The sequence below is a fragment of the Triticum dicoccoides genome, chromosome 5A, assembly GCF_002162155.2.
Source record: "Triticum dicoccoides isolate Atlit2015 ecotype Zavitan chromosome 5A, WEW_v2.0, whole genome shotgun sequence".
Lineage (NCBI taxonomy): Eukaryota > Viridiplantae > Streptophyta > Magnoliopsida > Poales > Poaceae > Triticum > Triticum dicoccoides.
The window spans coordinates 398,421,804-398,491,453 of record NC_041388.1 but is presented as its reverse complement, the minus strand read 5'-3'; the positions used below and the strand labels follow the sequence as shown (position 1 = coordinate 398,491,453).

Below are 69,650 nucleotides of genomic sequence, written 5' to 3'. Positions count from 1 at the left end.
GGACTCTTGCCTTTCGGGTGAAATCGTCTTTGTAGAGGCTTTTACTCCAAGTTTCGACCCCAAGGCTCAACATATAAATAGAGGGGTAGGGCTAGCACCCAAGACACATCAAGAAACACCAAGCCGTGTGCCGGCAACCCCGTCCCCTTTAGTTTATCCTCTGTCATAGTTTTTGTAGTGCTTAGGCGAAGCCCTGCGAAGATTGTTCTTCACCAACACCATCACCACGCCGTCGTGCTACCGGAACTCATCTACTACTTCGCCCCTCTTGCTGGATCAAGAAGGTGATGACGTCATCGAGCTGAAAGTGTGCTGAACGCGAAGGTGACGTACATTCGGTACTTGATCGGGACGGATCGTGAAGGTGTACGACTACATCAACCGCGTTGATAAACACTTCCGCTTACGGTCTACGAGGGTATGTAGACAACACTCTCCCCTCTCGTTGCTATGCATCACCATGATCTTGCGTGTGCGTAGGATTTTTTTTGAAATTACTACGTTCCCAACAGTGGCATCCGAGCCAGGTTTTATGCGTAGATGTTATATGCAGGAGTAGAACACAAGTGAGTTGTGGGCGATACAAGTCATACTGCTTACCAGCATGTCATACTTTGGTTCAGCGGTATTGTTGGATGAAGCAGCCCGGACCGACATTACGCGTACGCTTACGCAAGACTGGTTCTACCGACGTGCTTTGCACACAGGTGGCTGGCGGGTGTCAGTTTCTCCCACTTTACTTGAACCAAGTGTGGCTACGCCCGGTCCTTGCGAAGGTTAAAACATCACTAACTTGACGAACTATCGTTGTGGTTTTGATGCGTAGGTAAGAACGGTTCTTGCTCAGCCCATAGCAGCCATGTAAAACTTGCAACAACAAAGTAGAGGACGTCTAACTTGTTTTTGCAGGGCATGTTGTGATGTGATATGGTCAAGATGTGATGCTATATTTTGTTGTATGAGATGATCATGTTTTGTAACCGAGTTATCGGCAACTGGCAGGAGCCATATGGTTGTCGCTTTATTGTATGCAATGCAATCGCCCTGTAATGCTTTACTTTATCACTAAGAGGTAGCGATAGTTGTAGAAGCAAAAGTTGGCGAGACGACAATGATGCTACGATGGAGATCAAGGTGTCACGCCGGTGACGATGGTGATCATGGCGATGCTTCGGAGATGGAGATCACAAGCACAAGATGATGATGGCCATACCATATCACTTAAATTGACTGCATGTGATGTTTATTCTTTATGCATCTTGTTTTGCTTAGATCGGCGGTAGCATTATAAGATGATCTCTCACTAAATTTCAAGATAAAAGTGTTCTCCCTGAGTATGCACCGTTGCCAAAGTTCGTCGTGCCGAGACACCACGTGATGATCGAGTGTGATAAGCTCTACGTTCATCTACAACGGATGCAAGCCAGTTTTGCACATGCAGAATAGTCGGGTTAAACTTGACGAGCCTAGCATATGCAGATACGGCCTCGAAACACTGGAGACCGAAAGGTCGAGCGTGAATCATATAGTAGATATGATCAACATAGTGATGTTCACCATTGAAAACTGCTCCATTTCACGTGATGATCGGACATGGTTTAGTTGATATGGATCATGTGATCACTTAGATGATTAGAGGGATGTCTATCTAAGTGGGAGTTCTTAAGTAATATGATTAATTGAACTTTAATTTATCATGAACTTAGTCCTGATAGTATTTTGCAAATAATGGTGTAGATCAATAGCTCGCGTTGTTGCTTCCCTATGTTTTATATGTGTTCCTAGAGAAAACTAAGTTGAAAGATGATAGTAGCAATGATGCGGACTGGATCCATGATCTGAGGTTTATCCTCATTGCTGCACAGAAGAATTATGTCCTTGATGCACCGCTAGGTGACAGACCTATTGCAAGAGCAGATGCAGACGTTATGAACGTTTGACTAGCTCAATATGATGACTACTTGATAGTTTAGTGCACCATGCTTAACAGCTTAGAATTGGGACTTCAAAGATGTTTTGAACGTCATGGATCATATGAGATGTTCCAGGAGTTGAAGTTAATATTTCAAGCAAATACCCGAGTTGAGAGATATGAAGTCTCCAACAACTTCTATAGCTAAAAGATGGAGGAGAATAGCTCAAGCAGTGAGCATATGCTCAGATTGTCTGGGTACTACAATCGCTTGAGTCAAGTGGGAGTTAATCTTCCAGATAATATAGTGATTGACAGAGTTCTCTAGTTACTATCACCAGGTTGCTAGAACTTCGTGATGAACTATAATATGCAAGGGATAACGGAAATGATTCCCAAGCTCTTCGTGATGCTGAAATCGATGAAGGTAGAAATCAAGAAAAGCATCAAGTGTTGATGGTTAACAAGACCACTAGTTTCAATAAAAGGGCAAAGGGAAGAAGGGGAACTTCAAGAAGAACGGCAAGCAAGTTGTTGCTCAAGTGAAGAAGCCCAAGTCTGGACCTAGGCCTGAGACTAAGTGCTTTTACTGCAAAGGGACTAGTCACTCGAAGCGAAACTGCCCCAAGTATTTAGCGGATAAGAAGGATGGCAAAGTGAACAAAGGTATATTGGATATACATGTTATTGATGTGTACTTTACTAGTGTTTATAGGAACCCCTCGGTATTTGATACTAGTTCAGTTGCTAAGAGTAGTAACTTGAAACAGGAGTTGTAGAATGAACAGAGACTAGTTAAGGGTGAAGTAACGATGTGTGTTGGAAGTAGTTCCAAGAATGATATGATCATCATCGCACACTCCTTATACTTTCGGGATTAGTATTGAACCTAAATAAGTGTTATTTGGTGTTTGCATTGAGCATGAATATGATTGGATCATGTTTATTGCAATATGGTTATTCATTTAAGTTAGAGAATAATCGCTATTCTGTTTACATGAATAAAACCTTCTATGTTTATACACCCAATGAAAATGGTTTGTTGAATCTCGATCGTAGTGATACACATATTCATAATATTGAAGCCAAAAGATGCAAAGTTAATAATGATAGTGCAACTTATTTGTGGCACTGCCATTTAGGTCATATTGGTGTAAAGCGCATGAAGAAAATCCATGCTTATGGGCTTTTGGAATCACTTAATTATGAATCAGTTGATGCTTGCGAACCATGCCTCATGGGCAAAGATGACTAAGACTCCATTCTCCAGAACAATGAGCGAGCAACTGACTTATTGGATATAATACATACTGATGTATGAGGTCCGATGAGTGTTGAGGCTCGCGGCGGTATCGTTATTTTCTTACCTTCACAGATGATTTGAGTAGATATGGGTATATCTACTTGAAGAAACATAAGTATGAGACATTTGAAAAGTTTAAAGAATTTCAGAGTGAAGTGGAAAATCATCGTAACAAGAAAATAAAGTTTCTACGATCTGATCGCAGAGGAGAATATTTGAGTTACGAGTTTGGTCTTCAATTAAAACAATGTGGAATAGTTTCACAAACTCATGCCACCTGGAACACCACAGCGTAATGGTGTGTCCGAACGTCATAACCGTACTTTATTTGATATAGTGCAATCTATGATGTCTCTTACCGATTTACCACTATCATTTTGGGGTTATGCATTAGAGACAGCTACATTCACATTAAAAAGGGCACCATCTAAATCCATTGAGACGACACCGTATGAACTGTGGTTTACCAAGAAACCTAAGCTGTCATTTCTTAAAGTTTGGGGTTGCGATGCTTATGTGAAAAAGTTCCATCTTGATAAGCTCAAACCCAAGTCGGTGAAGTGCGTCTTCATAGGATACCCAAAAGTAATTGTTGGGTACACCTTCTATCGCATATCCGAAGGCAAGATATTTGTTGCTGAGAATGGATCTTTTCTAGAGAAGGAGTTTCTCTCGAAAGAAGTGAGTGGGAGGAAAGTAGAACTTGATGAGGTAACTGTACCTGCTCCCTTTTTGGAAAGTAGTTCATCACATAAATCTGTTTCTATGACTCCTACACCAATTAGTGAGGAAGCTAATGATGATGATCATGTAACTTCAGATCAAGTTACTACCGAACCTCGTAGGTCAACCAGAGTGAGATCCGCACCAGAGTGGTACAGTAATCCTGTTCTGGAGGTCATATTAATTGACCATGACGAACCTACGAACTATGAGGAAGTGATGATGAGCCCAGATTCCGCGAAATGGCTTGAGGCCATGAAATCTGAGATGGGATCCATGTATGAGAACAAAGTGTGGCCTTTGGTTGACTTGCCCGATGATCGACAAGTCATAGAAAATAAATGGATCTTCAAGAGGAAGACGGACGCTGATAGTAGTGTTACTATCTTCAAAGCTCGAATTGTCACAAAAGGTTTTCGACAAGTTCAAGGTGTTGACTATGATAAGATTTTCTCACTCGTAGTGATGCTTAAGTCTGTTCGAATCATGTTAGCAAATTGCCACATTTTATGAAATCTGGCAAATGGATGTCAAAACTACATTCCTTAATGGATTTCTTAAAGAAGAGTTGTATATGATGCAACCAGAAGGTTTTGTCGATCCTAAAGGTGCTAACAAAATGTACAAGCTCTAGTGATCCATCTATGGACTGGTGCAAGCATCTTGGAGTTGGAATATACGCTTTGATGAGTTGATCAAAGCATATAGTTTTATACAGACTTGCGGTGAAGCCTGTATTTATAAGAAAGTGAGTGGGAGCACTACAACATTTCTGATAAATATATGCGAATGACATATTGTTGATCGGAAATAATGTAGAATTTTCTGGAAAGCATAAAGGAGTATTTGAAAAGAGTTTTTCAAAGAAAGACCTCGGTGAACCTACTTACATATTGAGCATCAAGATCTATAGAGATAGATCAAGACGCTTGATAAGTTTTTTCAATGAGTACATACCTTGACAAGATTTTGAAGTAGTTCAAAATGGAACAGTCAAAGAAAGAGTTCTTACCTGTGTTACAAGGTGTGAAATTGAGTAAGACTCAAAACCCGACCACGGCAGAAGATAGAAAGAGAATGAAAGTCATTCCCTATGCCTCAGCCATAGTTTCTATAAAGTATGCCATGCTGTGTACCAGATCTATTGTATACCCTACACTGAGTTTAGAAAGGGAGTACAATAGTGATCTAGGAGTAGATCACTAGACAATGGTCAAAATTATCCTTAGTGGAATAAGGATATGTTTCTCGATTATGGAGGTGACAAAAGGTTCGTCGTAAAGGGTTACGTCGATGCAAATTTTGACACTGATCCAGATGACTCTAAGTCTCAATCTGGATACATTTTTGAAAGTGGGAGCAATTAGCTAGAGTAGCTCCGTGCATAGCATTGTTGACATAGAAATTTGCAAAATACATACGGATCTGAATGTGGCAGACCCGTAGACTAAACTTCTCTCACAAGCAAAACATGATCACACCTTAGTACTCTTTGGGTGTTCATCACATAGCGATGTGAACTAGATTATTGACTCTGGTAAACCCTTTGGGTGTTGGTCACATGACGATGTGAATTATGGGTGTTAACCACATGATGATGTGAACTATTGGTGTTAAATCACATGGCGATGTGAACTTGATTATTGACTCTAGTGCAAGTGAGAGACTGAAGGAAATATGCCCTGGAGGCAATAATAAAGTTATTATTTATTTCCTTATTTCATGATAAATGTTTATTATTCATGCTAGAATTGTATTAACCGGAAACATAATACATGTGTGAATACATAGACAAACATAGTGTCACTAGTATGCCTCTACTTGACTAGCTCGTTAATCAAAGATGGTTAAGTTTCCTAACCATAGACATCAGTTGTCATTTGATTAACGGGATCACATCATTAGGAGAATGATGTGATTGACTTGACCCATTCCGTTAGCTTAGCATTTGATCGTTTAGTATGTTGCTATTGCTTTCTTCATGACTTATACATGTTCCTATGACTATGAGATTATGCAACTCCCATTTACCGGAGGAACACTTTGTGTGCTACCAAACGTCACAACGTAACTGGGTGATTATAAAGGTGCTCTACAGGTGTCTCCGAAGGTACTTGTTGAGTTGGCGTATTTCGAGATTAGGATTTGTCACTCCGATTGTCGGAGAGGTATCTCTGGGCCCACTCGGTAATGCACATCACTATTAGCCTTGCAAGCATTGTAACTAATGAGTTAGTTGCGGGATGATGTATTACGGAATGAGTAAAGAGACTTGCCGGTAATGAGATTGAACTAGGTATTGAGATACCGACGATCGAATCTTGGGCAAGTAACATACCGATGACAAAGGGAACAACGTATGTTGTTATGTGGTTCGACCGATAAAGATCTTCGTAGAATATGTAGGAGCCAATATGGGCATCCAGGTTCCGCTATTGGTTATTGACCAGAGAAGTGTCTCAGTCATGTCTAGATAGTTCTCGAACCCGTAGGGTCCGCACGCTTAACGTTTGTTGACGATATAGTATTTTATGAGTTATGTATGTTGGTAACTGAATGTTGTTCAGAGTTCCGGATAAGATCACGGACATGATGAGGAACTCCGGAATGGTCCGGAGATAAAGTTTGGTACATGAGATAATAGTGTTTGGTCTCCGGAAGGGTTCCGGAATTCACCAGAAGGGGTTCCGGATGTTTCCCGAAATGTTTGGGTACGAGAACACTTTATTTGGGCCAAAGGGGAAAGCCCACAAGGTTTTTGGAAAGCGCAAAAGGAAGTTTTGCGGAGTCCAGGGGCCAGACACCAGGGTCCCTAGCGTCTGGGTGCAGATGTCGGGAACCCTGGCGTTTGGCCCTGGAGTCCGAGAAGGGCTCTTGCCTTTCAGGTGAAACCGACTTTGTGGAGGCTTTTACTCCAAGTTTCTACCCCAAGGCTCAACATATAAATAGAGGGGTAGGGCTAGCACCCAAGACACATCAAGAAACACCAAGCCATGTGTCGGCAACCCCTTCCCCTTTAGTTTATCCTTCGTCATAGTTTTCGTAGTGCTTAGGCGAAGCCCTGCGAAGATTGTTCTTCACCAACACCGTCACCACGCTGTCGTGCTGCCGGAACTCATCTACTACTTCGCCCCTCTTGCTGGATCAAGAAGGCGAGGACGTCATCGAGCTGAACGTGTGCTGAACACGGAGGTGTCGTACGTTCGGTACTTGATCGGGACGGATCATGAAGGTGTACGACTACATCAACCGCGTTGATAAACGCTTCCGCTTATGGTCTATAAGGGTATGTAGACAACACTCTCCCCTCTTGTTGCTATGCATCACCATGATCTTGCGTGTGCGTAGGAATTTTTTTGAAATTGCTACGTTCCCCAACACTAACATCTCTGTGAAGCCCTTGTTTGATAGACCTTTTGCTGCTTTAAATCTGAGAAGCGCCAGGGTGGCACTCAACCTGGAATATTTCTTTTTGCAACCTGGATACAATTCTTTCTTGGAGTCCGCATCAATGGTTGGCAGATCCTTGTACCCAATCATATCCTTTTCTGGGCCCTCAAAATCTACAATCATAGCAGCAAAATCTGGCATATCAAGATCGTCGTCATCTGCGTGGACATCTTGGTTTCCAGTGGGCGTTTCGGCTTTCCGGTGTTTCATTGGTAGCTTGACGCCTCTGCCCCAATGTTAGATTCAACATCCATGTGACACTGATCGGGGTTTGGCATCTCGCTGCCTTGGGTATCTTCATCCATGACCTCCTCTTCACCGTGTTTGGTCCAACGTGTATATCCATCCAAGAATCCCCTAGAGACTAAGTGCATCTAGACATCTGTAACTTCATGTGACTCTATATTGGCACAATCAGTATATGGACACAGGATGTAATCCACATCACCAATTCTCCTCTTTGTACTTTCAGCCAAATTCATGAACTCTGTCACGTCACTGATAAAATCTGCGGTTTTCCGATTTTTTGCAGCAGACGAATGGTAATTAAAAACAAAACAACAACATTAATACACAGATTAACTACTGCCCAGAGATGCGTGCATAAATCACAAGGTTTTATTTTAATACTGAGGGCGCTCCATGTTGTTATCCAGACGTGCAATGACAAAAATTAATGACCAGTCAATTTACACACAGAGTACTAGTACAACACTACACTTAGAAATTGAATATCTTAATTAAGCCACTCATGAAAGAATACCTTAATTAATTAGCAGCGCGGTGATCTCCACCCAGCAGACAGACAAGCGCGATGCGGCGGCACGCCGAGATAGCAGGGTCGAGGAGCAAAGCTTAGTGCGACTGCCACCTGAAGTTCGACCTCCACTATCCCACCATCGGCCGCGATGGATGTGCTCGAATCACGCCGCCGCCGACCTCGATGGTTGAGCTCCTCCTATCTCCCGCCGCAGACCGAGGATTGACCTCCTATGACGCCCCACCGCCCACCCACCGAGGATTGACCTCTTCTCCAGTAGCTGCTGCCTAGGCCGCCGCCGCCATCTCTGTATGCAGAGTGGCTATTTTTTTTACGGATATCCGTGGAGCGGCTGTTTACACGGTATCTCACCATAACTCAGTTATATGGACAGGGTAGTATATCACACACGGTTATGTAACGGCAACCGTGTCTAACCTACGTTGTCTTCTCACATGGTTTGGTGCGGAAATCGTGTATGATGTTGTAATACCTAACACAAACGACATGTACAAACAGTGTGCCGTATACAACATATATATAGTGCCATTAGTAGTTCCTGACCGTTAGCTTATCTCCACGGTTTCCCCATTTCCCCCAAATTCCTACATAGCCTCCAAATTCCCCCGCGTGACGCTAACATTGGGGGAATGCGGACAAGTGGTGCTGATGGTTTCGGTGCAGCTGCTCCTGCTCGTATCGCCGCCACGACGGCGGTCGCCGCCGAGCACTTGCCTAAGGTCATCAGAAGGCAGGTGTACTACGGATCCGAATCATCCTATCAGGTTCCAATCTATCCTGATCTTTTTTTAGCATGTCCAAAGTATAGATCCTTGCTGAACCCGTCCTGAATGACCCCTCCCCCCCGGAAAGCGATCTGCCGCCGGATCCGTAGCTTGACTCCAGACTCCCGCAAAAGGAGTTCGACTCCGAGTTTTGCGCCATTGAGAAGTACCAAAAGCTAAGTTGTGTGCACGGGCACACTCCCGCTCAACGTGTATGCATGGAGGCATTCGACATTGGCAGGCGGTTTCTCAGTTGCCCCTTAGAGGTTAGTGCTAATTAAGTTCATCATTTTACTTCAGTTAATGCCACCGCTCATCCAGAATACTATTTAACATTGGCAGGGATATGAGGCTTGTGCCTTTATTAACTGGCTGGATGAAGAATGGCATGGCAGGGCTCGGAGTGTTATCAAGAAGCTCGCAGAAGATAACGTAAAGATGAAGAAGAAACTGGCTGATCTAGAATGTACAATCAATACGATGAAGCAAGAAAGAATCAATGACAAGCAACAGATGAAAGCAAGAGCCAAGAAGGAACTAGCATGTGTAGTTGTGGTTGTCGCATTAGCCATGTTCTATGCGTTGTTTGCAATGATGATTAGGGGTTTTGTTTGACAGTATTGCTAAAGCACATCTAAATGTGCTCTAAGTAATGCACATCTAAGTATCGCATGAGTGTTAGCAATTGTGAAAGATTAAATGATAGTTGAGTATGTGGACTTGCTGAAAAGCTCTTATATTGACTCTTTCCGATGTTATGATAAATTGCAATTGCACCAATGACTGAGATCATAGTTTGTTGGTTTTCAATAAAGTTTCCGATTCATACTCTATCTTGTGATAGAATTGTTACTTTAGCATGAGAAATTATATGGCATTATATGTTGTTGTTCTAAAGATGATCATGATGCCCTCATGTCTGTATTTTATTTTATCGACACCTCGATCATTAAACATGTGGACATATTTATCGATCTCAGCTTTTGCTTGAGGACAAGCGAGGTCTAAGCTTGGGGGAGTTGATACGTCCATTTTGCATCATGATTTTATATTGATATTTATTGCATTATGGGTTGTTATTACACATTATATCACAATACTTATGCCTATTCTCTCTTATTTTATAAGGTTTACATGAAGAGGGAGAATGCCGGCAACTGAAATTCTGGATTGGAAAAGGAGCAAATATTAGAGACCTATTCTGCGAAACTCCAAAAGTCCTGAAACTTCACGGAGCATGTTTTTGGAATATGTAAAAAAAATTGGGCGAAGAAAGTACTAGAGGGGGGCCACCAGCCAGCCACGAGGGTGGAGGGCGCGCCCCCCGACCTTGTGGGCCCCCTGGCAGGCCTCCTGTCCCCATCTTTGGCTATATGGTGTATTTTGACCTAGAAAAAATCAGAAGGAAGCTTTCAGGACGAAGCGCCGCCGTCTCGAGGCGGAACGTGGGCAGAACCAATCTAGGGCTCCGGCGGAGCTGTTCTGTCAGTGAAACATCCCTCTGGGAGGGGGAATCGTCGCCATCGTCATCACCATCGATCCTCTCATCGAGAGGGGGGCAATCTCCATCAACATCTTCACTATCACCATCTCCTCTCAAACCCTAGTTCATCTCTTGTATTCGATCTTGGTCCCAAAACCTCAGATTGGTACCTGTGGGTTGCTAGTAGTGTTGATTACTCCTTGTAGTTGATGCTAGTTGGTTTATCCGGTGGAAGATTATATTTTCAGATCCTTAATGATAACTAATACTCCTCTGATTATGATTATGATTATGAATATGCTTTGTGAGTAGTTACATTTGTTCCTGGGGACATGGGAGAAGTCTTGTTATAAGTAGTCATGTGAATTTGGTATTCGTTCAATTTTTTGATGAGATGGTTGTCTCTCCTCTAGTGGTGTTATGTGAACGTCGACTACATGACAATTCACCATTATTTGGGCCTAGGGGAAGGCATTGGGAAGTAATAAGTAGATGATGGTTTTCTAGAGTGACAAAAGCTTAAACCCTAGTTTATGTGTTGCTTCGTAAGGGGCTGATTTGGATCCATATGTTTCATGCTATGGTTAGGTTTACCTTAATTATTCTTTCGTAGTTTCGGATGCTTGCGAGAGGGGTTAATCATAAGTGGGAGGCTTGTCCAAGGAAGGGCAGCACCCAAGCACCGGTCCACACACATATCAAATTATCAAAGTAACGAATGCGAATCATATGAGCATGATGAAAACTAGCTTGACAACAATTCTCATGTGTCCTCGGGAGCACTTTGCTTTATATAAGAGTTCGTCCAGGCTTGTCCTTTGCTACAAAAAGGATTGGGCCACCTTGTTGCACCTTAGTTACTTTATTTACTTGTTACCCGTTACGAATTATCTTATCACAAAACTATCTGTTACCGATAATTTCAGTGCTTGCAGAGAATACCTTGCTGAAAAACCACTTGTCATTTCCTTCTGCTCCTTGTTGGGTTTGACACTCTTACTTATCGAAAGGACTACGATAGATCCCCTATACTTGTGGGTAATCACACGGCCATCGCCTTCAACCAGACCATCCTCAAGAAGGTTAACCGCATCATTCGTGGATTTCTTTGGGCCGGATGCAAGGAGGCCAACGGTGGCCAATGCATGGTCAACTGGCAGCGAGTCTGTGTAGGGGAACGTAGTAATTCAAAAAAATTCCTACGAACATGCAAGATCTATCTAGGATATGCATAGAAACGAGAGGGGAGAGTGTGTCCACGTACCCTCGTAGACAGAAAGCGGAAGCATTATGTAACGTGGTTGATGTAGTTGAATGTATTCATGATCCAACCGATCCAAGTACCGAACATATGACACCTCAGTGTTCAGCACACGTTCAGCACGATGACATCCCTCGAGCTCTTGATCCAGTAGAGGGTCGAGGGAGAGTTCTGTCAGCATGACGGTATGGCGACGGTGTTGGTGATGTGATCCGTGCAGGGCTTCGCCTAATCACTACGATAATATGACTGAGGTGGTAAACTGTGGAGGGGGCACCGCACACGGCTAAGAAACAAATTGTTGTGCTTTGGGGTGCCCCCTGCCCACGTATATAAAGGAGGGAGGGAGGAGGAGGCCGACCCAAGGGGGGCGCGCCATGGGGGGGAGTCCTACTAGGACTCCGTTCCTAGTAGGATTCGCCTCCCTTTCCTTCCAACGGAGAGGGGGTAAGGGGAAGGGAGAGAGAGGGAGAAGGAAAGAGGGGGGTCATGCCCCCTCCCCTTGTCCAATTCGGATTGGGTCAAGGGGGGCGCGCGCCTCCTTCAGTGGCCTGCCTCCTCTCCTCCACTATGGCCCATTAGGCCCAATAACTTTCCCAGGGGGTTCCGGTAGCCTCCCGGTACTCCGAAAAATCCCCGAACCTTATCGGAACCATTCCTGTGTCCGTATATAACCTTCCAATATATCAATCTTCACCTCTCGACCATTTTGATACTCCTTGTCATGTCTGTGATCTCATCCTAGACTCCAAACAAACTTAAGTCACCAAAACACATACCTCATAATACAAATCGTCATCAAACGTTAAGCGTGCAAACCCTACGGGTTTGAGAACTATGCAGACATGGTCGAGACACATCTCCGGTCAATAACCAATAGCGGAACCTGGATGCTCATATTGGTTCCTACATATTCTACGAAGATCTTTATCAGTCAAACCGCATAACAACATACGTCATTCCCTTTGTCATCGGTATGTTACTTGCCCAAGTTTCGATCATCGGTATCATCATACCTAGTTCAATCTCGTTACAAACAAGTCTCTTTACTCGTTCCATAATGCATCATCCCGTAAATAACTCATTAGTCACATTGCTTGCAAGGCTTATAGTGATGTGCATTATCGAGAGGGCCCAGAGATACCTCTTCGATACTCGGAGTGACAAATCCTAATCTTGATCTATGCCAACTCAACAAACACCATCGGAGACACCTGTACAACATCTTTATAATCACCCAGTTACGTTGTGACGTTTGATAGCACACAAAGTGTTCCTTCAGTATTCGGGAGTTGCATAATCTCATAGTCAGAGAAACATGTATAAGTCATGAAGAAAGCAATAGCAATAAAACTAAACGATCATTATGCTAAGCTAATGGATGGGTCTTGTCCATCACATTATTCTCTAATGATGTGACCCCATTCATCAAATGACAACACATGTCTATGGTCAGGAGACTTAACCATCCTTTGATTAACGAGCTAGTCAAGTAGAGGCATACTAGGGACACTCTGTTTGTCTATGTGTTCACACATGTACTAAGTTTCCGGTTAATACAATTCTAGCATGAATAATAAACATTTATCATGATATAAGGAAATATAAATAACAACTTTATTATTGCCTCTAGGGCATATTTCCTCTAGTCTGCCGCCCACCTCATCTTGGCGGGCTGGGCGTCCGTGATCTGCATCGCGTGGGCATCGCCCTCTAAACGCGCTGGCTCTGGCTGCAGCGCACCGATCACTCGCGCCCCTGGAGCCACTTGCACATCCCGCATGATGCAAATGTCAGCGCTATTGAAAGTGCAACTATCCCTAGGTGGTTTTGGTAATTCCTAACAACATATAGCTCATTGAGCTAATGCTATTTCAAGATTAATATCTCAGGAAAGCTCAATGATTGGCATCACATGGATGAGAAAAGTGGACCCCTCAAAATGCTAAGGACAAAGGATTGGCTCAAGCTCAAAGCTCAAGACTCTACATTTTCTATTTTAGTGATCCAAGATCACATTGAGTCTATAGGAAAAGCCAATACTATCAAGGAGGGATGAGGTGTTGCTTAATGAGGTTCTTGCTCAAATGCTTAGTGATATGCTCCAAAACCCTCAACTACTTCCTCACATCCACATAAGACCTAAACCAAAAGTCAAACTCGGCCCCACCGATTCTTTCTATCCGGCGCCACCGAGTTTCAAATGTCATAGCCACTGCCACAAACCCTAGGCAAATCGGTCTCACCGGTAGGGATCTCGGTCTCACTGAGATGGGGTTGTAATCTCTCTGTTTCCCTTCGTAACATTTTGGTCTCACCGAGATGAGCGATCGGTCCCACCGAGTAAACTCTCTATTTTCCCTTCGTAACATTTCGGTCTCACCGAAATGAGCGATCGATCCCACCGAGTTTACCTGACCAACTCTCTGGTTAGCTTATTACCAAAATCGGTCTCACCGAGTTTGTGTAATCGGTCTCACCGAGATTACGTTATTACCTAACCCTAATCATATTGGTCCTACTGAGTTGCATGTCGGTCCCACCGAAAACCCTAACGGTCACTAGCTTTGCTAAATCGGTCCGACCAAGTTTAACCATACTATCAAGGAGGGATGAGGTGTTGCTTGATGAGGTTCTTGCTTCATAGTGCTTAGTGATATGCTCCAAAACCCTCAACTACCTTCCCACATCCACATATGACCTAAACCAAAAGTCAAACTCGGCCCCACCGATTCTTTCTATCCGGCGCCACCGAGTTCAGATGTCATAGCCACTGCCACAAACCCTAGGCAAATCGGTCTCACCGATAGGGATCTCGGTCACACCGAGATGGGGTTGTAATCTCTCTGTTTCCCTTCGTAACGTTTCGGTCCTACCGAGATGAGCGATCGGTCCCACCGAGATTGCAATGTAAACTCTCTGTTTCCCTTTTGTAACATTTTGGTCCCATCGAAATGAGCAAATCGGTCCCACCGAGTTTACCTAAGCAACTCTCTGGTTAGCTTATTACCAAAATCGGTCCCACCGAGTTTGTGTAATCGGTCACACCGAGATTATGTTATGCCCTAACCCTAACCATATCAGTCCTACCGAGTTGCATGTCAGTCCCACCGAAAATCCTAATGGTCACTAGGTTTGCTAAATCGGTCCGACCGAGTTTCTCAATTCGGTCTCACCGAGATTGGTAAATTGTGTGTAACGGTTAGATTTTGTGTGGAGGCTATATATACCCCTCCACCTCCTCTTCATTCGTGGAGAGAGCCATCAGAACAAACCTACACTTCCAACCTATATTTTCTGAGAGAGAACCACCTACACTTGTGTTGAGACCAAGATATTCCATTCCTACCATATGAATCTTGATCTCTAGCCTTCCCCAAGTTGCTTTCCACTCAAATATTCTTTCTACCAAATCCAATCCTATGAGAGAGAGTTGAGTGTTGGGGAGACTATCATTTGAAGCACAAGAGCAAGGAGTTCATCATCAACACACCATTTGTTACTTCTTGGAGAGTGGTGTCTCCTTGATTGTCTAGGTGTCACTTGGGAGCCTCCGACAAGATTGTGGAGTTGAACCAAGGAGTTTGTAAGGGCAAGGAGATCGCCTACTTCGTGAAGATCTACCGCTAGTGAGGCAAGTCCTTCGTGGGCGATGGCCATGGTGGGATAGACAAGGTTGCTTCTTCGTGGACCCTTCATGGGTGGAGCCCTCCCTGGACTCGGGCAACCGTTACCCTTTGTGGGTTGAAGTCTCCATCAACGTGGATGTACGATAGCACCACCTATCGGAACCACGACAAAACATCTGTGTCTCCAATTGCGTTTGAATCCTCCAAACCCTTCCCTTTACATTCTTGCAAGTTGCATGCTTTACTTTCCGCTGCTCATATACACTTTGCATGCTTGCTTGAATTGTGTTAAGATCGCTTGACTTGTTCAAAGTTGCTAAAATCTGCCAAGAACTAAAATTGGGAAAAAGGCTAGATTTTTATTTGGTCAAGTAGTCTAATTACCCCCTCTAGACATACTTTCAATACTACAAGTGGTATCAGAGCTTTGGTCTCCATTTGCCTTGATTTTCATAGCTTTTGGAAGTCATAGCCTTGGTTTCACAACCTAGGAGAGTATGGCGTCTAGCGAGGGAAATTACCACCGTAGAGGTCCTTACTTTGATGGTACTAATTTTGCTAGTTGGAAGCATAAGATGAAAATGCATGTTCTTGGACATAACCCCGCCGTTTGGGCTATTGTGTGTGTTGGCTTGCAAGGTGAATTCTTTGATGGGAGAGAACCAAATCGTGAAGCTACCGCGGAAGAGTTGAAGATGCTGCAATACAATGCTCAAGCTTGTGATATCCTCTTCAACGGATTGTGCCCCGAAGAATTCAACAAAATCAGCCGTCTTGAGAATGCAAAGGAAATTTGGGATACTTTGATTTATATGCACGAAGGTACTGACTCCGTCAAGGAATCCAAGTTGGATGTGCTTCAAAGTCAACTTGACAAGTTGAAAATGAAGGATGGTGAAGGTGTCGCTGAAATGTACTCTAGGCTTGCTCTTATCACAAATGAGATTGCCGACTTAGGAAGTGAAGAGATGACCGACAAATTCATCATCAAGAAGATCCTAAGAGCCTTGGATGGAAAATACGATATCGTATGCACATTGATCCAAATGATGCCAAATTACAAAGATCTCAAGCCAACGGAAGTCATTGGAAGAATTGTTGCTCATGAGATGTCACTCAAGGATAAGGAGGAGCTCCATAACAAGTCAAGTGGTGCTTACAAAGCCTCATGTGAAGCTCCCACATCATCAAGTGAGAAACAAACCTTCAATGAAGAATTGAGCCTAATGGTGAAGAACTTCAACACGTTCTACAAGAATAGAAGCAAAGAGAGAAGTTCCAAGTCAAGGTCCTACAATGACAAAAGATCTTCTAGTCGAGAGCGAAACTGCTACAATTGTGGAAGACCCAGGCACTACTCCAATGAGTGTACGACTCCCCACAAGAGAAGAGAAGATTCTCCCAAAAGAAGAAGTAGAAGAGAAGAATCACCATCGAGGGAGAGAAGGAGTAGGGATGATCGTTATGAACGAAGACCCTCCCGGAGAAGCAAGGATTCGGAAAGGAAGGACAAGCCATCAATGAGCTACACAAAACGAAGACATCAAGCTCATGTTGGTGAATGGGTATCCGGCTCCGACTCCGACAATGACTCCGAGAGAAGCTATCACTCTGACTCTGAATATACTCAAGATGAAGGTGTTGCCGGTCTAGCACTTGTGTCGACCAACTCCTACGACATATTTGATTCACCAAATGAAGGAATTGGAAGATGCTTCATGGCCAAAGGTCCAAAGGTATCACATCCCGAGTATGTTGATTTCAATAGTGATGAAGATGACTTGTTAGGTGATGATGATTTACTTTTTAACAACTCTAGTGATGAATACTATGATGAAACACCAATTAATCATGCTAATCAAGATGAAACGAATGACAATGATAAGGAGAAGATTGAGTCTCTAACTAAAGAAATAAACACTCTTAAGTTAGCTCATGAAACTATCTTAGGAGATCATCGGGAACTTTTAAGGACTCATGAGAGATTACGTTTTGAGAAGCTCAATCTTGAGCAAGAGCATAAGTTCTTAAAGGCAATCAATGATGATCTTTGCAAGTAAAGTTCTTCTTACATTGCCAAGTGTTTACTCTTATCCACTTACATGCCTCAAGTCAAGTCTAGTAACAAGAACAAGAAGGATTCTTCTTCTAGTAGTAACAATAATCATGCTAAATCCAATATTGTTGCTTCTAGTAGTTCTCTTGATTCCACTAATGATTCTCTTAGCCAAGTTACACTTGAGCAAGAAAATAGCTTATTGAAGGGAATCATAGAGAAAGCTGTTTACAAGAGCCTTGCCGGGAGTAAGCAATTCGAGGAAATTGTACGCAAGCAAGGAAGGCACCGGAAGAATCAAGGTATTAGTTTTGAACGAAAGTTCAATGCCAATGGAGTTGAGTGGGAAGAATATCAATACCCCAAGATGAAGTTTGTTCCTCAACAAGCGAAGTATGATCCTACTTCTTTCAAAGGGACACAAGCTCAAGATGATCTTCCACCACAAGACCACAAGCAAAAAGGCAAGGACAAGCTTCAAGAGTAAATTGATGCATTTGAAGAAGCTCCTAAGGCCTTGGCCAAGTGGGTTCCCAAGACTACATCAAGTTCCACTTCATCAAGTACAACTACAACTCCGAGGATTCCCATCAAGATGGTGTGGATCCCGAAGAAGAAGAACTAGAGAGTTCTCGAGGGTAACTCTGCCAACATACTTTACTCTTATCATTTTGGCAAGAACAAGTGTAATCAACTTCCACATCTTGCACTAGTTCAAGGAGTCACAAACCCTCTTGTTGGTAAGACAATGGACAAGGTAACCTAATGCTCTCATAGACATCATCTTGTGTGTGCATCACTCTATGTCTATGGATATCCTTGTTTGTTCCTTGTGGGACTAATCCGTGTAGGTATTGAAAGTGCAACTCACTCCAAAGGATAGCTCCGAATGATCTACATCAACTTAGAGCATCCACATCTTCAACACCTACATGAAGTCATCATCGACAAAACCCAAGGTTAGTTCATCCCTCTTAGGGGGGATATCACATCTAGGGGGAGCTTTGCTCTAACAGTTGAGTTAAAGCAACTCTAATGGTGTGAACACAACAACGCTTTATGTAAAAGTGGTAACCCCACTTGTGCTTAAACGATGAGTATGACCTATGATCATACGTTCTCATTTGACTCCTAAGTCAATATACTCATATATAGATGACCTAGTCATCGCCAATTGCTTGATAGATGCTAGAATTGTTTGTGCATGCTTTGCCACATATTTCATTTGTCATTTTATTGTGTGAGCATGTTGGTTGCATAATTTACTCATTCGAGGACATCCACTTGTTGTTTTGATTGATTGGTTACCTTTTCTTTTGGCCAAGTGGATGGACAAGAATGCCTAAGAACCTTCTCTAGCTATCTATGCTTTTCTTGTCTCAAACTCTATTCATGCTGCATCACAAAGTTTCATCAAGTCAGATTCGAACCACTCTGTGTGAGGAGCACTCGGAGTCCCCGATTCGTCATAGGCTTAAACTTCCAAAACTTCTTTGTGTGTTTCGGTCTGACCGGTTCATCCATTTCGGTCATACCGAGATCACTAAGTTGATCTAGGTTTTCAATCTCGCTGCAACCGATTTGAACTTTTCTGTCACACCGAGTTTCAGTAACTGCTTGCAGTTATGAATCTCGGTGCCACCGAGTTGTTCCACTCGGTCACACCGACAGGGTCAAGTTATATATATCCACGGGTCAAATTTTGGAAAACTTTTCGAACCTCCTCGCCCGCACTTAGCCTGCTCTGCCTCCCCGGGTCTCCGGATCATCCTCCTCGTCGCCAGCCACCTCCTGTCGCTGGTCTCCGCCGCCGTCAACGGGATCGTCTCTGCCGTTGCCGCCGTAGCAAGTTCATCGCCGAACTAGGGTATGGACTTGAACTTTGTGCTGTTCTAACTCCGATTCCCCAGCACATTGCTTTGCCATGTATCTTGCCACGATTGAGATCAATCTATCCATCAAAAACACTCCGTAGTTTAGTCAAGAATTGAAAATTTAGGGTTAGGTTTCCGCCAAAACCATCTCGGACTGACCGAGTTGATGAATCGGTTCCACCGATTTGGCTCAGGCCATTGCACATGTGATTCTCGGTCTGACCGAGAATTGCAAATCGGTGTGACCGAGTTCAGCACTTTGTGAAACCCTAGCAGTTTCGGTGCCACCGAACTGTGACTCGGTATGACCGAGTTCACTAGTTTAGGTTTCAAAAGCTGCTTCGGTATCACCGAGTTTGCAAATCGGTAGATCCGAAATGCTTTCTGTGGAAAACTAAAATTAAGTTTTTAATTCATTCTTTTGCAAAAACATTTGTACTTTGTGATGCTCATCCACTCTAACTCATCTATAATCTATTCACAGGGTTTGCTGTCAGTGTTTGCATCATGTCAGATCAGAGTGACAGTCAGAACAAGTTAGAGGAGCAGGTTCACTTGAGTGAGGGCACTAGTCCCTCTAGCAGCTAAGATGATGGCAGCAGGAGCACACCCAGCAATCTGCCAAAGGCTACCACAAGGGTCAGCAAGAAAAGAACCTCAGAGTCAGAGGATGAGGACTATGTGGCTGAGGAGGAAGAAACCATCTCAAAGAGGAAAGTCCTGAAGAAGGAATATGGCACAGCTGCTGCCACCAAGCCAGGGATGAAGCAAAAGGTTCCTGCCAAGAGAGCTCCAATGCCTAAAGCCAGAGCATCCACTCAAGAGACTTTGGGATCTGCACCCAAAGAGTAGGTTGTGGCAGAAAATAAAAGAAAAGAGAGGGTCAAGAAAACCACTGCCAAAGTGCTTGGGAGATCTTCAATCATGAGAGACTCTGAAGAAGAAGGAGAGAAAGAGGATGCTGCACCAGCACCTAAAGCTCAAAAGCTTATGGGAGATGCCATAAGATCAGGGGTTGCTCCATCTAAGCCTAAAGGAACTCCTAAGCCAGCTGCTCCAAAACCCAAAACTGCACCCAAGAGGAGCACCAGGAACATCCCAACAACAGAGAAGAACAAGACCCCAATGCCTAAAGCTGCAATGGAAGAAGAAGATGATTCTGTTGTCTTGAGGAAATTGAAGCCAAAAATTCCAGATAACAATGATGCTCATCCAGTTGCAAAGAACATGAAAGTCAGGAAGGACTTTGGTCTAATGCTATGGAGAGAGTCTGATCCATATGCCACCAGGAGAAGGACTGCTGTGGACTACAGGTTCCATACAAAGGAACATCAGGACTTCTATGAGACCATCTTGCTTGACAAGAAGCCCATAGTGTGTGACATGAGATGGGTCGATTGGTCATTCACTGAGGAAAATGAGGATCACTTCCCTGGTGTATATGACAGTTTCAAGGCTTGTGGAGTTGATGAGTTTGTGGCTCATAAGCTCACAAAATGGAATGATGAGCTCATCATGCAGTTCTACTCCACAGCTCACTTCTACCCAGATGGAAGGATTGTTTGGATGTCTGAAGGTACGAGGTACCAGTCCACAGTTGCAGAATGGGCTAAGTTGATCAATGCCCCAGAAGAGAGTGAAGATGACTTGGATGTCTATGCCAACAAGAAGAAGGATCACAACACCATGGCACATATGTACAAGGAGATCCCAGATGCTGCTCTTGAGACACACAAGTTTGGATCTGTACATTACCTTCTGTCAGGCTTGCTAACTATCAACTGGATCCCCAGGCACACTCTCTTGCCTAAGTCAGGTGATCACAAGATGATCAGAGGCCATGCAATTAACTTGCTTCACATCTTTGATGTCCCACAGAAGTTCAAAGTCATGAGCCTAATAGTGGAAACCATAAAGAGGACAACTGTAGATCAGAAGAGGAGTTGTGGGTATGCCCCACAGATCCAGGAGCTGATCAACTCCAAGATGGGCACTGGCACATATCTGCTGGATAAGGAGCATCTGCCCATCTACCCAGACGTTGAGGACAACATTGTGGTGATGGATGAAAATGAATCATCTTCTGTGCACGCACAAGCCAAGAAGGAGAAGGCAAAGGCTAAAAAGGTTGCAAGGATGCCAACTACTGAAGAAGCATCTCAGTACCTTCTGAAGAGCAAGCAGTATCAGCTTGGCTACTTGATTGCCTCCACTCTAAGGATTGAGAAGGGACTGGCCACCTTGACTCAAAATCAGGAGAGCTTGGAGAGGATCGTGGAGCAGAAGTTCTATGACTTAGATGTGAAGGTCACTGAGATCCAGTCAGTCGTTGAGAAACTTCAGGATGAAGTGGAGGAGAAGAAGGGCAAGAAAACCACTGATGCTTTTGCTAGAGTGCCCAGAGGTCAGAGGTCTGCTGCAGTGCCTATTCCAGACACCAGAGCTACTTCATCTGCACCAGCTACATCTTCAGTGCCACCGGCTCCAGCATCTACTCCACCAGCTCCATCTACATCGACTGATGCCTTCGTTCTTGGAGTTTTGTCTACACCACCACCTAAAGACCAAGCCTGAGTGTCGATCTAGCACTATGCATTTTTATGAACCTTTTGGTAACTTGTTGCCAAAGGGGGAGAAAATGTATAGATCATAGGCTTCGAGAGAGAGCGTTGCTTTTTATTCTCTTTTTTTGTTTGATGGTTAAACTTCGTTTATTTGCGTGGTTGAGATACTTCATACTTTGTGCTTGCTTAGATGATCATGTGTTTCATCATATGCTACCTTAATGCTTGTTGGATGACATTATCCTTTTATATGATCATTCATTTTGCTTGGTGATGAGTGCATGTATTTTAATTATTATCATTTTGAGCACTCCACCAAGATGTATGTGACATGGAAGAGTAACCCATGATCCTAACTCTTTGTGCATTTGCAGTCCAAATCAAATCTTAAACTATGCACAAATTTAGGGGAGCTCTTGCTTTTCACATACTTCTCAAAGCGACAATGTTTTTCACTTTTATTATCATTTGTCGAAGCTTTGATCTATATGTTGTCATCAATTACCAAAAAGGGGGAGATTGAAAGTGCAACTATCCTTGGTAATTCCTAACACACATAGCTCATTGAGCTAATGCTATTTAAAGATTAATATCTCAGGAAAGCTCAATAATTGGCATGGCATGGATGAGAAAAGTGGACCCCTCAAAATGCTAAGGACAAAGGATTGGCTCAACATCAAAGCTCAAGACTCTACATTTTCTATTTTAGTGATCCAAGATCACATTGAGTCTATAGGAAAAGCCAATACTATCAAGGAGGGATGAGGTGTTGCTTAATGAGGTTCTTGCTCAAATGCTTAGTGATATGCTCCAAAACCCTCAACTACTTTTTCACATCCACATATGACCTAAACCAAAACTCAAACTCGGCCCCACCGATTCTTTTTATCCGGCGCCACCGAATTTCAAATGTCATAGCCATTGCCACAAACCCTAGGCAAACCGGTCTCACCGATAGGGATCTCGGTCTCACCGAGATGGGGTTGTAATCTCTCTGTTTTCCTTCGTAACATTTCGGTCTCACCGAGATGAGCGATCGATCCCACCGAAATTGCAATGTAAACTCTCTGTTTTCCCTTCATAACGTTTCGGTCTCACCGAAATGAGCGATCAGTCCCACCGAGTTTACCTGACCAACTCTCTGATTAGCTTATTACCAAAATCGGTCTCACCGAGTTTGTGTAATCGGTCTCACCGAGATTATGTTATGCCCTAACCCTAATCATATCGGTCCTACCGAGTTGCATGTCGGTCCCACCGAAAACCCTAACGGTCACTAGCTTTGCTGAATCGGTCCGACCGAGTTTAACCATTCGGTCCCACCGAGTTTGGAAAGTTATGTGTAACGGTTATATTTTGTGTGGAGGCTATATATACCCCTTCACCTCCTCTTCATTCGTGGAGAGAGCCATCAGAACAAACCTACACTTCCAACCTATATTTTCTGAGAGAACCACCTACACTTGTGTTGAGACCAAGACATTCCATTCCTACCATATGAATCTTGATCTCTAGCCTTTCTCAAGTTGCTTTCCACTCAAATCTTCTTTCTACCAAATCCAATCCTATGAGAGAGAGTTGAGTGTTGGGGAGACTATCATTTGAAGCACAAGAGCAAGGAGTTCATCATCAACACACCATTTGTTACTTCTTGGAGAGTGGTGTCTCCTAGATTGGCTAGGTGTCACTTGGGAGCCTCCGACAAGATTTTGGAGTTGAACCAAGGAGTTTGTAAGGGCAAGGAGATCGCCTACTTCGTGAAAATCTACCGCTAGTGAGGCAAGTCCTTCGTGGGCGATGGCCATGGTGGGATAGACAAAGTTGCTTCTTCGTGGACCCTTCGTGGGTGGAGCCCTCCGTGGACTCAGGCAACCGTTACCCTTCGTGGGTTGAAGTCCCCATCAACGTGGATGTACGATAGCACCACCTATCGAAACCACGACAAAACATCCGTGTCTCCAATTGCGTTTGAAGCCTCCAAACCCTTCCCTTTACATTCTTGCAAGTTGCATGCTTTACTTTCCACTGCTCATATACTCTTTGCATGCTTTCTTGAATTGTGTTAAGATCGCTTGACTTGTTCAAAGTTGCTAAAATCTGCCAAGAACTAAAATTGGAAAAAGGCTAGATTTTTATTTGGTCAAGTAGTCTAATCACCCCCCTTTAGACATACTTTCGATCCTACAGCTATCTTCTGCGCCTCAACCACCTGGAGCGTTGGCAATGGCGACAAGTGCAAGTTCTGGACCGACCACTGGATCGACGGACGACCGGTGGCCGAGATCGCTCCTCAACTATTTCAAATTATCCCGAAGAGGCGGCGGAAGATTCGCACGGTCAGAGACGGCCTATCCCAGTGTTCCTGGGTGCAGGACATCCATGGCGCTCTTGGCCCTGCCGCCATGGTGCAATACGTGCAGCTCTAGCGGGCGGTGCGCCACATTCAGCTCACCGACTCCTCGGACACCATCCGATGGCGCTGGACTACCTCGGGCATCTACTCTGCCATCATGCTACCACAGGCCCTCTTCCTTGGAGTTTGCGAGGAACCACATTAGAAGCTCACATGGAAATCTTGGGCACCACTTCGCGTCAAGTTCTTCATCTGGCTCGCTCTGCAAAACCGGCGCTGGACGGCGGAGCGTCTTGCTAGACACGACCTGCCTCATGAACCTGCTTGTGCCCTCTGCGATCAAGAAGACAAAACGATGCAGCACTTGCTGGCTGGCTGCTCCTTCTCCCGCCATGTGTGGCATGATATTCTTGCTTGGGCTAGATCTCCTACGAACCTGCCGACCGTAGACACCGACTTCCTTGCGTGGTGGGCATCTTCTTGAGCCCTCGCGCCCGCTGCCGCGCGTAAAGGATTGTCCTCCCTCATCATCCTCACCGCTTGGTGGATTTGGAAGCACCGGAACGGCTGCACCTTCGACGGTGACCGACCCTCTGTCTCTCACCTATGCTCCACGCTCAAAGACGAAGCGCGTCTGTGGGCTCGGGCTGGCGCCACCGCAATTGGTAACATCATCCCACAGACCTAGGATAGGATGTTGAGGGGATGAGCAACCCTATCTGTTTGCTTGATGACCACTTACATGCCTTCCTTGTGTACATGGCATAGTGTGTCGTCTTAATCTCATGCTGTAAACACTCTCCTTCTATCAATGAAAAGGTACGCATCCTTAGCGTATTCGCGAAAAAAAAATCGCTTTTGAATCTTCTAACCGGGGGCAAAACCGTAAAGTTGTCCACTCCGCTCCTGATTCTCTTTCCGGTCTCCTAGGGTTTAAAGAACTCGCCGAGCCCACCCCACGCGGCCCAGAGCCCACTAACTCCGTCTCGATCTCCTCGTCCCGTTATCCCCGGCTCCCCGCGCCGCCCTCGCCGGAGAGGAGCCCCTCCGCCATCCGCGGCAATGGCGTTCTCCTTCTCCTCGCCGGCGCAGCAGAACCCTTTCCAGACGCCAACGCAGCAGAATCCGTTCCAAACCCCAGCGCCGCAGAACCCGTTTCAGACTCCGTCGCCGGCGCAGACTCAGGCGCCGGCGCAGTCGCCTTCGCCGTTCCAGTTTAACTTCCAGCAACCCCAGCAGCAGCAGCAGCAGCAGCAACAACAACAGCAGCAGCAGCAGCAGCAACAGGCCGCGCCGACGGCGCAGCCTCAGCAGCAGCTGATGCTGTATACAAAGGAGGGGAAGCCCGCAGGGTACAACACGAAGTGGGATGAGCTCCACGCCGACTCGCAGAAGGCGCTGCTTCAGATCGAGTATGGCTTCCCAAATTTTTCTTTCTATTTTCCGGTAAAAAAAAGTATGCTTCTTTTCTGTGTGATGAGTTGGGGCGTCATTGGTTACAATTTTTTTTGGTTAATCTCTTGGTTTGCTCCAATTGATTGGAATCTCACCCCTTGTTGTTTACCCAATTGTACCATACTTCTATACTAGGTCAGCTTAGTGAAATGCACTGTCGTTGGGTTGGATGAGTGGAGTAGTTTTTATGTGCGCGTGTGATTCAAATTAAGACATTGCGCGATAAGATTGCGTTTTTCAAGTTTCCCAGGCATCAATTTTCTTAATTTGCTGAATTATTGTACTACTATTGTTGAGGGTTTCTGTTTGAGGTGGTTTAGTAGTGTCCATTATTGTTGATTTGAGGTATTGGGCGAAAGACAAGTGCTTTTGGTGTTCTATATGATCTTATTTGCCAGTTAAGCTGGGTTGTTAAGCTGCTGCTTCTATTGGCATGGAGGTGGCAATTTTATGAGCTTAGGGTTACAGGAGTTTGTATCCTTCCATTATCTGTTTAGCAATTGGTGTCATACTGCTGCAGTCTACACTCTGAATTACCTGGAAGATTTTTGTGCTGAAAATACCTAGAATGTGGTTTGCTAACAATCAATCTTGTAGGGATAAAATACGGGAGTACAAGGACGAGAGTGAAAGGTTGGATCAGTGCAGTCGCCTTCATGACTCCTCAATCTCGAATGTCAATTTTGAGCTCGATGCAAGTCACATTGCTCAGGTTCGACTATTTCCCTTGCTCAAGTTTCTCATTGCATGGAGTGTATGTATCTTTGTTTTTGTCTTGTTCCATTGCTGAAACAATGAACTTTCACACATACTCCCTCCGTCCGCGAATAAGTGTACTTCTAGCTTTTGTCCTAAGTCAAAGTTTTAAAATTTTAATCAACTATATACAAAAGAATAGTAACATATATGACACCAAATTGATATATTATGAAAGTATAATTCAAAACGGACTATTACTAATTTAGTGCCATAAATGCTGCTACTTTTCCCTCTAAAGTTGGTCAAAGTTTTAAAACTTTGACTTAAGACAAAAGCTAGAAGTACACTTATTCGCGGACGGAGGAAGTATCCATTTGACCACTGGAAGATCAATGAGCTAGTGAAGTGCAATGGAGACAAATAGCATTGTGCTTATTCACCTTCAACTCTCAATTGGAAAAGATATTCGTCTGCATATTTGATATCATAAACTTGACCCAAGAAGAGAATTGTGTGTTTTGTCACTGCCTAGCGCCTATCTCACTTAAGCGCATGCATAGCATGATTAAGCGCTAGGCGGTATGTGTCACCTAGTAGTAGGACCTAGGCATTCCTTTTTTTCCCCACTGGAACAGAGTAGCCTGAATGTTGCGTATTATTTTGTACTAGTTCCCTGAATGATGGACATGTATCGTCTTAGCACAGAGTATTCTGTAATGGAATTTTCCCAGTAAGCAATATTAGCAAGACTGTAAGATATGCAATTTAATCGTTAGATGGTAAAGCTTAGTTCACAATCAGAAATTCCTCTGTCAGGAATAGTGACTAAACTGTCTCTTGTAAAAGAAAAAAGAACATTTATACAGCTAAATTAATATATTAGCACAGAAATGTAAATAAGTTTGTGAAACAGTGCAGGCTAAGGGTTATACCTTAAGATTGGGCCAGCCATTATATTTTTGGAGTTCTGCAAAAGAAAAAAAGAGAGAAGAAAATTTGAAGTTAATATCCCATGTAGCATTGAATATTTTATTTCGAAGTAATGGTCCTTGTATTCCCTATGAAAGCAGTCTTCTTGGACACTGGCATGGTCTCCAAATGCAACTTCTGCCACTGTTTTTTTTATCGTAATATAGTTGTAATACCCCACAGAATTACATATTATGGAAGTACCTTTTCATGACAAAATTCACACATACGATTTTCATCAAGTATCTAAGCAATTTAGAAGATATTGGAAGTTCTGTCTCGGCCTCTGTCCTCCAGAATGACATCTGTTTTAGTCCATAACTGTAAGCATATTTGTGGCAATAGGGAGTGTTATCTATTCCTAATTGGGTAATACATACGTTCATAAAGCACATGCTACCTATTCCTAGAACATCCCTCCTTGGGCAGATAATTATTCATTTGCTTTAACAGGAACTCGCAGGGACTGCAACCGTAATTGAGAGAGAGAAGGTATCTGTTCAGGAGTTGATGACTGTTGTCAATGAAATGATGTGGAACACAGAATTTGCTATTCGCTCATATATGATGTTGAGACCAAGGTTCCTCAAATCAGCCACAGGTTCTTCAAATCCTTCTGGACCTGCTGGAGCTCTGCCCAATCAGCCTGGACCAACCAATGATTTCTATAGTGGCGTCCCAAAGAGGCCTTCCCTTTTTATGCTGCAAACTGTCAACAAGTTTGAGAAGTATCTTGACGAATGCTGCAAGTGGATTACTGAACTAGAGCAGCTGGTTCAAATCGAGAGCAATAAAAGATCATCATCTTCTGTGGAATCTCTACCAAAAGTTATGTCGAATGTGCATGACTATTTCATCTATGTCGCTTCAAAGGTAACATCTTATTATTCATCTATGTTACTTCTATGGTGACACCTTGTTTATACGGAAATGAGAAATCTAACATGTACTGTTCAAATTAGTATTTTTGAAGTTGCGAACATGATATCCGCCATTTATTGTTGATTATTAGTGCCTATATATAAGGCAGTTAACTGATGAATTTTCTAGTAAAATCAAATAGTATATGGACAATATAAGAGGGGGAAAAGTTTTTGTTATTGTGTCCATGGAAACTGAATATCTAATGTTACTTTCTGTACAGGTGGAAAATCTTCATCAGTATGTTGTGTCGATGAAAACTGAATATCTACATGGTCAGCGCCGTCTGGGCAATGCAAATGATCCATTTCTAGAGGCAAATAGAAGAGAAGCAGCCAAAGAAGAAGCAGCTGCCAAAAGGGTCCATCCGACATTGCACTTGCCTGCTCCTGTACAGCCCACAACACAAGTTGCTGCACCAGCAACAAGCCAACCACAGCAATCTTTGCTCCCTTCTGGAGGAACTTCCTCGAGTGCCTTCACAGCTTTTAGCATGCCGGCCTCTGCTCCATCCACTTCAAGTCTCTTTTCAACACCAACAACTTCAAGTCTCACAACTAACCTTTTCGGTACAACTGGATCAGCCTCGCTGTCCACACCATTTGGGACATCCTCCACTCCCACTCTTGGATCAACACCAACTCCGTCTGGATTTGGGGGTATCACCCCATCTTTTCCTTCAACACCTGCTTTAACTGGAACTTCACTATTCTCTACGCCATTTGGAGGTACTCAAACTTCCTTGTGATGTATGTTACTTGATGTTCATTTCAATTGACCTCTGGTCATGAGGGTAAAGGTTCTATGAGAAATGTCAGTTGCACACAGTAAAACCAAAATCGTTTTATGTGCTGTACTGCATTACTTTGATGGCTCTCCCAGATCCGAATGGTTTGAAGTGTTTAGAAATTTGCATTACTTTGATGACTCCCATAGTTTTCGCTGCAATCTGAATGTATCCTTGCTGCAAATTGTTAGTATCAGCAGTTCAGCACCGCTGGGATCTTTAAAAATCTTGTACAGTATATGCTGCAAAACCGCTAATCTTGTTATTTGAGGCGACATGTTCTCAGTTGAACGCTGAATCCCTATGGTGATTCCCAGCAGTTTTGGCGTGTCTGCATTTTTCTTTCTTATGGCATATTTCCCCTCCAAGGCAGTACTCTTCATCGGCAAATCCGAATGTCTCGATCCGAGTTGAGACCCACCTACAGAAATTGATCCATCAACGGCTTTTTCTATAGTGGGAGGAAGTCTCCAACTCCTGAGCAGCTAACTTCTTTTTCTGAGCAGCTTCATAAAATTTATAGACCTGTCAATTTCCTCCTGTGTACTGCCCAACACTAGACCACTATCTACAGCAGATTTTACTAGACTAGCAGAATCAATGGAATTGCAAATAGCATATCTGTTAGTTGTAGCTGCAATGGAATTAACTGTGTCATGTAAATGTTAATACCTTAGCGCAATCTGTTGATGACAGCACTAGTGTACGTGATCTGTGCATCAGTACTTCAGCTAGTTATAAAAAAGCTAGCATGTCTGCGCATACACTGACACTGCTTTACTTTACGTCATTTTTTAATTTGATTTGTTAGTATCGTTACTGCCCATGTCGTGGCTCTATACTTTCAGTAGAACTAAACAATGTTTTCCCTTGTTAATTCATTTCTGTGATTTGTATGACATTCCATTTGTGTACCTACCTACAGGTGGTGCTACAGCTTCCGGGTCCAGCTTTGGTGGCACATCTGTGAGTAAAATTCCCATCATCTTACGACAGCATCCTTTGTTCATTAGCAGTAGTTGACAATGCCAAGCACAAGTTTTTTTTTGTTTGTTTCACACACGATGTAGTATGCTGTCAGATCGTCAATCTCCTCACACCTTGTTATTTTTGTTCGGTGCAGAAAGGGAGGTCAAAGGCCCGAGGCCGGCGCTAGACGTGACTTGATCGGCCGTGAAATGCGGGCGGGCGCCTCTTGTATCTCCTGTCTACTGAGAAAAGAAAAAACTTGTAATTAATTTTCCAGGCAATTCTACCGGTGGAGCTTGGGTGACTATCTATCTTGTCAATTGCCTGGTACCAGATTCATTTGTCTAACGCTTGTTGTTAGCATCGTTCTGCCTGTGGACTATCTATCTCAGTGCTAACAGAGCTAAGATTCCTATTTTTAGAGGCAAAGGTTGTAAACTTGTAATGGCACAACTAGTTTGTGATTGTCATTGCAGAACCTTGGTCTTGCAGCCTGTCTAGTGTTTTATTTATTTTGTCATCACTGGAGCATAAATTTTTCGGGGTTTCTTTTCGAGTCGGGCTGTTGGCTGCTGGGCTAGGAGAAAATTGACACTCCTTCCAGTGATTCTCATTGCTTATTGTTATGGTGATGATGAAGCTGCTACGACCTGTCTCGTTCTGGGGAACGGGCACGCAGGTCAAAGATTGTGTTATGTTAATTACTCTTATGTGGCACTCTGCGTGTGGTGTCGTGCATGGATGCGTGAATGCACGGCACCAGCACTTGAGTATGAAGCCTTTTTTCTTTTTCTCAATTCTGTTTCTCGTTTTGACTGGGACGTCCTGATGAGTGAAGCTCCCGCCTTTGTGCACACAAGGGGAGGAGGGTTGACACATTGAGAAGCTAGTTTTCAACCCAAGCATATGCATATCCATTTCCCATTTTTGAACGAACGAACTCGGCAGTGTTCAGCACGTCACGTAGGTAGTAGAGCTGGACAGTTTCTTCTTCTTTTTGAAACAAAACAAAGAGCTGGACAAATCTAGAAACCCTCGTGACCGGGAGAAGGTCCGCTGCTGTTCCTTCCGTGTAAGTTCTACTGCTAGCCATTTCCATACAGGGAAAGGAAGATTCATCCGATGACCCAACCTCTGGTTGGTGCGTCTAACGTTTCACTACATCCGAACCTGTCTAGATTTTCACTGACACGCCGTTGTTCTTAGTACATCGTTGTGGCAGCAGCGGCACGGTCGTCACCTGATCGCGACGGATCCTTCTTCCTCCCTGATGAGAATCGTCAGCGCTTACGACCTCTGCTGCTCCCGGTTTTCCTGTTGCAGTTATCCGGTCGATTGGCAGCAAAGCAATTCTGATTGCCACCGTGCCCAACCAATCACTGGCCAGAGAGGCCTCACTCACCGTCACTGGGGCCGAGAAGCAGCGGGGCGATACCGATCACGTGGTGTAATAAAGCGACGAGCCACTACGCATAAACATTGCTTCACGTTACCGTCAACGGAGCTACACATAAACATCTGTACTCTGCCATCTGCAGCGGCGTTTCCTTCTCTGAGAGGTAGCGGCCTGGCCTGTCCGGTCTAATTTGTCTCCGTTAAACTTTCCAGTCGTTATCTAGGATCTTTTTCCTCTTCCGAAGGATCTCGATCTTGGCCATTCTCCTCCATGCTTCATTTTGGTTTGCAATTCTGTAAAAACCCAGAAATTATATGGGAAATGATAGTAGAAAATGCCATGGTTTCCTACGCAACCTTTGGACAAACGAACGGTATTCTTTTAAACTGGTTTCCTACGCAACCTTCCCAGTGGCGGTGCCAGAAAAATTGTCTTGTGTAGTCAATATGAATTTGTGTGGTCAACTATATGAATTTCCACAAATTTATTTCAATATTTCTACACCTATAAGCTAGTTTCACCAAAAAGCTGGGTAGTCAATTGACTACCCAGCTTGTACGTGGCTTCCCCACTGCACCTTCCTATAAAAATTGACCACCATTCGCATGTATCCGAGACATTTTTTTGGTCTCGTCTAAAAGTAAATCCAGCAGACTCGAATCGTCATGATAACTGCTAATGTGCTTTTAGTAATTAAAAAAACCACGAAAACAGAATCATCGTAATTTATGAGGCGCCCTCTATATCTGGCCTCTCAATCTCCAAATTTACGCCTCGGAGCCAACTTTTAAAGTGCGCTTCCTCCAAACCAAATTGTTTGGCACAAAGGAGATTTTCACGTGGGAATCGAAGAGGGATTGGAGGGAAATGATGTTTCATTGACGAGTGAGTCACATTAATACGGGTGCAACCAATACAAAGACGCCGAGTTTGCGCATCACCTTGACGGTCTTCATATGCACATGGAGCGCGCTCCATATCCATTTTGATGACGGTTCGTCTCTACCAGAGCTACTCTAATCAACCATTCGCACTTTTCATATTTTGCAGTTGTCTGCTTTACGTTGCATTCCTACAAAATCATCGTGTCTTTTTCTTGCTTTCTTACGTTTCTCGACCATGCGTTCCATAGACTTCCTAAAAATTGATGGTAAAAAAAAGCTCGATGCACGATTGCAAAGACAAACATATTATTTCCTCTCGCGGTTTCTCATTCAGTAAAAATGATGGTATAACAGTTAGTAATAAGTTTGCTCATTTCTCACTGTTTTCTTCTGTCGTTGAACCCATTTCCAATAGTAATTACCGGGAAAATTCTCAAAAATGTGCTTGGGGCCAGTGGATGTCCACCTCATCGTCAACAGTGAGCGCGCACGCGTCTATATACAGCACCCGCCCGTCGGCCTCGCGCTTTCCCTCCCCCGCAACGCCCACATCGCCGCCTACCTCGTTGACCGCCGCCGTTGACCTCGCCCTCCGGCGAGGCCAACTCGCCAAGCACTAACCCCGCCGCCGCCGCCGCCTGACCCCGCCGCACCTCCCCCGAGCCAGCGCCGCCCGACCCACCGGCCTCTCTCCCGGCTCGCCGCGGCCTCGCCATCCCCCGCCCAGCCGCCCCGCCAGTCGAACCCCGGCGACATGGTCTGCAATCAGTAGCCGATCGCGTCCCCCGTTGCTCGTTCTCCCCCGACCGCCCAATCCAGCTCTTCTCGGTAACACTACGGCTCCTCTGCTTGGTCGCCATGGCGATCCGCATCACCGTCTCCTACTCCGGCTACGTGGCGCAGAACCTCGCCGCGTCGCTCGGCCTCCGCTGCGGGTCCTCCGCCTCCGCCGGGTGCCGGTTCCTCCAGGAGGGGTCGTGGCGCCCCTTCTGCATCTTCACCTCCTCTCGCCACCAGCCCGACCGCCTCCGGGCCAGCGACGGTGACCGCCATGACGCCGCCGACGACCACAACCACCCCAAGCCTCAGGCCCTCGCTGCCGCCGCCGCTGCCGCCTCCGGAAGCCACTCTCTTTTCCCTTCGAGGCCCTACTCTTCGTCCAAGCCGCCGCCGCCGCCGCCTCTCGCCGTGGGGTTGCTGTCGGTGCTCGCCCAGGGTTCGACGGCTGGGTCGTCGACGGCTGGGATCTCCGGCGCCGCGTCTCTGGCCGGATCGTCGTCGATTTCGATCGGGCTGTTCAACCCGGCGCACCTCCTCCCGTTCTTGCAGACCGCGAGGTGGCTCCCCTGCAGCGACCTTGCCCCCTCCTCGTCTTCGGCGCCATCGTCCCCTCCTCCCTCGCCACCGCTGCCTTCGATCCGTCCCTCCAGGAAGACGTTCAGCGGTGTTCCACCCGCCGGAGCTTCCGCTTCTGCTTCTGGCGCGATTGCCCGGAACATCGGTGCTAGTGCCACAATGAGCAGGAGCAACTGGCTGTCCAAGTGGGTGAGCTCGTGCTCCGACGACGCCAAGACGGCCTTCGCCGCCGTGACCGTGCCGCTGCTCTACAGCTCCTCCCTTGCCGAGCCGAGGTCCATCCCGTCCAAGTCCATGTACCCGACCTTCGACGTCGGTGACCGGATTCTCGCCGAGAAGGTAAAACATTTTAGGGAGGATTATCTGATGATTAATTTGTCATTTTGCTCGCTCTACTTGGTTTCTGATCTTTGTTGTAATATAATGTGATCTGTAGGTGTCATATGTGTTCCGGGAACCAGAAATCTTGGACATTGTGATCTTCCGTGCTCCCCCAGCTCTTCAGGTATGATGATTTCCACTCTCTCCAATTTAGTGTTTCCATGGTTCATCATACTGGTGAATTTGATGCTAATTTGAGTGCAATGTTATGGCAGGATATGGGGTACAGCTCCGGTGATGTGTTCATCAAGAGGGTTGTGGCCAAGGGAGGGGACTACGTCGAAGTAAGCTTTTATCCCAGTGGTAGTGCCTTGTGTTTGTTTCTTTGCGTTGCTACTAGTAATTTGTTGTGCTTGTGCTGCAAAAAGTTTGATTCTTTGCTCGAGCCGAGCTATAACAGTTGTTCACTTGGTTCTTCGATAGGTGCGTGATGGCAAGTTACTGGTCAATGGGGTACTTCAAGATGAAGAATTTGTGCTGGAGGCACACAACTATGAGATGGAACCATTGGTATGTTTATCTTCTGTGTCTAGTCTCTAGTGTCTCTGCCACCGCGTATCTTGTATTCTGTGAGCTATGCCATCATTGTACATTATATGATCTTTGAACATTTAGGCCTTTTTGCGGTTGTTTTGCTAAATTTAGCTGAATTCTGGGACCTGTAGTTTGTTAGTAGAATACGGAGTATTTACTAATGCAAGTAAGATTATTCTGTTAGTGTCTAAAGAAGAAATCTTTGTAACAAACTTTTATACCTACGAGCGAATATAAATAAATAAGCGCTTATGAAAAGCCACCACAATGACAAAAGGAGCCTTAGCTGACATGATCCCATTGAAATGTTTGATTTTTGGTCAAAGCAAACAGAATCTGAAATTTTAGAATGAATTTGGCATTAAAAGTATCAATTGCGCCACATACCGGCCCACTAGTAGCAGAGAATATTTCACCCAGCGTTGCATATCTCCTTGCATATTCATACATGACAATGCCTATAGAAATGCCAGCCTTTCCGATTTCCGCGAACTAATCGCTGCTGTTATTCTTGCAGCTTGTGCCGGAAGGGTATGTGTTTGTGCTGGGAGACAACCGTAACAACAGCTTAGACTCCCATAACTGGTATGCTCCGAGCTCCATTTTCATCCCATAAGCTTCAGCTACATAGTACTCCCTCCGTTCCTAAATACTTGTCTTTCTTGGCATTTTAACAAGTGACTACATACGGAGCAAAATGAGTGAATCTACACTCTAAAATATGTCTACATACATCCGTATATAGTAGTCATTTGAAATGTCTAGAAAGACAAATATTTAGGAACGGAGGGAGTAGAATCCAGGTTTGATTACTTTTGTGATCTGTGGTGTTTCAGGGGGCCGCTCCCGGTGAGGAACATACTCGGCAGATCCGTGTTCCGGTACTGGCCACCGTCGAAGATAACGGATACAAGATACTACCAACCCGATGCGGCGCTCTACGCGGTGGGGATGTCGTGACGACACGTGCCTCCGGCGATGCCGTGGCAACCAATCCTCTTGTTTCATCGAGAGTTTGTATTTAGAACTGTGAATGAATTCCCGTTCCGTTCGTTTTTCGCTGCCTACTGGCAGGCGCTTGTTAAAAGACCACGAAAAGCTTGGTTATGTGTAGAGACTAGAGAGCAGCTGCTGAGGGAGCATTCATTCATTCATTTTGCTTCAGAGCTGGACGATTTTTGTTCTGCTTCCAGCAAGCTGGCTGGGAGATGTAAGGTACAGTATATTTGAAAAAAGAAAAAAAAATGTAAGGTACAGTATATTAGAAAAAAAAGACGAATGCAAATGCAATGGCCAGCTGCTCTGTGGTTTTTCGTGTGTGTACTGAAACAGCTTTTTTTTGCTTACTGTCGAAACTGAGCTGGCATTGTGATTTTAGTGTAGTGAAGTCTGAGTTTCATCTGAATCACGGGTGAATTACTGCACTCTTTTAGCGTGAGCTACTACCTCCGTCACGGTTTAGAAGGCGCGTTTGGAAATTCTCTGGGACCTAGGTGGTTATCTATTGGTTATGAGATGGGTTAAAAAATAACATTCACACTATGCATGCATATAGAAATAGTATATCGGAGTACTAATTAGCTACTAGAAATAAATGCAATGTGCCCTAAACCTTGTCTATTGTGGAAACACACGCAAATTTAACTATGTCTTCTAAACCGTGACGGAGGGAGTATTACATTCTCTATTTTATTTAATGGGAATTACATTCTCTTTTAGTATGACGTGCGTTGTGCCGCAGCCAACGATTAGTTGCAAATATGATAGCTTGTGATGCTTACGTGTTCATGGTAGAAATAGAAATGAGGCTGCATATATGCCTTGTTTTTATTTGAAAAAAATAAACTCTTGACATCCTAAAATGCTAAAAATTTCTACCGTTAGCTGATGTTATCTGAGAAAATGGTGTTGTTTACTATTCCCTCTCTTTTCTGCGAGTTGAATCAAATGTTACACAATGGGACATGAGATCAGTTACCAATGGACCATTGGGTCAACTCCATGCCCTTGAGCAAAACAGAGGGTCGGCCCATTCCCATCCCAGGACCCGAACCCCTGGCCCGTCTTTTGGCAGCATTGCCCCTTTTCACGCTTCATCGTCAGCACGCGTGCGCAGCACCTGCGACGCCCAGGCCGATCGGAGCTCCCGAACGGGTCCCTGGCGCTCATGCACCCGTGCTCATGGGCCAGCCCAAGAAGAAGGCAAGTGCTCATGGGTCCTGGTCGCTCGATCATGCTTGATCGCTCAACCGTCGACTTTTTTTCTTTTGATGTTCCCTCAAGTTAGGGTTTCTCTTTCCTCTCGGGGCGATCTACGTCGCCGCCGTTGAGACCTGAATTTCCCTACCTCCGCCGTGGTCCGCGACCTCTGATCCTGGACAGGGGGCGCGTCTGGCGCTCACTGATCCGGGCGGACGTGGGAGGAGGAGGCTTTTAGGGTTCCTGAAGAAGGCCCGATTGTCTCTAGTCGGGTTAGGGATCGAGAGCAGATGGCATCGGATGGTGCTTCGGGTTCTGATACGGCAGGCCGATCGGAGATAGACGGTGTGGCGTCATTGATGAAGGAACTTGGCCTGCGGGAAGAGGATCTCGACGACGTAGTTTTTGATGACAAGACCGCACCGCCAGAGGCGGCTCGTTGGATTGCGCTCGCGAAGGTTCACTGTCAAATCATATAGTCAATATTGGTTTTTCAAGAACATGAGAGCTGCATGGGATCTTGCCCAAGAGGTACAGTTCAAGCCGTTAGAGGATAACTTGTATACGATCCAGTTTTCATGCTTGGGAGACTGGGAGAGAGTAATCCAAGATGGGCCTTGGCACTTCAGAGGAGACGCTGTTACCATTAAGCCCTATGATGGTTTGGCGAAACCTTCTACTGTCCATCTTGATACTATTGATATTTGGGTGCAAATTCATGATGTACCCCCTCTGTATGCTCATCTAGTCCCATCTATGGCGGCAAAGGTGGGTGAAGTTCTATTTGATGAACCACTTTCGCAAGATTTTACGGGGAATTTCCACAGAGTATGGGTGAGGATCAACGTTACTAAGCCTTTGAAGAATGTTGTCTCTATGATACGGGAGGGAAGGAGGCAAATTTACAGATTGAAATATGAGAAACTACCTGATTGGTGTGCGGTTTGTGGCATGTTAGGCCACTTATTCAAGGAGCATGGTACGGGGATCCACCCTCCATCTGCACTTGTTTTCAAGGAGCTAAGGGCATCTTGGGTGATGCGGACATGCCAAGGCCCTGGGAGTGGCCGCGGCCGTAGAGGCGGACGTCGTGGAGGCCGTAGTGGCCGTGGACACAGTGCAAGATCCGAGCATGAGGCTGCCCACGCTGGGGGAGAGGAGTTTGACGAGGACAAGGGTACACAGATGGATGAGGCGGAACGCAACAAGAAGAGGACGCAGCAAACCGTGATGGAGACCTCTCAGAACTCAGGAGGATCTGTCATCGGGGATGTGCTAGCCTTGCCCCCGCCACAGACACCGTTGAGCCCGCCACCGAAGCATGAGCTGAAGAGAGTGAAAACAGGAATGATAAATGAGAAGAGTACACAAGAGAAGAGCAACAATAAAGGCAGCAAATCGTCAGATGCAACATCGGCGGACTCCCAGGTAGAGTACCGCCAGGCACAATGAGTCTCCTCAGCTGGAACTGCCGTGGCGTGGGCAAGGCCGCGACAGTCCGAGAGCTCCATGAGCTAGCACGGAAATTTGCCCCTACCCTGCTATGTATCGTGGAAACCCAGATTGATAGAGTTAGGGTAGAAAAACTAGCAAGTACTCTTGGTTACGATAATGCTTTTGCTGTTAGTAGTCAGGGCCGGAGTGGTGGCCTCGGAATTTTTTGGAACAGTCCAATAAATATTGAAATTCTTGGTTATTCAATGTATCATATTGACTGTAAGGTGGATGAACCAGGAAAGGAATCTTGGAGGGCCTCGTGTTTCTATGGAGAAGCACAAACGCAGCTAAGGTACCAGACTTGGGATACGATGAAGGGGATTGCATCTTAGAGTGAGCTGCCGTGGATTTGTTTTGGGGATTTCAACAAAGTACTGCGTCCGGAAGAACATGAAGGAGTCGGAGAGCGAAGCAATGCCCAAATCCAGGGCTTTTGGGATGCAGTTGATATCTGCATGTTGGAAGATATTGGCTATCAAGGTAATTTTTGGACATGGGAGAAAAAGGTCACGTGAGGAAGCTACACTCGCGTCCGTCTGGATAGAGTGCTTGCATCAGCTGAATGGGTTGTCAGATTCCCGAATGCATATGTGAAACACCTCACAACGGCGTCAAGTGACCATTGCCCGATCCTGATTAATATGGAGGATACTCAAGCTCGTCCTCCAGCCAAGCCACCTTTCCGTTATGAGGTGATGTGGGAGACACATGAGCAATGGAATGATACATTGAGACAATGCTGGATCGGTGATCAGCCGGCGCTGAACCCGGAGGAGCTACAGACTAAACTTACTAATCTGGGAAGTAACTTGGGCAGGTGGAATAGAGAGACTTTTGGGAGTGTCCGAAAGGAGATAAAACAGCAGCTTGAGGAGCTTGAGCGGCTTCGTGGGGACCCAGCAAGAATGGGGCTGTCACATCGTGAGATTAAAGTCAACGAACGATTAGTTGAACTCTATCATTGTGAAGAGCTTATGTGGCGACAACGGCCGAGAATTGAATGGTTAGCTTCGGGGGATAAGAATACCAAATTTTTCCACCTTCGAGCAAGTAGGAGAAGGAAGAAAAACATGATAAAGGCCTTAGTTAATGCGCTTGGTGTTACTGTTGAGGAGCCAGCCGAACTAAAAGAGATGGTTATGGATTTCTATAAAAGCTTGTACAACACGGAAGGGGTCACATACATAGAGAGGGTCCTCCAACATCTACCTGCTAAGGTTACACCTCAGATGAATGAGATGTTAGTGGCACCATACACAAAAGAAGAGGTCAAGAAGGCTCTCTTTCAAATGGGCCCGACAAAGGCAGCAGGCCCAGATGGATTCCCAGCACAGTTTTACCAAAAACATTGGGAAATCTGTGGAGATGAAGTGACCACGGCTGTCTTGATGATAATTAAAGGGGAGGAGAGCGCAGAGTGTGTTAATGACACGGTGCTGGTGCTTATTCCTAAGGTGATGAACCCGACACTCTTAACGCAATTCCGTCCTATCAGTTTATGTAACGTCATATACAAAATTTCTTCCAAAGTTGTTGCAAACAGGTTGAAACTTATCCTACCGGAGATAATATCAGAAGAGCAATCTGCGTTTGTGCCAGGTCGGTTGATAACTGACAATATCATTTGTGCTTATAAATGTCTGCACTTTATGAAGCGAAGCAAAGCCAAAACAAATAGTCATTGTGCGTTGAAGTTGGACATGATGAAGGCTTATGACAGATTAGAATGGCCGTACCTCGAGGCTATCATGCTAAAATTGGGTTTTGCACATCAATGGGTACAAATCATAATGAGCATGGTTAGCTTAGTATCCTTTTCAGTTCTGTTCAATGGAGAGAAGCTTGAATCTTTCAAACCATCACGGGGTATCCGACAGGGAGATCCGATCTCCCCCTATCTTTTCTTGATCACAACAGAGGGCCTTTCGTGCCTACTAAAAAACAGTTCTCAGTCATCTGCGCTTGAGGGGATTAAGGTGGCAAACACAGCTCCCGCTGTCAACCACCTCCTCTTTGCGGACGACAGCCTGTTGTTGTTCAAGGCTAGTACAGAGGGGGCAGAGAAAGTATCAAACCTTTTGGAGGTATACTGTAATGCATCGGGTCAGCGAATCAACAACGACAAGTCGTCTATTTTCTTCAGTAAAGGATGTCCATAACATATGAGAGATAGTATCAAAACGATCTTAAATGTTCATAATGAGTCACTGAACGAGTGTTACTTGGGTATGCCAACGGATGCGGGACAATCCAAGATGAATACGTTCAAATATCTCAGAGATAGAGTTTGGGAGAAGGTTAAGGGCTGGATGGAGAAGCTCTTATCGGCAGGGGGGAGAGAAGTCTTGATTAAAGCAGTGGCCCAAGCCTTACCAGTCTATTCCATGACATGTTTCAGGCTGCCTAGGGGTCTCTGTGAGAATATCTCCTCCATTATCAAACAATTCTGGTGGGGAAGCAAAGCGGGGAAACGTAAACCAGCATGGGTGGCATGGGATATTTTGACACAGCCAAAGCATCTCGGAGGTCTTGGCTTTCGGGACATGGAAGTTTTCAACCTTGCGTTATTAGCAAGACAGGCATGGAGAGTCCTATGTGATCCCTCATCCCTCAGTGCACGACTTTTGAAGGCAGCTTACTTCCCTCAAACATCTCTGATGGAGGCGGAGTTGGGTAGTAGACCTTCGCAAATCTGGCGAGCAATCCTTGATGGACGTGATATGATCAGGCAAGGGCTAATTCGGAGGATCGGCAACGGGCAGACAACAGAAATCTGGACACAAAACTGGCTACCACGTTCTGGTATGATGAGGCCGATAGCACCACTAATTCCCAACCCACCACAAATGGTCTCAGAATTGATGAATGTGGTTACAGCAAGCTGGAACGAGCAGCTCGTCAGGGCTGTCTTCTTGCCAATTGATGCTGAGGCTATACTATCAATCCCTTTGTGTACACAGAATATAAATGATTTCTGGGCCTGGAGCGGAGAGAGGAGTGGTTCTTTCTCGGTCAAATCTGCACACAGGCTTATCATCCACACGAAGACCATGAGGGAGAATTGGATTGAGGAACAGGACATTACATCTGTTGCAGATAACGTTGGTGGTGAATGGAAGGATCTCTGGAAAACAAATGTACCCTCAAAGATCAAGCTGTTTTTGTGGCGTCTGGCCCGAAGTTCCATTCCAACGGCAGATATATTACAGCATAGAAACATGGCAACATCACCGTCATGTGTGTTATGTGGGGCGAGGGATTCGTGGAGACATGCATTGCTGAACTGCTCGATGGCACGCAGTGTTTGGGCGCTGACTGATGAGGCCATCTTGGATCAGATAAGCAGTTTTGACAGGAGAATGTACGGGACTGGCTTTTTGCTATGAGGAAGGCTTTGAGGAGCGATCTTTTTGTCCAGTTGACGGTCACACTTTGGGCTATTTGGGCAGCAAGAAGAAAGGCCATCTATGAGGACATATTTCAGAGCCCGTTCTCGACTCACTGCTTTGTCAAATCTTTTCTGAATGATATTGAGATAGTGAAGAAGCCGGACAGTGCTGCAGTGAACTCTGCACCCGTGCGACCGAGACAGTGGATCCAACCCCCTCATGGCAGATTAAACTGAATGTTGATGCGGCCACTGGATGGAGATCGAGCTTTGGGACGGCTGCTGCAGTTTGTAGAAACCGAGAGGGAACTTATCTGGGAGCTTCGGTAATTGTGTTCAAGGGTATATCTGACCCAACTACCCTAGAAGCGCTGGCAGTCCGGGAAGCAATGGCACTTGCACAAGATCTCCACCTGCAGGCGATCCATGTTGCAACTGATTGCGAAGGTATTGTAAACGACATCAGTCAGAAGAGTAGTCTGAGCTATGGTGCTATTATTCATGAGATCATAGATTACACTCGTAGTTTTCAGTCATGCAATATAGTGCATGAATTTAGGAGCTCGAATTTCGAGGCTCACAATCTAGCGAAGCACGCTTTGAAACTGGGGGTAGGCCGCCATGTTTGGTTAGGCAACCCTGGTGAACTTCAGTTCGTCCCTGTAAATGTGGTGATGGTTTAATAAAAGCTTCGCTGATTGTCTAAAAAAAACCGTCGACTTTTGAAAAAAAACACGAAAGAAATTGAAAGGGAAAAAAGAGAAAAAAAATGCAAAAAATCATGAATTCGAAAATGTTCACGGATTTCGAAAAAAAGTTCAGAGAATTTGAAAAGAAGTTCGTGAATTTATAAATGGCTCATCGGATTCAAAAAAAATTTGTGCATTCTGATTTTTTAAGAAAAGGTAAAAAGAAAAAGATAAGGAAAAAAAAGAAGAAAAGAGAAAAAAAGGATATAAGTAGCCACAACAAGTGAGCTGTCACAATTTTTTTGTTTGTTTGAGGGGTAGTAAGTTGTCACAAGTGGTTAGTGCAGTCTGTAGAAACCGGGGAGGTCACGAGTTTGAATGAAATCAACCCACGCCTGACTTTTCTTCTGCAGGGGAGCAGAAAAAAGGGAAAAAAAGAATGAAAAAAATAGGAGGGGGGGTTGTGCGCCGGTTTGCGAGATGCGAAGTAACGGCCGCTGTATAGGAAATGCTCAGGCCGACGAGACACGGGAGAGGAGAGGCAGACAAGACACGGGAATGTCCCGTTTATCCGCAATCATCAAGGAACAAATAGGACATGCTCTCGTCCCGTGGTCGTGGTGACCATGAGACATGAAGCACCACACCACACTCCGTACTCGTGGCCACGGCGGCAATATCCTGTCCAGTGTTCCTATAGGTGGGTCGTGCTTTCCCAAGAAACAAACAAACAAAAAAAGCAATCGTGGCGCACCGGCTTGGAGCTGGAAAGAGGTGACCCGTCCCAGTTCCGTGATGTGGACACGAAAATTCGGACAAGGGCGAAAGAAAATAGAGCGAAAGGCAGCGAGGGGTTCCGAGTCAGCGCCCACCGGGCGGGAGTCCTCGAATGCCATGGCATGGGTGCCACCAGATATAGCACCACACCGTCACCGTCACCGTCACCGTCACCGTCGGCTCGGCCGCAAAAGCAGCATCGGCGAGGAATTTTATGTCGAGCAGCAAGCAAAGGCAGCTGCACTCACCCTTAGGATCTTTTCCGCTGTCAACCACTTGCTACTGGCGGCCTGCCCTTTGCTTCCTCCGCTCCACATGACCACATCTTTGGAGTTCTTTTTTTTTTGAGGCTGCACTGCTGCGCACTTGGTTCTCCCTATTCCCTCTTCTTTCTCAACTTACTGCGTACTTTGGTCATTAGCTGACCCTCGTTTCAACTCGGCTCAAGAATAATACTCAAGGAGTAATACGTTTGGTCATCAACCGAGCTTCGTTTCAGCCCGGCAGAATTAAGAATATAATTTGACACCGGTGGCACCATGACAGGTGTAAATCGTAGGTTTTATGTTTCGCAAATGCGCATTCTTGGATGAAGTCTGAACCCAATAAAGCTGGAACTGTCCAAGGAGAAAATAAAAGGTCTGCTTCTGTGGCGTAAAAATGGAAAACTGCGTGTACACTTTCGAATTTTCTTCTTTTGAGAATCGCAGTACGTATGTAGACGCTCACGACACGCACTGCACTCACCCTTATAAGCACATGCACGTAATCCTACCCCTTTAAGCATCTCCAAGAGAACGAGCCGGGTAATTGTTCACCGTGGTAATGTTGCCACGAAAATTTGTAGAGTACATCCATACTACATCCTACAATATAGCTCTGTGATTTTCATTTTTTTTTGAATTTGTAGAAGGTAACATAGTCTTTTTCCCAGACTAAGTTCGACTAAGAGGATTACACATTACTTGACTGGATTCGATTATCATAGGACCTAGATTCAGATTGATTTAATTACCTTTTTTTAGGGGTAGATTCATCTAATTACCTGCATTCCATAGAAGCTAAGAAGGGCTTAAAAGTCAAGATCCCTATGAAACGCTGAAAACCCAGTCCCTGCACTCAGAACCACAATGCCGAGTAGGACAACACATTTGCCTCATGTCTCCTTTTCATTGCTTACCTTTTTGACCAAATTCAGATAACTTTCTTCCTTGCTCCTTCCTTCCTTCCTTCCTTCAGGAATGTTCAGTACTCCACCATTCAGAAACTTGGTTATCAACCATGTACTATAAAGGCATCATAGGATATGACTTCAGGGTGACTGATCTAATAATAATTCACATTCCATCCAAGCTAAAAAGGCCTTTAAAGTCATGATCCCCATGATGGCTGATGAAAATCCTACCCCTGCACTCAAAACCAATGCTGAGTGTGAGTAGGACACACATTTCCCTCCTCTTTCCTTTCCATTGCCTCCTTTTCTGGCCAATTCGAGATAACTTTCTTCCTTTCTCCTCCCCTCCTTCATTAAAAGGAAGCCAGGAACAACATGGCTCTCTCTCCCCCTCTCCCTTATGCATCTCTGCACTAGCCATGGTTCACACATCGAAAGCCTCAGCACGGCGCTGAAGTGCCGATCATGGCCGCCCGTTCTCCTGCCGCCGCAGGGTTCGAAAACGAGTGCAGAGAGATCCATGGCGCGTGCGACGAGCCGCGCCGCCTGAGCCGCCTCCTGGCTCACCGGAGCGCGTCGGAGAGGCAGCAGATCAAGGCGACGTACCGTGCAATGTTCGGCGAGGACCTCGCTGGCAGGCTCCACAAAACCCTCACGGCCAATCAGGACAATGAGGTAATAAGATAGACAAAGGGCATAACAGGTAGGTAATAAGATAGACAAAGGGCATAACAGGTAGGCAGACTGGCAGAGCGTCTCAACGTACTCTGCTTTCAGTCTCACATGGCCTCCCTCTCCAGCTCTGCAACCTGCTCTACCTGTGGATGCTTGACCTGGCGGAGCGAGACGCGATCATGGCGAGGGACGCCATCGAGAGCGGCGCGGCGGCCGATTACCGCGCCCTTGTCGAGGTCTTCACGCGGCGGAAGCAGGACCAGCTCTTCTTCACCAAGCAGGCGTACCTGTCCAGGTTCAAGAAGAACCTGGAGCAGGACATGGACACCGACCCCTCGCACCCTTATCAGAGAGTATGTCTGCCCTGTCCACGTCCTGCTTCTCGTTCTGGTTTCAGTCATTTTTCTTCCGTTTCTACCTGGCAAAGGTAGCTCACTCCTTTGCCGGGTTTCCCCCTCGTGGTTCGAGCAGCTATTGGTAGCTCTGGCAACCTCCCACAAGTCGCACCACGATGAACCCAGCCGGCACATCGCGAAGTGCGACGCCAGGCGATTGTACGACGCCAAGAACGGTGGCGGCACGAGATCGGTCGACGAGGCCGCCATCCTCGAGATGTTCAGCAAGAGGAGCATCCCACAGCTCAGGCTGGCGCTCTGCAGTTACAAGCATATATATGGGCATGACTTCACCAAAGTAAGCAAACTCAATGGCAGTCTCTGAAAGTGAATCTTGGCCAATCATGAATGTGTATGTATGCAGGCACTGAAGAAGAATTTGGCTGGTGATTTTGAAGAGTCTCTGAGACTTGTTGTCAAGTGCATCTACAGTCCTTCCAAGTATTACTGCAAGGTGAATAACAGAAACGCAAGCAGTGCTGTACTTGAATTTGTACTAGCTACATCGCTGGTCCCTGACTCATTCTTCTGTTCTTGGCCTTGTCAGTTACTGCAGAGAAGCATGCAACGCCCAGAAGCCCATAAAAGGTTGGTTACGAGGGCTATCTTGGGCAGCGACGACGTCGGCATAAACGAGATCAAGTTGGCGTTCAAGAGTAACTTCGGAAAGAACTTCGCAGATTTCATCCATGAAAGCTTACCACAGAGTGATTACAGAGAGTTTCTTTGGTTGTGGCAAGGGGGCCGGTGCCCAGTAGCATCATAAAATTGGTACTTGCATTTTGTTTTGTAATAGTGGTAAGTTGAACATGAAGAGTGGCAGCAGTGCCATCTTATCTGAACTTGGGATTAGGTGAGAACATGCTATCATTTATCTGTTACATAATTGCTTAACATCCATTGTGGCAAAATTATTATATTTCATCTAGTACTAAATAGAACATAGAATGTATGTATGCTGCAGAGGAGTATATAATCTCAGATAAGCTTCTTCTTTCGGAAGTACCGTTTTAGATGCACCAGCTGCATAACTGAAACACAAATGCAAACACCGAGCGACATCATGCTCAACCATAAGACCCTAGCATTCGTCACCTCACTGACATCTCTCATGTCGGATTCTCTGCATCAAGAACAATATTTTTAGACGGAATAGTTACGTCTTTTGGCATCAACAAAATTGATGAAACACGACCGGAGAAGTGCATTGGACTTACTTGGTCCTCAGCACGAGCAGATTTTCATAGATTGTTTGGACAGATTCATCAAGCTTAAACAACTCTAGCGCAACTCCCTATTCAGGAAAGGCACTGTCATCCAAACGAGGAAAACAACGAAATTGAAAAATGATGGGTATACCATCATAATTTCATGTACTTCACCTCAATCTTTTCCTTTTTAGCAATAGCATCCCAATCTTTTGCCGCGATACCAATTTTCCAGTCAAGATTTAGTTTCATCACCAAACCCTTGTTATCACCGTCAACTGTAAAGCAAGCCAAGTAATTTCCTGCTTCTGATGTGGTAAATGCAAACTGGTCCACCGTAACCTTATCTTTCTTGTGTATGGTATCCCCAAAAGGGGATGTGATCTGCAAGAATTATGTACATCAAAACGGATACAAATGAGTCAAGAAAACAGAAATTGGAGTCAGTTCCAAGAAATTACAAGGGGAAATAAATATACAGTTAAAACTGAATGATAAAGCGTGGAAGGAAGCCTAGTGACGGGATTTTTTTTGGAACTCTACTGCCCTTGCACACGCACACTGCATAGCTACAGGAATATAACGTATGCAATAATATCATGTGATGCAACTATGGAACCAAAGTTACAGCTAATAGAATAGTAGAAGGTGTCAAGGTGGATCATAATTCCAATGCCTCCCAATTCGCAAGTACTTATTAGTTCTTCCTATTCCTAGTTATGACTCAGACTAAATTAAAATACTGCAGATTCTCTCTATTTATGATCTTCTGTTTCCTTCAGTAAAGCACTAAAACATCAAAACCATGTGATTGTAAGGCATGATATGGCACATGCTTGAGAATTCAGCCCTAGTTTAGTGGCTGGAATTCAAGGTGCTGAACCCACCCACCCGTGTCCGAGTCCGCTATGCGGACTCAGATGGGTTGCTATCCGCGTTAATTTGCAGAGAGGTCTCACTTTTATATAACAGTGGACTTACCCCTTTAGCCAATGTATTTTTGATATGGAACATGCAGGAAAAGGAAAATTTTGAACTATCAACTCCAATTTTCATGGGTACAAGGTGAAAACCAAAATCAAACAAAGGTAATTTCGAAACAACACATATAATTCAATGTCGATGTAAAACTCCAGATATAATAGAAAAAATGGATAAGGCGCCAGGACAAATCAAATCACCGTTGTGCCCCATTATGTATTCTATTTCAGTGAATTCAATGTTTTTTTTTGTGACCACAGTGAATTCAATGTTGAAGGATGATAATGAGCCCTGGTTGAAAGCAAAACACACCTTTGGTAAACTATGGATCATATAGAATGTTTAAATAATTCCTTATATTCCTTTTATGTGTACACGCACAATGTGAAATAATCACATGTACTAGTATCTTTGAAAATGAATAAAGGTACCAAATGTTTTTCAGTACAACCAGCACCTGAGCCCCAGATCAATGTAGAGATATGCCAATGAATCAATGATTTCCAAACTGTTAATAGCCACCGATGACTCGTTCCAATTTTCTGACGACTTTACCAACCGATTCTACCCCCGGTGACTCGTTCAATATTCTCATCTGCATTCTGCAACTTTGCAAAGGATCCTCACCATGAACAGATCAACCCAGTCGCTGTAAATTCATTGCTTTCTCCCTTTTCCGATCGAATATACTACTTACTAGAATGTGAACCCAATCCAGCCACTGTAAATTTGAGCTATCAATGAAAGCGGCAGCAGTCCTGCCATGTTTTTCCAAATAAATGAGGGGAGATGGTTCACCCGCGACTAACCCAACCCTCATCATTCATTTCGCAGTGTTGAACGTTAAATCCTTCCATTTTATAACCTCCCACATTGCATTTATGCACCGATCGTTCGGGCGGAGTATGAAATGTAAATGTACGTAAATGAATTACCTTGACGGAGACGGTGGGATGGACCTGCTGGTGCTCGTAGAGGACGGCGTAGTCGCCGATGACGACGACGTTGGACCGGATCTCCTCCGCCACGCACTTGGTCCCCGACGGCGCGATCTCCAGCCACACCGCCCCGGCGCCCGCCGCCATCCACCACAGCACCGCCGCCGCCGCCGCCGCCCACGCGCCACCTCGCGCCATTGTCGCCTCTTCCTGCTGGTCACACTTCCCTCCCAACCTCCTTCCTCTCCCAGATTGTTTTTTGAGGGAACACCACACCAATGGCTCCATCCTTTTTCGGCCCAGTAGGCCCATTAACACGTGAGGCCCCATTGGGCCAGATTAATCAATGCTGAACATCATCACATTACGCGGAGGAACCGAGTCCGAGTCAAAGCCCAACATCCTATCCAACCCCTCTCGGTGCAAAAAGAGAAGAGGAAATCGGCAGAAAGAAAAGGCGAGAAGGAAGGAGGCAACGAAGCGAGGGGATTCCGCGGAGTTGGTGGAGGCGAGGGTTTGGTGCGGCCATGGAGAACCTGGCGATGCTGTGGGGGATCATCGGGCCGGGCGTCGCCGGCGCGCTCTTCGGCGCCGGCTGGTGGTTCTGGGTCGACGCCGTCGTCTGCAGCGCCGTCCAGGTCTCCTTCATCCACTACCTGCCCGGTAACCAGATCCCCTCCCTCCCGCTTCCCCAGGCTTTGGTGATTCGTGTCGCGGCTCCGAGGTCGGGAATTGACGGGTCTCTGTGGGCGATTTGCAGGGATCTTCGCGTCGCTGGCCGCGCTCATGTTCAATTGCGTCGACAAGGATGCCATCGGGAACGACTACTACTCGTCCTACGGGGATGATTCCGAGTGGAGGTCAGATTACTGCTCGATTTGGCACCAGTTGATCGAATTGATCGCTGAATTCAAGATACTGTGTAGTATTAACCAAAGATTAGGTTACTGAAATTCCTAGTGGATGATTGGATTGAACCCTGAATATATACACGTTAACTGCACGACCGAAAAGTTAGTTATGTTTGCAATTATAATGTCACACACTGAATTTATGATGTGTTTGTTGGGTGTGTCTAGGGCACATCTAGATGTGCTCTAGTTATTGCACATCCAAGTGAGTGAATCAAACATAAAGAGGAAAAGAAAAAAGAAAAAAAGAAAATATCCACACGAATCTCGACGTAGGATCAATGACATAAGATTTAGATGTGCAATACTTATGGCACATCTAGATGTGCTTTAGCAAAACTGGTGTTTATTTTAGTTGACCAATTGGTTCTGGATGAAACCAAACTGATTAGGTACCTTGACTATTCTTGTGTCAAAAGAGAAAAGCCATGATATCTTGGACCTAGGTTAGGTTCTTAAGTCATCTCAGGCCTGACCATATGTTAAGGGCTGACTGATCTGATTACATGAGTCTGAATGGTTTAGCGAAGTCATATTAAGGCTTCTTTGGGTGGTCATGGATGTGCTTGGACCAATTGATTCTGGATGAAACCAAACTGATTACGTACCTAGGCTATTCTTGTGTCAAAAGAGAAAAAGTTACGGTGTATTTGACCTAGGTTAGCTGCCCAAGTCATCTGAGGCCTGACCATATGTCAAAGTCTGACTAATCTTATTATGAGTTTAAATGGTTTAGAGAAAGTCATATTAAAGCTTCTTTGGGTGGTCGTGGATGTGCTTGACACCTAAGTCTGTAAGTCAACAGTGTGACCTCTCTTTTGATAGTTCTAACAGCTAAAACAGTTACTATATCTCATGAGGGTAGCACCGGTTTCTCTATTGCTAACGATCCTCATTATTTCTCTATTAGCACTGCTCATCAATCTTCATTGTATGCTACTCTATTTCTATCATATTCCTGTTTCCCTTGACATTTAATTTAACATGTGTCAAACACCTACATTGGGGCGAGCCAACGTAAAAACTCAGCCACTCTTATGGAGATGAAACCCAAAAGATTTTCGTTGGGGCGTAACCCTCTCAGCGACGCGCCACATCGGAACCCGGGTGTGGTGGAAAATGGGCAAGGGCCGGGCCGTCACCCCCGAAGTGGCGCGCCGTATCTTGATCCGGATACGGTGGCAAGTGAGCGAGGATCGGCTCGTCGCATCCTTAGTGGCGCGCTACATCGGCGCCCGGATGTAGTGGAAAATGAGTAAGGGTCTTCGCATTTGACTCGACGAGTGCGAAGGGTAAGGAAGCTAGCCGAGCCTAGGAGGATTCGCTTAGGTAGCTGGAACGTAGGGTCTCTGACAGGGAAGCTTCGGGAGCTAGTTGATGCAGCAGTGAGGAGAGGTGTTGATATCCTTTGCGTCCAAGAAACCAAATGGAGAGGACAGAAGGCGAAGGAGGTGGAGGATACTGGCTTCAAGCTGTGGTACACGGGGACGGCTGCAAACAGAAATGGCGTAGGCATCTTGATCAACAAGAGCCTCAAGTATGGAGTGGTAGACGTTAGGAGACGTGGGGACCGGATTATCCTGGTCAAGCTGGTAGCTGAGGGCTTGGTTCTCAATGTTATCAGTGCATATGCCCCGCAAGTAGGCCACAATGAGAACACCAAGAGGGAGTTCCGGGAAGGCTTGGAAGACATGGTTAGGAGTGTACCGATTGGTGAGAAGCTCTTCATAGGAGGAGACCTCAATGGCCACGTGGGTACATCTAACACAGGTTTTGAAGGGGCGCATGGGGGCTTTGGCTATGGCATCAGGAATCAAGAAGGAGAAGATGTCTTAAGCTTTGCTCTAGCCTACAACATGATTGTAGCTAACACCCTCTTTAGAAAGAGAGAATCACATCTGGTGACTTTTAGTAGTGGCCAACACTCTAGCCAGATTGATTTCATCCTCTCGAGAAGAGAAGATAGGCGTGCGTGCCTAGACTGTAAGGTGATACCTGGGGAGAGTGTTGTACCCCAGCATAAGCTGGTGGTTGCTGACTTCCGCTTTCGGATTCGTGTCCAGCGGGATAAGCGTGCCAAGGTCGCTAGAACGAAGTGGTGGAAGCTCAAGGGGGAGGTAGCTCAGGTGTTCAAGGAGAGGGTATTTAAGGAGGGCCCTTGGGAGGAAGGAGGGGATGCGGACAATATGTGGATGAAGATGGCGACTTGCATTCGTAAGGTGGCCTCGGAGGAGTTTGGAGTGTCCAGGGGAAGGAGAAGCGAAGATAAGGATACCTGGTGGTGGAATGATGATGTCCAGAAGGCGCTTAAAGAGAAGAAAGATTGCTTCAGACGCCTATACCTGGATAGGAGTGCAGACAACATAGAGAAGTACAAGATGGCGAAGAAGGCCGCAAAGCGAGCTGTTGGTGAAGCAAGGGGTCGGGCATATGAGGACCTCTACCAACGGTTAGGCACGAAGGAAGGTGAAAGGGACATCTATAAGATGGCTAAGATCCGGGAGAGGAAGACGAGGGATATTGGCCAAGTCAAATGCATCAAGGACGGAGCAGGCCAACTCTTGGTGAAGGACGAAGAGATTAAGCATAGATGGCGGGAGTACTTCGACAAGCTGTTCAATGGGGAGAATGAGAGTTCTACCATTGAACTGAATGACTCCTTTGATGAGACCAGCATGCGTTTTGTGCGGCGCATCCAGGAGTCTGAGGTGAAGGAGGCTTTAAAAAGGATGAAAGGAGGCAAGGCGATGGGCCCTGATTGTATCCCCATTGAGGTGTGGAAAGGTCTCGGGGACATAGCGATAGTATGGCTAACCAAGCTTTTCAACCTCATTTTCGGGCAAACAAGATGCCAGAAGAATGGAGACGGAGTATATTAGTACCAATCTTCAAGAACAAGGGGGATGTTCAGAGTTGTACTAATTACCGTGGAATTAAGCTGATGAGCCATACAATGAAGCTATGGGAGAGAGTCATTGAGCACCGCTTAAGAAGAATGACAAGCGTGACCAAAAATCAGTTTGGTTTCATGCCTGGGAGGTCGACCATGGAAGCCATTTTCTTGGTACGACAACTTATGGAGAGATATAGGGAGCATAAGAAGGACTTGCATATGGTGTTCATTGACTTGGAGAAGGCCTATGATAAGATACCGCGGAATGTCATGTGGTGGGCCTTGGAGAAACACAAAGTCCCAGCAAAGTACATTACCCTCATCAAGGACATGTACAATAATGTTGTGACAAGTGTTCGAACAAGTGATGTCGACACCGATGACTTCCCGATTAAGATAAGACTGCATCAGGGGTCAGCTTTGAGCCCTTATCTTTTTGCTTTGGTGATGGATGAGGTCACAAGGGGTATACAAGGAGATATCCCATGGTGTATGCTCTTTGCGGATGATGTGGTGCTAGTTGACGATAGTCGGACGGGGGTAAATAGGAAGTTAGAGTTATGGAGACAAACCTTGGAATCGAAAGGGTTTAGGCTTAGTAGAACTAAAACCGAGTACATGATGTGCGGTTTCAGTACTACTAGCTGTGAGGAGGAGGAGGTTAGCCTTGATGGCCAGGTGGTACCTCGGAAAGACACCTTTCGGTATTTGGGGTCAATGTTGCAGGAGGATGGGGGTATTGATGAAGATGTGAACCATCGAATCAAAGCCGGATGGATGAAGTGGCGCCAAGCTTCTGGCATTCTCTGTGACAAGAGAGTGCCACAAAAGCTAAAAGGCAAGTTCTACAGGACGGCGGTTCGACCCGCAATGTTGTATGGCGCGGAGTGTTGGCCGACTAAAAGGCGACATGTTCAACAGTTAGGTGTGGCGGAGATGCGTATGTTGAGATGGATGTGTGGCCACACGAGGAAGGATCGAGTCCGGAATGATGATATACGAGATAGAGTTGGGGTAGCACCAATTGAGGAGAAGCTTGTCCAACATCGTTTGAGATGGTTTGGGCATATTCAGCGCAGGCCTCCAGAAGCTCCAGTGCATAGCGGACGGCTAAAGCGTGCGGAGAATGTCAAGAGAGGGCGGGGTCGACCGATTTTGACATGGGAGGAGTCCGTTAAGAGAGACCTGAAGGATTGGAGTATCGACAAAGAGCTAGCTATGGACAGGGGTGCGTGGAAGCTTGCTATCCATGTGCCAGAGCCATGAGTTGGTTGCGAGACCTTATGGGTTTCACCTCTAGCCTACCCCAACTTGTTTGGGACTAAAGGCTTTGTTGTTGTTGTTGTTGTTGTTGTTGTTGTTGTTGTGTCAAACACCTACATATTTTGTTACCGGTTTCTGTTACTGTGGCTTGCCTTTCAAGCCGAGCTTTTTCCATGATGTGCCAATATGGTACAATCCCAATGGGGTTCAAAAAGAAACTCTTATTGGTTGAAACTCTTACCGGTTTCTGTTACTTGTATGCTTATTTGGATTTATTTCTGAATTATAGTTGTACTCCCTCCGTTTTTATTTAGTCCGCATATTGGCTTTGGTCAAAGTCAAACTTTGTAAACTTTGACAAAGTTTATAAACAAAAATATGAACATATACAATAACAAATCAATATCACTAGATTCATTATTGAATGTACTTTCACATCATATAAATTTGTTATGTTAAATGTTTATATATTTTCTCTAAACTTGGTCAAACTTTATAAAGTTTGACTTCAGTCAAACCTAATATGCAGAGTAAATAAAAACGGAGGGAGTATATATTAATTTCTGTCGTTCAACTTTCTGCTGCGTGACTGCCTGAGTGAGATAAAAAAAAAGTGCAGTTTCACCTATTTTCTTCTAAATATCATACGTGCATAAAAAATTGATGTTGGTAGAGGTGGAAAGTTAGGACTTCAAGTGTCTACTGTTGTGAAGCCCATTTTTCTAAAATTGTAGACCCGTGTATAACATTTTTATTATATCGTGGTTAGTTTCTATGTTGTTATCTTTGTAAATATTCATTGGGAAAGATCAGAATAATTTATTCCAAACCTATAGTTGCAATCTGACCAAGATCATAGTTAGAATGCTTGATTAAGTTATTTTTATGGCTCTAGGTTTTCGAACTAATCTCTTTGTATAATATTTTATATGTTGGAGTCAAAGGAATACGTTTAATTTTCCTGAACTGATGTGCTGCACATTCTGCAAATATTTTAAGCTTCATTCCAGCCATACAAAGCCAATGCAAGGATTAGCTAAAACTTCTTCAAGAAATTTGAAATAAGCCACATGGTTCTTTAAGGAGGAAAATAGTAGGAGAGGCTCCTATTGTGGTATGATATATAAGTAAAGATATTTACGACATGGGGTTGAGCTATGACATACTCCCTCCGTCCCGAGTTACTTGTCTTAGATTTGTCCGTATCTAGTCACTTTTAGTGTTAGATACATCCACTAGGCAAATCTAAGACAAGTAATTTGGGACGGAGGTAATGTAAATAAAGATATTTACAACATGGGGTTTAGCCCTTATAGAGGAACATAGAAAATAGGAACATTACACTGTCAACAGAAGTGAAAATATAATCAGTAAGTGGGATCCTTGGCCTTAGCAGATGAAGCCACACGGATATCTTGCAACAAGATGAATCTTAAAATGTAGGCACAGTCTACGCAAGCCCGGAATGTTGAAGGTTTACTTGTTTATTAGGTTCAAGTGCAGGGGTTAAGGGTTTTCATTTTATGGCATCTATTCATTTATGTTGTGCAGAATCTCAAACTCGTTGTTGAGATGCTATCTCAAACTGATGAAGTGCTTTTGACCAAAAGAACGTTGTAGTTGCAGCATGTTACTATGTGATTGCACTGATTCATTCTGCCTCTTTGTGTCTTTCATTAGAGTATAAGTAGACAAATAATGGGTGCTCGACAACTTCCTTTTACACGAAGCAATTGCTTAGGAACCTTAGTGTACAATCTGCGCCGTTTCCCTCTCTACTTTAGATCTTAGCACCCAATCAGTATGTCTGTACTAAGGATGAAGGCCTGTATTGGGAGTTTCTCTAGGGTTGGTAAAGCGAAATGGACGCCGCCCTAGCCCATTGAGTGCTGGGTACAGTAGTTTACTAGCAAATGGGATTTAATGTGCAAGAAGGATTTTCTCCTGTCCTGAGATACTACATTGTATTGTTCTAACAAGGGTTTCTTAATGCGCAGGGTGAAGCTCTGGCTTTTCGTCGCCTATGTAGTTTCTTTCGTCTGCCTGGCTGGATCAGTGGGTTTGTTGGTGCAAGACGCCCTGACAGACAAGGGCCCTTCTGTGTGGACTGGTGTTGCCGGCGTCCTGCAATGCGTTTTTGTGTTGATAAGGTATATCAGCAACTTCGTCTCTGCCTCCCTCCTTGATTCACTTGGCCAGTATGCGTGTCCTGACGTCGCATCGCCTTTGCAGTGGGTTGACATACTGGACGTGCCACACCGAGGACTAGGAAGGGTCAAAATGCTGTGAGCGGACTGGGATGGATGGTAAAACTTGTCGCGAAGACGTCTGCTCTACTGCCCGTGTGTGGTCCTGTGTAAATTAACGTTCATTCCAGGGCGCGATTACTGCTACGATAAAAAAAAAGGTGGGATTACTGAGTGTCTGTTGTGTGCATAGCTGACTGCTTCCTGAAATGGATCCGTAGCATCAGTACTACTACGTGTTTATTATCATAATTTGTTGTGAGCCTGTGGTGCTTGGTGGCTCGAGAGGTTAGCATTGAGATTGGATCACGAGCAAATCGTTATTACTGTCAAACCTCCCTATGAAAATTCAGTTGACTCCATTAAAGCTGCTGCTGGGCGGTTGCCGCTCGCACATTCTTATTTCTTGGTGAGCGCAAGACAGTAGACCAGCATAATGTCACCTTAAATCCAGATGCCGTTGCAGGCTGATTCTTTTGGTGCCCGTAAACAAAATTTGTCAGTCGATCTAGATCGTGTGACGTCGGTCTCCTGTATGTACTCTTTTCATAAAAAAAATGGCATCTCGGACTCCTTGGACAGCACTAGATTTTGCAGGTAGCCTGGCACCTTGTTTAGACTACTCTAGATTAGATTGCGTGGGGCCTGGCTGCCGCCCACCCTGCCGGACGAGACTTCGGGATCGCGCGGCAGGCTGACCCCTGGCCCGCCTAAAATATGTGCCGACAGCAGCGGAGAAGTAGAAGGCGAGGACCCCCCACGTGTCGCCTCCGTCGAACGATCCATCACCGTCGCGCTTCCCCGCTCGTCCTCCCGGTGATGTCACCGGTGCCGTTCCGCCCGTGGCGCCTCCCTGATCGGATCCAGCTTGGTCGCTTTCCCCAAAGCTCAGGACCGGGATATCGCGTTGCTTTGGTAGTGCCAACCGCGTTTGTTTCTTCCTAACCAACTTCCATCTAGGAAGGAAAGAGGATGCGAACCTACTCGGACAGCAACTGCTACGAGTGTAAGTACCGTCACGGGAAATCCGTCGTATGCAGAGTGGATTTTTCGGCCAGGTGATCCAAAATCGTTGGTGATGATGGGCTGAGAGAGCAGTCTGTCTACCAAGGGCGACGATAAAATAACGGTGATCCAGACAGCGTGACGGGCGCCCCACGGCCTGCCGACGAGCGCGCCTGGTGCGCCCTCGCGTACACGTAATCGCGCGGGCGAGCGAGCTCGTAACGCGCCGCAGCGCCCCCGGCCCTGCGCCCGCGACGTGACGCCCGGGCCACTCCGACCCGATCCTCGGCGCACTCCTCCCCGACGTGAGGCCCTAAAATACGCCGAGAACAGAGGACAAGTCGAGGACTCCGTGGCATCTCGTGCGGTGCACCAGCGCTTCCCCCTGATCGGACCAGACCAGACCAGCCTCATCGCTTTCCCCAAAGCGCAGGGCATAATAACCGATTAACCGGACCGGGACCGGTACGCGTCGACGTCGCGCTCTTGGAAGTGCCGACCTTCCGTTCGTGCTGAAGGACTTCCATGGCCCAACGAAGAGTACCGAAAACGACGTGGGAAGCTTGTCATCAGTGCTCCCGAATTATCCTCTCATTTTTTTCCGGCAGGACGTCCGCTAATGATGAGCACTGAGCACTCTGCCAATACTCACGTTAGCCAGGGCCGGTGCGAAAAGGTAATGTGACGAGGAAACGCACGGCGGCTGGCCGTGGTGGGCGCGCGCGGAGATGCACTGGAACCGGGTGCCGCGTTGACTCGGGAGACGCACCGGGCGCCACACGGCCCCGCGTCGTCGCGTGCCCCCCACCCCACCCCACATACTCGAACGTGATACGGACCCCCCGGCAAGTCCGCCGGGCGGCCGCGACGTGTGACGCCCCCGGGATCCGAACCTCGGTGCCAACGCGGCCTGCCGCCGGAGCGATGGATGATCGTGGATGTACAGATCACGGATGCCCACACGGCACGACCGGTCGGCCGCGCCGGCGATTTGTGCGTTTAGTTTTCCGCCCATCGTTGCTACGCCGGCTGGCTGGCTGGCGCAGGACAATTGCAAATACTACTAGCTATCCATATGCCGATTTTGACTCGTTTTCAGGGCCTATTTGATATGATACTCCCTCGATCTCATATTAATTGTCGCTGAAATGGATGTATCTAGATGTTCTTCATCTTGAAACTATGTTTAAAGTATTTCAATCCATAGGAGTTCTAATATGGTGCCGTCAATTCTCGGTCATTTATGACCAGAGTTGTTCGACAACATTTAGAATAGTCCCTTCCAGCGTGAAAGTGTTCTTCTCAGCTCGAATTTATATGAGCTCCGATGAACGGTAAAATTCAAACATAATGATTTTTGTGTGTGTGGGACAAACTTTGACAAATGTTTTCAATGCTTACAAGGTTTCATCCTGAAATCACATTCATGGATGTCATGAGAAAAAATATCAACACTCCAAAATTCTCTTGAAAATAACTTTCTGGAGCATCGATTTTGTTTTCTTTGCCACGACTTCCATGAATGCTATTGTATGATGAAACTTTACAAGCATCGAAAACATTTGTCAAAGTTTGCAACAAAAACACTCAGTTTTTTTTGGTTTTAACAAATTTTAGAGCTCGAGCTCAGTTAATCCGCGTCGCTTCTAGAGGTCGATTTTTGCCTACTAGGCAAAAATACCGCAAGTTCTAAATTTTATCTCGGACAGGGATTTCTATAATTACTATGAAATTCATAAAAGAAAAAAATCGGGTCTATGTTCAACGTTTTTTTTCTCAAGAACAAGGAAAACTTTTTTGTTTGGGTGAGAATGAATTGACTCGAGCCGGTGCAGGGCCGCAGGTGTCCGTGACGACGATCATCCCCCAACGATGGCAAGACGAACGTGACAATCGCCTCCCGTTGTCACCGTCTCTGAGAAAAGAAAAACAGCCGCCCTCTGACCCCCGTTCACAGCCCAGCCTTGTGAACGCAGCATTTTCCTTTCTTTTCTTTTCTGAACTCCGGCCATTAAAAAGATTAAACTAGTCTTCTTCTTCTCCGCCTGTGTGTTTCCCTCCCCCGGCTTCGGTTACTTCGAACCTTCATAAAGGCCGGCCTCGGCCTCTCGCTCCCGGCACAGCACAGCAGCGCGCGACGCGTTCACCAGACCAGCTCCACCTCCAGGCGATAACGTACACACGTACTACGCCGGAGAGGGTTGGGACGGAGGTGGCCGGGAGGAGGATGAAGGCCAAGGGCGGCGCCGCCGGCGGGGAGAGGAGGCCGGTGCTGTCGAGGACCATACTGCTCCTCTGCGCCTGCAGCTTCGGCCTCGGCATGCTCTTCACCGACCGGTGAGCCCCTCTCCTCCCCTCCACCCCCTAGATTGGTTTCCGTCTGACACGCCGTGGGCACCCTTCTTGGTGGGGTTCTTGGATGCATCTGCTCGCCGTTTGCGGAGCGATGCGGCGCCCTGCTCGCCGCAGGCCTGTGGCTGACGCATGTTCTATGGCGTAGGTTCGGAGCGATGCCGGACTTGAAGAGCCCCGTGGTGGCGCAGCGGCGGCGCCAGGAGGAGGAGCTGCAGGTCGTTTCTGAAGATTTTGTCGCCAAGACGGTACGTTAGGGCGGCTGACTAATCGATGAACCCCTTCTATACTTATTTACTCCCTCCGTCCGCGAATAAGTGTACATCTAGCTTTTGTCTTAAGTCAAAGTCTTAATACTTTGACCACCTTTTTAGGAAAGAGTAAAAGCATTTATGGCACCAAATTAGTATCACTAGATTCGTTTTGAAATGTACTTTCATAATATATCAATTTGATGTCATATATGTTATTACTATTTTCTATAAAGTTGGTCAAAATTTTAAAACTTTGACTTAGAACAAAAACTAGATGTACACTTATTCGCGGACGGAGGGAGTATGTTGATGGAACTTATGCTTGGTTGCATTTTAAAAAGTACTACTAAATGTTTGTAAACTTTGGCATCATTAATTTTAACAATGCAGAAACGACGGTAAACACCCATTGATACTTTGATAGGGATCGTCTGTTTTTGGCACCTGGTTTATTTCAGAAAAAAGAACAAACAAGGTTTATCAACATAAGATAAATCAGGTTATCTTTTTTACAAGAAATAGGTGCAGAGTGAAAATGGATATTTAAATGAGAAAATCCTGATGTTCTTCAGTTTCCCCTTTGGTGTGCAATTCTGTGAACACCTTTATTATTTATTTCAGAAACCATCTGACGACAGGGACGTCATGGGGGAAGTGGCCAAGACTCATGAGGCCATACAGTAAGTTGACATCAGTCTTGAAAATTGTTCCGGAACTCTCTGCATTTTTATATTTTTATTAGGGGCTAATTGGAACATATCATTTTTGTGTCTAGATATTTAGACAAGTCGATCGCCACGCTACAGATGGAGCTGGCAGCGCGGCGCAGCAGGCATGAGCTGCTTGAGAGTGCGGATGGCGTGAGGCAGGAAAGGAAGAAGGCTTTTGTGGTGATCGGGATCAACACCGCCTTCAGTAGCAAGAAGCGCCGGGATTCTGTCAGGGAGACGTGGATGCCTCAAGGTTCATTACTTTGCAATGCTACCTGATTGTCGAGATGATTGTCTCCCTTGTTTTAGCCTAGCTGTTGCTTGCTGGATTTCTTGTTCTTAGTTAGAACCGATGCAGAGGAATGTGTATTTAATCGGCTAGAATGGTGGTGTGCAGCTAGCGAGGAAATTACAGAGAAATGTGCAAGTACAGAATCAAGGGACCAAATAGGATCATCCATTATCATAGCAAATATAATCAATTAAATATGATTATTTATCATTATAGCAATTAGAATAATCAAATAGGTTTATTTATCATCATAGCTGCCTCGGGTCATACATTTTGTTTGTTGCATGTGTACTTTCTGCTAAGAGTTGAGCTATTTAGATTGGGGTGGGGTGGATCATTTAGTTGGCTGACAGTTATTTCACCACACATATCTCGTCATTATTTATCAGGTGAGAAACTCAAGAAATTGGAAGAGGAAAAGGGAGTCGTCATTCGCTTCATGATCGGTCATAGGTAATGTAACGGACACAATATTTTATAACTTGTTGCCAAAATATCGTAAGATGAGGTTCCGTAAAAGAAAAATCGTAACACAGAACAGATACATTGTAAATATCTCCATGGAAAGCTTACATATTTTAGCCAAGAAAAGGATTCCGCAAAGCCTCAGTTTCTTGTTCTGTTTTGATTTTTAGAGATTTCTGTAGTTATTCACTTTCTCAAATTCCAAAAGACAGATTTCATTCAAGCTTCAGTAGATTGTGTTACTATTTTTTCAGAACACATACTGTGCAGCCTTTTCTTTTTAGATTGTATATTTCCATAAGTCTAAATGTAGTAACATGTGTTTATGCTTTCCAGCCCGGCATCGAACAGCGCCCTTGATCAGGCGATAGACGTGGAAGATGCTATTCATCATGACTTTCTTAGGCTGGTATGGCGTTACTCTCCAAACACTGAATTGCATCATTTCTTTCCCCTTTCTGTTAAACGACAATCAGCCAAATCTTCTTGACATCATCGATTTGAGGTGCCAACAGTTCAACAATGAAATTAATTCTGACATAATTCTCAAAGAATTTTTTTTGATTCTGACATCCATCCGCGCATGTAGGACCATGTCGAAGGTTACCACAAGCTATCTGCAAAGACCAAGACATTCTTCTCCACTGCTGTGGCATCATGGGATGCTGATTTTTATGTCAAGGTGGATGATGATGTCCATGTCAACCTAGGTATGCTGTTGTATATATAAATATACCTTATGAAATCCCAATCATATTGGAGAGAACTAAGTGATGTATTTTGTACAGGAATGCTCCTCACAACCCTTGGGCGGCACAAATTGAAACCCCGTGTCTACATTGGCTGTATGAAGTCTGGACCGGTTCTCTCCGACAAGTAAACTTTCTGAAAACACTATCTAGCTATTACAGTCGAAGTATCAGTGCATCCTACTATTTTATAAGTACTGAATATCACTGCTCTTCTTCAGAAGTTCGAAATACCATGAGCCCGAGTTCTGGAAGTTCGGAGAAGACGGGAACAAGTACTTCCGCCATGCGACCGGGCAGATATACGCCATCTCAAAAGACCTCGCCACCTACATCTCAGTCAACAAGTAAGATTAGAGAACAGATAATGCTCATTCAGACAACGTTTCCATTCGATGATTAGCAACTGACGCCGCCGTGTTTTCGTCGTATCACCCAGGCCCCTTCTGCACAAATTTGCAAACGAAGATGTGTCTCTGGGAGCATGGTTCATCGGGCTAGACGTGGAGCACATCGACGACAGGGACATGTGCTGCGGAACGCCGCCAGGTCAGTTCCTTTCAGTTGTTATTATCTACACCATGCACGTCTCTGAAGATTTGGCACTAACATTTCATTTCTGGAATGGCTTCGATATCTCAGACTGCGAGTGGAAGGCGCAGGCAGGGAACGCCTGCGTCGCGTCGTTCGACTGGAGGTGCAGCGGGGTCTGCAACCCAGTCGAGCGGCTCAAGGACGTGCACATGAGGTGCGGCGAAGGAGACGAAGCGATCTGGAGCGCCTCATTCTGAAGAGGTCCTAACGAGTATTCAGAGTCAAGAGGTTCCGTCCGGGTATAGATGTAGACAGTGCAGATCATAGCTGCCTGAAGGCTCCCCGAGTGTGAGATCAGACCGCAGCGCGATTGGGTGGGAGACGACAAGAGAAGAGATTACTTGCATATTATCTGATGATGAATGAATGAAGGAACAAACAGGAGGAGAATACCGGACGGACGCACCTCTTTTTTCTTCTTTCTCTTTCTCTTTTGTATCTTGTAGGGATAGAGGTGATAGTCATATACAGATGCAGGGGCTTGTTTGGGCGTACATAAACATAACTGCATTCAATTAATTATTTCATTTCGTCTACTAGTAGTATGTGATCGTCCTTGAAGCAGTTGAAAGTTGAACAAAGCTTGGCCTTGTGTCTAACGGAAAGATCATCGTTGTCTGCGCCGTCGTTTGTCTTTTGTAGTGCGTGTGCCAGAGTTTAGGACGCTGGCATCTTCCTAACCTCCTTCCACGGCGGGAGATAAGTTCACACCTGCTTTTTCGTTTTTTGCCGGCTTTCTGTTTCGTTCAAAATCAACCTATGGATCAGATGCAAAAATGTAGGGAGGGCAGCTCATCTCGTCAGGCCTCTCCCCCCCTAAGGCGGCGGCGCCGCGCCGCCCTCAAGGAGTCCCCGCCCTCAGCCCTCCCCCTCCATCGCCTCCCTCTACCGCCGCCGTCGCTGATGACACTATGGGGCGAAGCCCCTGTGGTGAGACAGCGCCGGCGGCGCAGTCCTCGGCCGGTGGTAACGCGTGGGGGCAGCAGCGTCCATCTCCCTCCTCTTCCAACGGCAGTGCGCAGCGGGTTGGCGGTGACCAGGTGATCTTCGGCGGCCGTTTGGCGGATGAGATTTGGCTGCGATGAGATCTGATCTGGGCCCGAGGGGTTTAGATCAAGATCCACTGCGGCTGCGCCTCGTCTCGACAACGACAAGAGGAGACCCCCCTGAGTAATCTTCGTGGCACGAGGACGTCCGGGTCTCTTGGCCTGGGCATGGTGGTGGTGGCTGCCTTCTCCACCAAAGGCGGTTGGCCAGGCTGGTACTGACGGATCTTGGATCCCACTATTAGCATCGGCGGCGAGTGGGGGAGACATAGTCGCCAATGAACCGAGCCGACTCCGGTCATGGTGGGCGATGGCGGCGTCTACGTCGTTGCCTTGATGAAGGCGTCGTCAAGCAACTATCGTCAACCTGCTCGTGGCGCTCCGGAAGAAATCCTAAGATCTCTGGATCGGATGATGGCGGCGCTGCGGTGTCGTGTTCCCTATTGGGAGCATCGTTTGTGGAGCGACTCCGGATGGAAGAGGCGTGAGGTAGTGTGGCGTGCCCTCTCTCGCGTTGACGACGGCGGGTCTCGGTGGCATGGAGCAGCGGGGTCTCGTCGGTGGGCGTGTAATGATAGACGAGCGCATGATGGTGGCGTTGTCTTGCGTCGTGGTGGCGTTGACGGGAACTAGACCGGGCAAGGTAGATGCAACAGTACATCACCGAAGATGGATCGGTGGCAGGTGGCTGCGGCGGCCTCATACCCGGCAGGCGTCCAGGTTGAGGAGTGTGCCGGACTGATGGGTGCCCCATACCCGGCAGGCGTCCTGGTTGGGACCTCAGGTCTTAGATGTTAGGTTTGGCTGCAAGGTCTGTTTGGTATTAGACCCAGACTATCAACATCCCTATATCAATTGGATAGGAGTAGCGACAGATATTGCCTAGACAGTGGCTTTCGTCTTACTGTTGTATGACTTTGTAAGGTCTTGTGTGAATAATTAATAAAGTGGCTGCATGCATCTCCAGATGCAGAGGCCGGGGGGGGGGTCCTCCACCATTTCTAAAAAAAATGCAAAAATGTCATTAACTCCCAGTAAGTATATGTTGAAATTTGATATTCAATGGCCTTGACCCTAACACCGAAACAACCTAAAACCCTTGACCCTAACACTGAAACAACCTAAAACGTCTTTCTGTTACACGATAATATAAGAGCATCTCCAGCCGTTGGCCCCCCAGGAGGCGCCTAAAATCGTCGCCTTGGATGAGCCGACGTAAAAAATCGGCCTAGGGGCGAGTTGGTCCCCAGTCGCCGGCCCCAGGGCCGTCCCCAGGCGCGTTCAAAAAATAAAAGTAGATAGCAAATTTTGGCAAAGTTCGGCGAAGTTCGGCTAAACACAACAAATTTCGTCCAACTTGGGTGTTAGGACCCCGATTCTAAGTCACACCGATCTAGCATGTAACACATCATATCACTTTGAGGCCTCACGCACGGTATTCCCACGGGTGCCACCTTACCTGGCCCGGGACCGTTTGCGCATTTTGGCTCACGTATATGATAGTGTCGCTAGCATCCATATGACAGAGAACCCGGGCCGACATGACTAGTCGTGAACCCAAAGTGGCACTAACTTACGGGGACATGCATACATGAATCAACATCGAGCATGTCGGTCAGCAGTGTGCGAATCCGGGCTGTAGCACTGGGCTAACAGGACTCCGGTGAACCGGGCTATAGCAGTCTAGGCAGGACTCCGGATGTCACCGCGTGACATTTCCCCGAAGGGACAGACACATAAACGAAGTGAATCACATGCCGGCCAGTCAAGTGTTCCGGAGCAGTAGTGCTGGGCTAGCAGGACTCCAGTGAACCGGACTGTAGCGGACTACTATGGCTCATGGAAGCACAAGACTATATTTCCCCATAAGAGAGGCTACCCAGGATAAACAACTAGGTTGTCGGATCCCACACATGCCAAGCATTTCAATCATACACACAATATGCTCGATATGTGTAAATACAACATGGCATCACAACATAACTCTACGACTCAAGTATTTATTCATTAGGCTCCGAGGAGCGAGATATTACAAACATGGGTCTCATGACCCAACATTTAGAGCATACAAGTCAAAGCACATGTGGAAGCTTAACATGTCTGAGTACAGACATCTACAAATGAAAAAGGCCGAGAAGCCTGACTATCTACCAGATCCTGCCGAGGGCACAAGATCGTAGCTGAGGTATCAAGCTAAACGTCGAAGTCCACACGGAACTACTAGCGAGACTGACGTCTCTCTGCAAAACATAAAATAGGCAAACGTGAGTACAAATGTACCCAGCAAGACTTACATCAGAACTAGCTACATATGCATCAGTATCAACAAAGGGGGGGGGTGGAGTTTGACTGCAGCAAGCCAGCTTTGACTCGGTGGCTATCCTAAACTATGACTGCAAGTAACTCTTCTGAGGTGGCGTACGTGAGTCCACATATTCACCATATCAATACACCACTATGGATCCGCTCCCGTCTCTCTACGAAAACGCCATCCATAGCATTCACGCTTATCTTGCGCATTTTAGAGTATCCACTTTCACTTGTCTATGAACTATACAGGCAACCCAGAAGTCCTTTACCGTGGACGCGGCTATTCGAATAGATCATTTATAACCCTGCAGGGGTGGTACTTCTTCACACATGTTTCCGTCACTTAGCGTCTGCACACGACATGTGCTCGGCAGAGTTCAAGCAAAAACCGACGTGGGTGTAGACCACGACCTAACTAACCACACAAGTCTCTAGTCCAGGTTTATCGCCTATTCGGGTTCCATCCGCGAGGAGATCCGGACGGGGTTTTGCTCACAGCCCCAAACGATGTGTGCAGGGTTCTCGAGACACCAAACGGGCGCCCGATACACCGGGCCATGGTGTATCTACCGCGTCATAGCCCACCCCTAGGGTCAGCGCTACGCACGGCCTCCAACACATATCCTACAAATATCAGAAACTAGTTGCAACTCCTGGACAGAGGACAAGGGCGGTTAATAAGTCGAGAGCGTTAATTAAGGATCCCAATGAGTGGTAGTAGCTATTCATGGATCACAAACACAGAACTCAGTTCCTGAGGACGGTTTCAATGAGACAACCCACCATGCACTCCTACATGGCCTCTCACCGCTACCTTTACCAAATCATGTTCACACACTTAGCTCACACACAGTAGGACATGTTCATCACCATTCCAATTCATCCCCGATGAATCAGACCTGACTCAACTCTAAGCAGTAGCAGACATGAAAAACAAGCATGAATGAGTAGGCACATCAGGGCTCAAACAACTCCTACTCATGCTAGTGGGTTTCATCTATTTACTGTGGCAATGACAGGTCATGCAGAGGAAGGGGTTCAACTACCGCAGCATGTAACAGTTGAATCGTTGTTGTCCTAATGCAGTAAAAGAGAGCAGGAGCGAGAGAGTGGGATTGTATCGGAATAAACAAGGGGGTTTTGCTTGCCTGGCACTTCTGAAGATGATATAGCTCTTCATCGGTGTCATTGATCACATCGTCGAAACATACGTCTACCAAGGGGGAACAATCACCGGCAAACACAGAAAGAATATAATCAATGCAATGCACAATATGATGCATGATCATGACATGTCAATATGTTGTGATTTGAGCTAATGCAGCTAAGAATAGAAGGGTTTGAGTTGATTTGAACTCAAGGTTCAAATTCAGATTCAAGCTATGAATTCAAATAGTGCATGATCATGTTTTGAACTAAACAGTGAGGTTAAGTTGTTTAAACAAGCATGAAACCAGTACAGATGGATAGATTGGATTTTTTGATCATTTTTCATATATACATTATTTCATTTGGAGTTACGATTGAATTTCTATCATTTTTAGAAGTTTATACTATTTTTCTGGAATTTCCTGGTTTATTTTAATCCAGAAAATGTATTATTGCATCAGCACTACATCACTGCGACGTCAGCAGGTCAACTGGGTCGTTCCAGGTCAAACCTGACCAGTGGGGTCCACTAGTCAGTGACTCAGTCAACTAACATGGTTAATTAGCACTAACTAACAGTTAATCTAGGCTAATTAGTCCCTGGTAAGAATTAAGTTAATTAAACACTTAGCTAATTAATAGGGGCCAGGGCCCACATGTCAGCGGCTAACCTAACTAACCTAAATAGGATTATCACTAACTAACTTAGTTAGCCAGGCGGGGCCCGCATGTCAGTGAGAGAGAGGGTTCAAACCCCTGGTCAGACGGGGTCAAACCCCGCCGGTCAAAGGGGTCAACCTGCCGGCGTTTAGCCGCCGGCGTGGCCGGACGCAACAGAGAGAGTCAGAAACACTGCTCCGGCCACAGTTCAAAGCGCAGGTGGACGCTATGGGTACCTGACAGTGTGGCGCGTCCAACGGTGGCCTTGGACGGAGCTGGGGTGGCTGGAAACGACGACAGCGACGAGTCGGGCGGTGGCCAGAGCTCGGGTGTTTGCGGAATCGGCGCTGCGGTGTGCAAACGAGCGCAGCGAGGCGCTGGGGAGACTCTACGCGCGGCGGTGAGCATGTTGGGCGCACGCCCGGGACCAAATGGTCACCGGAGCGTCACCAGCAACGAGCGCAGGCGCCGACGCATTTCAGCCGCGGTGGGGAACGGAGCTAGGGGACGAGGGTGAACGCTAAAGAAGAGGGGAAAAGGAGAGGAGCTCACGACGGAGTCGATGAGCAGGTCAGTAGCTCGGGGGAGGCGTCAGAGCGAGCGGGGCGGCGAGAGCGATCTCCGGCGGGCGCGGTGAAGATGAGCTCGAAGACGATGTTGCAGAGCTCCCGCGGTTGAACGGGTTGGCGTAGACGATGCAGGAGTGGACGACGGTTCTTCTGGACGCATTGACAAGACGAGGGGTGGACGGTGGCTGTGGCTACAGCGAGCGACGGCGACGGTGGCGTTCGGCCGTGCGCGTGATAGAGAGACAGAGGGGAGGAGGAGCACGGGGAGAGTGAGAGAGAGCTAGAGGGGTTGCGTGGAGCCCTTAGCCAGCTCCAGGCGGTCGGCGGCAAGCAGGAGGTGGCGAGCTACGGGCGCGCGCGCGTCGGGCACACGCTCTGCGTCCGACTGGCATGAGGTGTAAGACGCCTCTGCCCCTGGTGGGCTGGGCCGGCCTACTGGGCCGCCAGGTGGGCTGCAGGTAAGGTTTTTGTTCTTTCCTATTCTTTTCTAATTCTGTTCTGTTTTCTATTTTGCAGGTTTGTTTTGAATTTGGTTTGAAACCAATTCAATTTTTTTGCTTCTGAAAATATTTTTAGGAGCTAAAAGAATTAAACCAATGCTCCACAAAATATTCCAGAATTATTGGACCTATATTGATTTAATAGTAGATATAAATCCAATTCAAATAGCTATTCACTTAATTCAAATGCCCAAAATAAATGTTTCCGAGACACCAAAAATTTTGGTTTGGGTTTTACTTCTTGCCAATATTTCCAGAGGATAACAGGAATATTTTCTTGGACTTATTTGAAGCAATTTTATCTTGATCATTTTTAAAAGGATTCCGAGGCTTTGAAAAATCCTCAATTCAAATTTCATTTGAATTTAAACATGATGCAACAACCAAGCTAGTCCAAGGCCAAGGTAAAGCTAGGGATGTGACATTGGGCATATATTTCGACAAAGTTCACGGATTTTCATTACATAGCAAATATATAAACTAATCTAAAAAAGAAACTCGCTGAACGCCGAGTAGTCGCCGTTGTCGCCGCCATCGTCACCACCGTCGTCATCGTCGGCCTTCTCCTCCTTGACGCGGGCGCCCCTGCTGGACCCGGCGTCGCCATGCGGACTGGTGGCGGCGGCGGCGCGTCATCGTCGTCGCTGTCGTCGATGACGACAACTCCTCCTTCGTCGCTGCCCCGGCGGCGCTCCGCGAAGCACCGCAGGGCGGCGCACTGGCGCTCCCTCGCCATCTTCAGGGAGTCCTGGCGTGCCCATTCAAGGGCCGCGTCGTCGTCGAGCTCGACCTCGCCATGCTCCGTCTTCACGGTGAGTGCTGTTCACGGAGAGTGCGGCAACCGAAGCCATTAGCCACCGCCTCGTCTCCGGGGAAACGCTCGGCCATCGGGAGAGGGGGAGGGAGAGGGAGGGGCTGGGCGGCGGCTCACGGGAGAGGGAGGGAGAGGGCTCGGCGGCGGCGCTCGGGAGAGGTAAAGCTCGGTGGCGAGGGCGGGGCTGGTGTGGCCACAGGCGAGCGAGGCCACCAGCTTATATAGCCGCGCCGCGCCCGTGTGTACGCATGCGAGGGAGGGGAGGCGTTGGCGCATCGCCCATGAGGAATCAATGGCAAGGCTGACCGGCGGCAGCCTTGCCATTGATTCCCCGCGCGGGAAACCGAGGCGTTGGGGGAAGACGAGGCGTGGCGTCGCTGGCGCGGCTGGCCCGTGGCTTTTTCGCGCCAAAACCGCTCGCCCCGGCGCCCCCGGGCGCCCCC

General features: G+C 46.2%; 6 protein-coding genes across 6 annotated transcripts; 5 read left to right on the top strand and 1 right to left on the bottom strand.

Annotated features, from left to right (window-relative positions):
- Positions 1-25,113: 25,113 nt before the first annotated feature.
- Positions 25,114-30,473, top strand: LOC119301797 (nuclear pore complex protein NUP58-like). Its single transcript, XM_037578774.1, has 6 exons — positions 25,114-25,565; positions 26,206-26,320; positions 27,730-28,149; positions 28,421-28,925; positions 29,910-29,950; positions 30,108-30,473. Exons 1-6 carry the CDS (start codon positions 25,216-25,218, stop codon positions 30,138-30,140), a joined length of 1,464 nt encoding a protein of 487 aa, XP_037434671.1. The 5' UTR covers positions 25,114-25,215; the 3' UTR covers positions 30,141-30,473.
- Positions 30,474-32,770: 2,297 nt separating this feature from the next.
- On the top strand, positions 32,771-35,827 carry LOC119301796 (thylakoidal processing peptidase 1, chloroplastic-like). The gene is made up of 6 exons (XM_037578773.1): positions 32,771-33,928; positions 34,026-34,094; positions 34,186-34,254; positions 34,394-34,480; positions 35,022-35,089; positions 35,341-35,827. Exons 1-6 carry the CDS (start codon positions 33,092-33,094, stop codon positions 35,462-35,464), a joined length of 1,254 nt encoding a protein of 417 aa, XP_037434670.1. The 5' UTR covers positions 32,771-33,091; the 3' UTR covers positions 35,465-35,827.
- An 8,705-nt stretch (positions 35,828-44,532) lies between these two features.
- Positions 44,533-46,196, top strand: LOC119301794 (annexin A13-like). The gene is made up of 5 exons (XM_037578771.1): positions 44,533-44,903; positions 45,029-45,256; positions 45,375-45,596; positions 45,663-45,752; positions 45,846-46,196. The coding sequence occupies exons 1-5, from the start codon at positions 44,694-44,696 to the stop codon at positions 46,062-46,064; spliced, it is 969 nt and encodes a 322-aa protein (XP_037434668.1). The 5' UTR covers positions 44,533-44,693; the 3' UTR covers positions 46,065-46,196.
- Positions 46,197-46,255: 59 nt separating this feature from the next.
- LOC119301795 (transmembrane emp24 domain-containing protein p24delta3-like) lies at positions 46,256-48,623 on the bottom strand. Its single transcript, XM_037578772.1, has 4 exons — positions 48,423-48,623; positions 46,681-46,890; positions 46,516-46,592; positions 46,256-46,421 (listed from the first exon to the last, which is right to left on the bottom strand). The coding sequence occupies exons 1-4, from the start codon at positions 48,621-48,623 to the stop codon at positions 46,277-46,279; spliced, it is 633 nt and encodes a 210-aa protein (XP_037434669.1). The 3' UTR covers positions 46,256-46,276.
- Positions 48,624-48,844: 221 nt separating this feature from the next.
- LOC119301793 (transmembrane protein 50 homolog) lies at positions 48,845-56,086 on the top strand. Its single transcript, XM_037578770.1, has 4 exons — positions 48,845-49,088; positions 49,186-49,285; positions 55,490-55,642; positions 55,725-56,086. The coding sequence occupies exons 1-4, from the start codon at positions 48,953-48,955 to the stop codon at positions 55,759-55,761; spliced, it is 426 nt and encodes a 141-aa protein (XP_037434667.1). The 5' UTR covers positions 48,845-48,952; the 3' UTR covers positions 55,762-56,086.
- A 2,696-nt stretch (positions 56,087-58,782) lies between these two features.
- On the top strand, positions 58,783-62,695 carry LOC119301792 (beta-1,3-galactosyltransferase 7-like). The gene is made up of 11 exons (XM_037578769.1): positions 58,783-59,080; positions 59,244-59,343; positions 59,971-60,029; positions 60,125-60,312; positions 60,741-60,804; positions 61,153-61,225; positions 61,406-61,526; positions 61,605-61,692; positions 61,787-61,912; positions 62,005-62,114; positions 62,208-62,695. Exons 1-11 carry the CDS (start codon positions 58,971-58,973, stop codon positions 62,354-62,356), a joined length of 1,188 nt encoding a protein of 395 aa, XP_037434666.1. The 5' UTR covers positions 58,783-58,970; the 3' UTR covers positions 62,357-62,695.
- Positions 62,696-69,650: the final 6,955 nt, after the last annotated feature.

What these genes read in the sequence shown, in the direction of transcription:
- LOC119301796 (XM_037578773.1), top strand. Translation starts at nt 33,092, where the DNA reads ATGGCGATCCGCATCACCGTCTCCTACTCCGGCTACGTGGCGCAGAAC. An exon ending in ACCGGATTCTCGCCGAGAAG is followed by an intron (nt 33,929 to 34,025) that starts GTAAAACATTTT and finishes TGTGATCTGTAG; the next exon opens with GTGTCATATGTGTTCCGGGA. An exon ending in AGCTTAGACTCCCATAACTG is followed by an intron (nt 35,090 to 35,340) that starts GTATGCTCCGAG and finishes GTGGTGTTTCAG; the next exon opens with GGGGCCGCTCCCGGTGAGGA.
- LOC119301794 (XM_037578771.1), top strand. Translation starts at nt 44,694, where the DNA reads ATGGCCGCCCGTTCTCCTGCCGCCGCAGGGTTCGAAAACGAGTGCAGA. An exon ending in CGGCCAATCAGGACAATGAG is followed by an intron (nt 44,904 to 45,028) that starts GTAATAAGATAG and finishes CTCCCTCTCCAG; the next exon opens with CTCTGCAACCTGCTCTACCT. An exon ending in ATGGGCATGACTTCACCAAA is followed by an intron (nt 45,597 to 45,662) that starts GTAAGCAAACTC and finishes GTATGTATGCAG; the next exon opens with GCACTGAAGAAGAATTTGGC.
- LOC119301793 (XM_037578770.1), top strand. Translation starts at nt 48,953, where the DNA reads ATGGAGAACCTGGCGATGCTGTGGGGGATCATCGGGCCGGGCGTCGCC. An exon ending in CTTCATCCACTACCTGCCCG is followed by an intron (nt 49,089 to 49,185) that starts GTAACCAGATCC and finishes GGCGATTTGCAG; the next exon opens with GGATCTTCGCGTCGCTGGCC. An exon ending in GGGGATGATTCCGAGTGGAG is followed by an intron (nt 49,286 to 55,489) that starts GTCAGATTACTG and finishes CTTAATGCGCAG; the next exon opens with GGTGAAGCTCTGGCTTTTCG.
- LOC119301795 (XM_037578772.1), bottom strand. Translation starts at nt 48,623, where the DNA reads ATGGCGCGAGGTGGCGCGTGGGCGGCGGCGGCGGCGGCGGTGCTGTGG. An exon ending in CTAAAAAGGAAAAGATTGAG is followed by an intron (nt 46,593 to 46,680) that starts GTGAAGTACATG and finishes TTTCCTGAATAG; the next exon opens with GGAGTTGCGCTAGAGTTGTT. An exon ending in CTGCTCGTGCTGAGGACCAA is followed by an intron (nt 46,422 to 46,515) that starts GTAAGTCCAATG and finishes TTCTTGATGCAG; the next exon opens with AGAATCCGACATGAGAGATG.
- LOC119301792 (XM_037578769.1), top strand. Translation starts at nt 58,971, where the DNA reads ATGAAGGCCAAGGGCGGCGCCGCCGGCGGGGAGAGGAGGCCGGTGCTG. An exon ending in GGAGACGTGGATGCCTCAAG is followed by an intron (nt 60,313 to 60,740) that starts GTTCATTACTTT and finishes ATTATTTATCAG; the next exon opens with GTGAGAAACTCAAGAAATTG. An exon ending in ACCTACATCTCAGTCAACAA is followed by an intron (nt 61,913 to 62,004) that starts GTAAGATTAGAG and finishes CGTATCACCCAG; the next exon opens with GCCCCTTCTGCACAAATTTG.
- LOC119301797 (XM_037578774.1), top strand. Translation starts at nt 25,216, where the DNA reads ATGGCGTTCTCCTTCTCCTCGCCGGCGCAGCAGAACCCTTTCCAGACG. An exon ending in AAGGCGCTGCTTCAGATCGA is followed by an intron (nt 25,566 to 26,205) that starts GTATGGCTTCCC and finishes TCAATCTTGTAG; the next exon opens with GGATAAAATACGGGAGTACA. An exon ending in ATGCAAGTCACATTGCTCAG is followed by an intron (nt 26,321 to 27,729) that starts GTTCGACTATTT and finishes TTGCTTTAACAG; the next exon opens with GAACTCGCAGGGACTGCAAC.